A 61903-nucleotide genomic window follows, 5' to 3' on the forward strand; every position below is an offset into this window, starting at 1 on the left:
AATCGGCCTATACGAGCGGTGATCTGCGGCAGGTTTATCTGGCTTTTGATTGCGATAATCTTAACCTGTCTCCAAGCTTTTGGGATCACATTGTTCCTGATAAGCTTATTAAACAGTTTAAGAAATCGTATCTTGGCTGAATCCGGCAGGTTTTTCATCAAATTAAATTTGATCCTGTCCGGTCCTGGAGCCTTGTTCTTACAAGACGCGAGGGCAATTGAAAATTCCAGCATTGAAAATTCTGGTTCTTCGATCGCCGTTGTGTCGCTGAATTTCTGCTGTGGTGGGACAGCATCTGGACATACCTTTTTCGCGAAATCATAGATCCAACGTTCAGAATATTCATTAGCCTCATTGTTGTCGGACCTATTGCGCATTTTTCGAGCCGTATTCCAGAGATAGCTCATAGAAGCCTCTCTGGGTAACGTGCTTATGAAATTTTGCCAGTACGATCTTTTTTTCAGTTTGTGCAGTTTAGCCTGTTTCAGTTCCAGCTCTCTAAACTGATCAAAAAGTTGAATGGAATGATCTTTCCTGAATGCTAGGTATGCTCTTTTCAGAGTTTTTTTCATCTCGGTGCATTCTTTGTCCCACCATTGTTTGTTAGGACGAATTTTCAACTTGTTCTCAGGGGCGGGCCTCGTCTGAGATTGCAACGCGCTATCTAAAACTAATGTTGCAAGAAAGTTGTATTCGTCTGATGGAGAAAGCTCGTCGGTTGTTTCGAGCTCCTGAGATATCATGTTCGAGAATTTTTCCCAATCAATATTCCGGGTGAGATCATACTCTACTTCGACTGTGGTAACAGACTGGAGCCTGCTCATAATCGAAATACTTATTGGCAAATGATCACTACCATGGGGATCTTGAATAATCTCCCATTTACAATCCAAAGCTATTGAGGAGGAACACATAGATAAATCTAAAGTGCTCTCACGTACTGGAGGCCTTGCTATTCTTGTAGCTAACCCAGGTATGTTCAATAGGGTCATATCGAACTCGTCTAGTAAGCTTTCAATAAGAATAGCCCGGTTATCATCTCCAGGTGTTGAAATCTCCCAGGATAAGGCGTGGAGTCGGCAGCAGTTCCGTTATTTGTGTCAGCTGCAACCGGTTAATAATAGCTCTAGGTGGAATGTAGACTGATGCGACCGTAAGGCTCTCACCAGCTATTGTTATATGGCAAGCAACAATTTCTATGCCATCAATTGCTGGGAGAGGAATTCGGAAGAATGGATAGCATTTTTTGATACCAAGAAGCACTCCGCCATAAGAGTTTCCTCGGTCTAAACGAATTATATTGAAATCATGAACGGCTACTGTCGTATCCGTTGATAACCATGTTTCAGATAGCGCGAAAATATCGCATTTGCTATCGTGAAGCAGGAGTTTAAATTTATCTAGTTTGGGAATCAAGCTTCTACAGTTCCATTGTATGATCCTTGTTGTCGATTCGTCACTTCTGTTGTCTGATTTAGACATCGAAGGATACGAACGAGAGGAGGGGCCATTTGGTGCTTAGTTGCTTACCCAACATGCAAATTGTTGGAAGCCAAGCTGAAATCATACTTTCAAGAGTATCGGATAAACCAAAAGTGGTAAATATCCATTCAACTATCATTTTAAATGAAATACGTCCATCAGTAGACGGTATTTCAGATTCCGGAGACAGTTTATTGGCGGGAGCAGATTTCTTTCCCGGTAGTTTAGGGAACTCTTTATCAAAAGTGTTGCCCTCAGGATTAAGTTTGAATCCTGGAGGTGACGTCTTAGCAATATTTTGCTTAGAAGGTTGACCTCTTGGGGTGTCTGTATGCGTTTTCTTCTGCTCCTTTCTGGGAAGTTTGGGGGAAGATACGCTTGGTCGTTTCCGCACGGCCCCACTTGACGGAAGAGGTTGATATACCTCTTCGTCATCATTGGAATCATCCGTTTCCAAGCTGGAATACGGATTTTCCTGTTGCTGTAAGGCAGTCTTCAACATTTGTGCAAATGACTGCTTACAGCGTTGTTTCGTAGATTTCTTCAACGCGTCTGAACGTAATTTGTATTTTGGGCACGCTTCAACTTCATGTGGGTCACCACCACAGAGACAGCATCTTGCCTGTTGATCGCCGCAAGTATGGTTAATCTCAGAGATTTCACCACACTTGGAGCATTTCGATTTATTGTTGCAGTAGGTTTTTGTGTGCCCTAACTGCAAACAATTCGTGCATGTCATAACTTTCGGTATGAAAAGTCTTACTGGGAGTCGAAGCTTGTGAAGTTCGACATAATCCGGAAGCACTTTTCCCTCGAAAGTGACTCGAAACGAGTCATTCGGGGAGTATTTTTCCGTATTATCCTTGGAATACATTTTCCTGCATTCCAGAATTTTTATTTTTGGGAGGGAGGGATTTTTAAAGCATCCCCCACCTTCCATCACGTCCTTCTCGGTAAGATCCGGTTCGGTGATAACACCCTCAATTTCAACTACGCGTGCCGGTATATAAACACGGTATTCGATGTTGAAATTCGGGTCCAGGACGACATCGTTCGCTTGTCGGGGATCCGAAAATGTTGCCTTCAGTCTATCAGCTTTGACCTTGTAAACTTCGGTCAAGCTCGAGTATTTTTCCTTCAGAGATTTGCACATCTGTACAACTCTAAGAGGCTTGTTTTTGGGTCGAAAATACACGATCCAACGAAGACCAGGTTGGTTCACCTGGTACATTTTAACCCGAGTTGCCCCGTCATTAGTGGATGGGGCAATTGGGGCAGTTTTACGAGGTCTTTTACGCTTTTTAACGACGTCAAAAAAAGCGTTGTTTCCATTATTCGGAATGTCAGAAAAATCCATTGCGGACTCGTCACCTTCTGAACAAGATGAGAGGTCCGGTGGAAGAGGCAATCCACCAACCGCCATAGCGGTTGTGAACTATATGCCGCTAATAACTAATTTATGAAATATATGAAAATATTTATATATTCAAAACTAAAAAGAATGGCTATATATAATAAAAGAGAGGAAATGCGAAATCAAAATATTTAAATTATATATATGTATAATTTTAATTTAAGGAGTAAATGTAGTAATGAAGATAGAAAATTAAACTAACTGAAAATATGATTGTAGAAACTACGAAAAATATAGTTCAGCAGGTGGGAAAATAAATGCACGAAGTGCGAGAATTGGATAAGCGATACAAAACTCGATTCTAGAACTACGTCTTTAACGTTCTGCGGTGGTGTAACGGGAACACATCTGACCGGAGATTGGAAGTTGTGGGTTCGGGTCCCACCTGCTGAACTATATTTTTCGTAGTTTCTACAATCATATTTTCAGTTAGTTTAATTTTCTATCTTCATTACTACATTTACTCCTTAAATTAAAATTAAAAATAGCATGACTTTACTTAGAGTCGGAAAAAGAAAAGTAAAAATGTTTGTGACGCAAGTCGATGTTGCTGCTGGTAGAGATGGCAACTTACTGGCACGTTTCTATCTCTCACACTGAGAAGTCATTCCAACTTCCACTGAGAGTGTTGAAACAATAGCCAGCTATAAATAATAGTCTCTACTGAGTAAATGCACGAAGTGCGAGAATTGGATAAGCGATACAAAACTCGATTCTAGAACTACGTCTTTAACGTTCTGCGGTGGTGTAACGGGAACACATCTGACCGGAGATTGGAAGTTGTGGGTTCGTGTCCCACCTGCTGAACTATATTTTTCGTAGTTTCTACAATCATATTTTCAGTTAGTTTAATTTTCTATCTTCATTACTACATTTACTCCTTAAATTAAAATTAAAAATAGCATGACTTTGCTTAGAGTCGGAAAAAGAAAAGTATATATGTATATACGAGAATAAAGAAGGCAAAAAAGTAAAGGTTTTGTCACTTATCTTTAAATGTATGAGAATCAGCAGCACTGCCTGCGCTGTCTCCTCAACTGCAGAGCGGCGATGCCGTCCGCTTTCCCCCCGTCCGGGTTCCACAGCACACGCGCCAACTAACCACTACCACAGCTCCGTACTTCTCTACTGCGGGAATCGACCTTCGCTGATGCTGGATCAGCACGCCTTTCAGCACTCGCGCCAAAACAAGCACGACTCACCACCTTCACACGCGAACGCAGCGCAATCGCGCCGATTAGCACCACTACCACTGGCGCTGTTCGGCAGTCGGGGCTCCCCCACCAATAACGACGCGTATTTGCACGCCACACAACACCAACGCTAGAAGAAGCGAGATATTAATTTCGGTAATCCACAGAGCACTCAAGAAAAACGACTTTCCTGCTCGGCTGCCGAAAAGACTATGACCTGCCGTGTTTTATCCGCCTGTCTCCTTGATTCAAGCTCCTTGGAATCCTTGATTACGTTTTTTTTTTCAAAAACAACGTATCAAAATATTTCCAGAAATTATTTCTTTGTGACCATAATGGAAAATATAAAAGTTTTTGACGAAAAATGGAATTATCATAAAAAAGAAATCACTAAAAACTGTAAGGAAATTTCTTTACGAATAAGTGGAAATATTTTTTTTTTCATTTGTTATAATCAAAAAAATTGCTTGAGTTCATTTTTGACTTTACAACGGTCATGTTTTGATAGAGGCGTATATTTTTTTCTTTAAAAAAGAAGAAATTATGTATGGACTTATTGGAAATTTCGGCAGGTACATTTCGTATTCTAAGACCAACAACTTTCAAAAGCTCATTTCCTTCTTTTTCTTATGTTTTATCTTCTAGTTTTCACTCATGAAGTCACTTAACCAATGTTTATAAGAATATAATTTACTTATAAGTTATTCTGTTACTATGAACAATATTTGGAATTCACTTTATCTCGAAATAAATGCATTTTTGACTATTTTAATCTTCATTTCTCGATATCTCGGGTATAGTACTTGCTACAGCTCTGAAATTTTGAACTTTCATAGTTAAAGTGTCTTCTTTCTATAGATAATAGAGAAAAACAGATCGACACGGTCGTTTTCCGAGTTTCGTCCGCCGGATTCCCAGAGTGGAGTGGTATAATCGGTACCAAAGTTGAGATTTTTGTATATTGAATTATATGAACAATTCCCAAAACTTTGAGTCAAATCTAAAGTCGTTGACTTCCTGTGATAAATTGTTCTGCTTTTTGTGATAGGATATAAGGGAAATAAAAATGAAAATAGCATGAAAAACTTTTACCATCGTTGTAAACCATAGTTTTTTTCAACCCACTGATGGAAGAACAGAACTCCTTTTTCACGGACGGATCTGTGATGGATGGACAATCCGGATATGGCGTTTTTAACACAGATCATCACATATCCCGCAAACTGGCACAGCCTTGCTCCATATACGTAGCTGAATTAGCTGCCATACACAATTCGCTGCGAATTATCGAGCTCAAGACACCAGGCAATTATTTCATCTTCTCGGACAGCCTCAGTTCTATCGAAGTTCTCCGATCGATTAAACCGGTCAAGCACCCGTCCTATTTCCTTCCGGAAATTAGACGGATATTAGAAGTGCTGGTTGATCGGTCTTTCATTATCCGCTTTGTGTGGGTCCCCTCTCATTGCTCAATCCCAGGCAATGAAGAAGCTGATTTATTAGCGAAAAGGGGTGCCATAGAAGGAGATATATTTGATAGACCGATCATCTATACCGAGTATTTTCACCTGCCTCGACAACTGGCCCTGGCAAACTGGCAGGAAAAATGGGATAAAGACGATCTTGGGCGATGGATGCACTCGATTTCGCCCAAAGTGTCTACAAAAGCTTGGTTCAAAGGGTTAGATTTAACTCGAGATTTCATTCGAGTTATTTCGCGCCTAATGTCCAATCACTATGTTGCAAACGCACACCTTTATCGAATAAACTTAGTCGATAGTAATCTGTGCGAATGTGGAGGGTACGAAGATATAGAACATATAGTCTTCGTATGCCCTAAGTACCACAGAGCAAGGACCAAGCTTATTGATTCTCTCCGAAAACAGAAAGTGACATTTACAATGCAAGTACGGGATGCACTTGCTAGCCGCAACCCAGCGCTTGTAATACCTATTTATGACTTTTTAAGAGATATCAAGTATCGAATTTGATTATCTCCTTGCTTCTTCTTCTTATTTTTCCAACACAACCTCCATAAAAAAGTTTCACACTAATTCTGTTCCTTTTTTTTTTTCTTTTATTGATCTTTTTAGAGACACATGAATCATCGCTTCTTTCTGAGAGACATGATCCACCAAACATAGATATAAGTTTTGATTTCTAAAGATATAAGGAACCATCACACCTTAACGAATAGTATTAAGAATTGATATTTACTCATACAGAGGAGAACTTCATTTATTATTGTTATTGTTAGCCGTAGGTTTAAATGATATGTATTTTTAAATTGTATTTATAAAAGAGAAAAGATGAGAGGGTTTTTATGCCTGTTTCAGGAGGAGCAGTCGGGATACAGGCTCTACTCAAGCTGGCTTTTCCCTACTCCAAAAGATATTCGGCCCCGTTATGCTTTGCGGTTGGGCCTAAATAAATATTAGAGCTTAAAAAAAAAAAAAACCCACTGATACCTGATACGCGATGTCAAAAGGCAAAACATTATTTACTTATTTTTGAGAAATATTAGTAGAATATTGCTGTGCATTCTTCGGATTATTCATGTCGGTTTATTTAGCAAAAAATAAGTCGAAATAATTTTATATTAAGGAAGCGTGGAATATTTTACAATAAAGGCAATCACCGGCTTCCAAAACCGAGTAAATCAAACCGCAACACAACAGCACAGTGAGCTTTTCCTGCTTTTTTGTGGTATCCTTTCCTTTTCCAACAATACGTTACACCCTAATGTCACATGCTGCATGAGCTGTACGCAACATCTACCATCGTGGGAATCGCTAGTGTAACAGGCAGACGCTTAAGGTACAGAGTCAGTCGAACGTTAGCAAATCATACTTACCTGGCATAGGGGTTACCGTGATCACGAAGGCGGTTCCCCCAGGGCGAGGCCTTTCCATTGCACTTCGGTTAGGTTGACCCCTGCGATTATTCCTCATGTGAATAACTCGTATGCGCAATTTTTGGTAGCCGGGACGTGCGTACGCGCACATCCCGATCCTTATAGATAAAATAAAAATAACTTAATTCAAATAGTTAATGAAATATATAATTCAAATAACGCCAGGTTCTACTCATCAGCCCTGTCCTAAACAAAACAAAAATGATTAAGAATAAAAGAATTTTTTTTATAACTAATAGTTATTTAGGCCCAACCGCGAAGCATAACGGGGCCGAATGTCTTTTTGGAGTAGGGAAAAGCCAGCTCGAGTAGAGCCTGTATCCCGACTGCTCCTCCTCAAACAGGCATAAAAAACCATCTCATCTTTTCTCTTTAAATAAAAGAATTGTTTGAATAACAATGAAGTTGGCAAGTATAAATACCGAAGGATCAGGCTTCCGTTTCAGAAAGTTCGAAGTCATATGAACATATGTAGATATCTGTAACTATACAAATTAAAAAAAAAAACAAATTGCAGAATTCGATTCTAAAACACATTGCTTTTTTTCAAGTTTAAGCAAAATAAATGGAATTGAAACCGACATTTTAAGCTTAATATCATTTTATTTCTGGTTTCGCCCAATATTACTGCGTACTAAAATTAGATTGGGAAAAAGGTGTTTCACAATAAATATTGAATTTTGTTAGAAAGTCTTTGAAACACACAAATTCAAAGATTGCAGTCTATGAAAACGAAAAGGATACTGATCAATTTGCCAGGTAGTCAGTCTCCCGAACATACATATTTCTAATACATAGTTGCTGATACTAAAACTTACTGTTATCTCAGCTGTTACATCAAGTCGACATATTGATTGCCGCAATAACACTCACATAAATACCTTCTAACCGGCACTTTCGCGGTTTTGCAAATTTCTACAACTCCAGTCGAAAGATACGCCTTCACATCTCACAAGAGAAACGTTCAGCAAAGAAAATTTCCGCCTGATTCAAAAGTAAACTTTCTCGCTCTCTATCATCTGTACCAGCCAGCGTTGCCAGGTATCCAGATTTAGCTGGATTATCCAGATTTTTGAACATGTATCCAGGTAAACAGCTTTGATGTCCAATTATCCAGATTTTTCATGGTTGATCCAGATTTTATCCAGATTTTATTTTCTCTGTTCCGCAAAAAGGTCATCACTTCAATTTTGGCGTGAAATTTTGCAATTTTGTCACCTCAAATTTTGCGTACCCCAAGACTTTTATCCGAAAAACTAACCTTTCACCCCACGAAATGACTGCCAGATTTTTTCCAGATTTTTATTTTGCCTTTTCCAGATTTTTAAAAAAATGACCTGGCAACGCTGGTACCAGACCTACCACCAATTTCTCACGTTCATCGGGCAAAGAGCAGAGTATTAATGAATGAAATCAAACTGCTGGCTGCCAGCTGCTCTTGAAACGGGACGGAACACAAAGCAGTTGGTAGCTGTACAGTGCGATTCAGTCAACTTCGAGATTCCGGCGCGTTCGGTTAGTGTATTGAAGTAAGCTCTTCTCGTACAGCAGAAGTGCTTCTTTTCACAGTGTTTTCTTGCAACAACAAGCAAAAAGGTATACACGAAACAATAACTTTTTGTTATGGATATGATAGTCCCATCCCACGGTCTACTACAGTAAGGTCTACAACGAAGTGAAATGCGCGCGTTTCATGTGACATTGATCTCACCAGTTTACCTGTGCACAGTATCAGTAACTACCCATTTTTCCCGTCTTGCATCAGCAGGAAGCGAACACATGTCTTGTTTATATCTCCGTGCATAACCTAGATCGCTACATCCGATACGAATAAGCCGCAAGCGAGACACGATAGCTGATTTTTGAATGAAGAAAAGTTTTGCGCGCGTCAGCGGATGGCACAAAGTACCTACAAGAATGCCATTTGTCACCACTTTGTGTCACAGGAGACACGGAATATTTATATGTTTCCCTCAGTGCTTCTACAACAGTGCTGTGGTCGACAAAATGAAAGTTGTTTGGATATCAGTCGAAAGTTTAGTGTTCAAGTGAAGAAGTCTGCACCGGTTGCATCAACTTTGAAGAAAACGGAAAAACGCGTTTATTCACCCGATGATTGGGAGCCGAATGTTAGCTAGGACACTGGAGAACCTTCGAACATTTATTTTTGTTGTTATCTTTAAGACGCAACATCTACTTTTTACCGGTGTTCTGTTATTTATCATGAATATCTTTATTTAAAAATCTTGATATTCGTGGCTCTGAACCAAGTCGATAAGTACTACGTATTCACCTATATTTTCATTAGTTTAATCAACGATGGTAGAACCGTGCGACATAAGTTAATCGACTTAGTTTTCGAAACGTTGAAAAATATGTGCGTGTGTTACTCGTATGTCTTAGTAATGATATGATTATGAGATGTACTATTACTTTAAGTGATGTAGTAATCAGTAGAATAATATCAAGACGTGTCAGTTCGTAAGTCAGTGCTATCAACTAGACTTAATGACAATAACAAAAAAATCAAACAACTAAGAATAAAAGTTGCCCTTTAACCCATACTCGGTGGAGTTAATCAATTCTCGCGAAATCAAGGCTGCCACATTATATGACGCATAGTTGATAAGCCCCGCACTTGTTTTCTTTTGTAGTGTAAAACAATCCACTGACTCATAATGTGGATGAAAAATTAGTCTATTTGATAGCCATCGCAATAAGCGATAAATGTCCCAACATTTTCCCACTTCTAGAGCAAATCTCATTGAGTATAGCAAATCTAAAAAGACTTCCAAACTTTTACTCTGTGGGCCGGTGTTTCAGCTTGGCAGACTCTGCGTTCTGAATCGAGCAGCTCCCCAAGAGCAACATACTAGTGGGTGATTTTGAAAATAGAAGAGGAAAACCCTAGCACATCATTGGGTTACACAACTACGTCAATGAATAGTGCCTATATGTGCCTTTCCATACGAAAATCAGTACAGTGCTTTTTTCGATTTTATCAACAGTCGTTTTTATCACTACTCGCCAAATTCACGCTCGATTTTCTCACACTTTTTTGTCGTTTTTATCACGCTTTTTAAAAAAATCTAAATCAAGTATAATATATTTCCAGTTGTAGAAAGGTGTATTTGAAACATCATTTTCACTTGTGCCTTGTGTCCTTGCATGTATGAAGTTAATTCCTTTGATCAATTTTCTGGGGTAACCAAGTGTCACATATGTTAATTTATTTGTGTCATAAATTTACGTATTATTCGAGCAGTTGAGGAAGAAGATCTGCTGACAGCTCAAATAGCCCTACAGTTTGAAGTTCACAGAACGTGAATTTAAAAGTTATAAAATCTATCGTTGGGAAAACTTCAAGTCTCTGAAGATTTTACGCACTTGCGAGCTGGACCTAACTACCTAGAGGAAACTGTGATAAAGTAGTTGAAAAAATCAAAATAAAATCAGCGACATAACAGACTCACAACCAAAACTAAAACAAAATAACTTTTCCAACGATGCATATGAGAGGGTTGCCACCTGACATGGATAACTTGCCCGGAGATTGTCAATGTACAGTGTTAGGGGAGGGGGGGGGGGGGGTTGTATTTTTTATTGGCTTGCAATAACTCAAAAACTCATGTATCGAAATTAAGCTAGCTTCAAAATTTCTTAGCTCTACAGAAAGAAAAATATATTGTCATAAAATTTTTCTACACTATTTTTAGAGCTGCTTACTTTATTTATCTTAGCAATTCTTGACAGCCGATCGAATTCGATGATTTTTTTACGCGTTTTTTGTATGATTTTTTCACGACGATTTTTCAATCTCGCACGTAAAACAGTTACAATAAGTAACAGTAACGGAAACAGACTATAGTAGAGTATTTTTTACACAGTTACATTTTACACGGTATTTTTACGGCTTTTTTCCAAATAACGCAATTTTTTCTACACGGTTTTTTGCACGGTACGTAGAATCGTGTTAAAAAATTCTTCACTGTAATTCAATTAAATTTATAAAATGATAAAGATTCGCCGCCAACTCGACAGCCTTGAAATCTGAAATTCTCAAAACTAATGCCGAAAACTTTTGAAACACTTCGCTATGCCTCAGTTTTTCGGCAATTAGCTGCGTAGGGCTTGAAAACAAATAGACCAAATACATAATTTAAGCCGTTTCCAGAGCGAGTTAAAAATTGGCTTGGAGAAATTTCGCTTCTACCCGGAGACCCGGAAATTATTTCCCAGGCCCGGAGAGAATTCGCATTCACCCGGAGACTCGGAGATCATCTTCCAAACCCGGAGACTTCGGGTGAGGCCCGGAGTGGTGGCAACCCTATGCATATCGTGTTCAACTTTAATCGTTTTTTTCTAATGCCTCTTATTTGTAGTTCTACATTACTTTATCCCAATTTTCTGTTTTGTATATCGGCTTCCCATCGTCTTATGTACCATAAGCCGGGGTGAGATTGTGCCATCTAACCTCTGACTGTCAACCGTCGCTTCCGTATCAGAAGACTCTTTCTTGGTAAAGTGTTCGTAGAAAATTATTTAAAAAAGATTGGCCTTGTGAATTGGGATCACCATGGGATGGGTTTGTATGGCTTAATCCACTATGCCACTGGCGACTTTTAATTGCGACTAAAATGCCCTTCAAACGTTGTGTGGGAGGTGCCAGTACACTAAGAACATTCATAAATTAAGCAGCATTACCACTACGCATACGCTTGCTCCTCCAAAAAAAAGCACAAAGATCAAAACTTAATCAATGGTACCAGTATAGGTCAAAAAAGTGAGGTTATAAAAAGTTGGCGAGATGATCTATACCTACTCTAGCAGCATTTTCTTCGACCGTATATATACTAGCATTTCGTGCCGCTACTATATGACCATTCAAAGCTTCCGTTGTCAGTACACATGGACATTTTACAGGTTTTCGAACCAACCATCCTATCTAAATCATATAAAATATTCAAAAACAATCGACCTGTTAGCCTACATATCACATTATTGTATATTCAAAGCAGCCGGTGCTTCCCGTTACTTGAACACAAAGAAAACCGACAACCATTTGTCAACATTCGCCGACGTTTTCTTCCTCTTCTCCGGGTTGAACAACCATATCAAAACATAAGCCGGCATATTCACTCGAGAACCGGTTCGGCGGGTGTTGGAAGAAAAACCATGACCTTGGCCACAGCAGCCCGTCTTCACTCGTTGTCTGTCACTTATGGCCTACTTCTGCTGTTGCTGTTACGAACCAGTCCGCCCAATTATGCGACTGCTGCAGTTGCAACCGCCGGCAGCGAGAGCATTTTCAACAACCTCCTTTCCGGGCTAATGTCAACGGCAGCGTCTGCAAAAAATTACCTGGAAATGAGCAGTTCGAGTGAGCACGAGCAGCACAAGCAGCCACCGGTGTTCAAAACGGATGTTACCACTTCATTTTATACTCATCACAGCACCGGTTCAGCTACCGGTGCCATCGTCACCAGCTCAACAGTAGCCACCAAAACTACCACGACAACCACTGAGACTACACCATTTTGGAACCCGTTCACTTGGCTTAAACCACGCGCCGTATCGATCCCCTACAATCCGGATACGGACCTTAGTACGGTAAGTGTTTTGCATAGTTTTTTTTTATTGCATTGTTGAAGTATGTATTTGGAATATGGATGAGTGCATAGCTCTCGGCCTGTATGAGTTGTGATCTGCAGCAGGCTTATCCATTTTTTATTGCGATAGGGCTAACCTGATAAAGTTTTTGAACCGTTGAGGAAATCCAACAAACTAAATTTGATCTTCAGTTCCTAAAACTTAGTTAATGCAATACACCATGTGTTTCTGGATAACTTGCTAGCAAAAAAAATCGATATTGAAAAAGTCAAGGTACTCAACTGCCGTGAGATGACAAAGTGACGTAAGTGCAACTTTCTCGAATATGAGTTTTTCATGCCAATTTGTTCATTATTCGAAGACCTATCGTTTGGTATCTTTCTTTTCGTGATTACTTATTCGTACGTTGCATAAAAGCAAGTATTATCACAAGATATAAAACAATGATCGCAGTGGTCCAAATCTTACAGAAAAATCCTCAGATGTCATCTAAAAAACACTCAATCTTTAATATGTCAACTGATTCGCTTCAAAAGTTAGTTTAAACAAAAATTGACAGCCTCGCAAAACGAGAAATATTGTTGAGCCCAACCATAAAATTGTAAAGTTGGTCAGAAGCTTCGCATTCATGTCGTCCAAGCAAAGTATTGATTGCAGTGATCGATTGCGTCTCTTGAGCAGAACGCAAACGCTAAGAGAAAATGTACCATTGGATGAATTGTGTTACGCAGTTCCCAATTGGAACTTTTCAAGACTCAAAGATCTGCTGGGAGTACTACGATTTCCAACATTATCAAGAGCATATCAGACGATCCTTCCAAAACGAATGATTCAAAAGACACTTGAAGAGCAGCATAATCTATTACTGGCAAAAAAGTATACACCAGAACAAGCTCTTACTATATTTGTTGAAGTTTTCTTTTTCAATTCCAGAGTAATAGCAGAGGAAAGTTCTTTTATCACTGTTAGGTGATCTAACTTGATGAAATCTTGTAAGAAATAAGTTTTTATATTAGACCCTAAGTTAAACACGGTTTGTTGAAATTTGTTTATTAGCTGAAAGAGTGTAATTTTCCGAGTAAAAAGTGATTTTGGAAACACCCTTCAGACTATTGTTCATCGCAAAAAAACAAAGTGACGTTGGCACACATTTCCATTCAAAAGTGACGAAGAATTCTTTCGTTTTTGGGCCGTACTGAAAAACTGATCACTTGGATCTACGTCACAATGTCATCTCACGGCAGTCAACCCTAAATTAAAAGAAAATGTTATTTACAGTATTTTTGGAGAATATTTCGACTTTCTAAAAATAATTTACGTTGCCCATAGGTGATTTATGGAAATTCTGGTCGATTTCCACATTTTTCCGTGTATTTTGTTATTTCTGCTGGGTTATTTTTGAATATTTTGCTTGGTTTAGTACAGTTATTTGACTCACAGAGCTATACATTATCTTTTAATTTAGGGTTGTGTACCTTGACTTTTTCAATGACGATTTATTTGGGACACCCTACTGGTGATATACTTGTGTGGTTGTGAACCACACAAGTATTTTCCCAGCCTGTAGTTTCCAGCTTCTGTGAAGTGAAATGCACGAGTTTACACTTCGAACGAAAAGAAAACTAAACTGAACTGTCAGAATATAAACGCTCAAAACAGTCAACTTTTCGCTAGTAGCTATTTTGACGAAAAACTACGTCTCTGATGAAGTTCCTCTGAAGGGGTGTAAAATGAAGTTCTGAAAATTGAAATAAGACGAAGTTTGTCTCTTTTCAAATGCTTTTAGGGGAACAACGGGCAACACGGACAGGGCGGGCAAGATGGCCCGTTGCTCATTTCTATATAAACCATTTAAATTAACACAAATCATTTATGCCAGTTACATATCAACAGCATTCTGGGAGTTTCGAGATATTATGTAGATTGAAACAATACTTAGTTATTTGAGAAATAATAAAAATAAGCTCACTCTCAACAGCAAAGCAATGTGATGTAGTTTTTGCCGTGCCGAATTTAAGCTTCTGCTGCGGTAAAACTTCAGAAAAATATAGTTTTCAATGACATTGGAATAATTAAGCATATTTGAAACATGTAGGTGAAGATAGTTTAGTAAAAATATGTTTTTTTTGGAAATCACATCGATTCAAAAAATTGTTTGCCTCTTGGGCAAGACGGTCAGTCGTAGTGTTCGCAAAATGGGCAGTCTGAGAAAACGACGATAGCACCATTCAATATTGTTTCTTTCAGCATTCTTAGCACGTGAGATGAGACTTAAAGTCATTAACTCTCATTTGAAATAAAAATCATCATTAGAAACTTTGTTGAAACCTGTAAATATGCTACATGTAAATAATGTGAATGATTCCATCTGCGCAGTAGACGGTAAGCTTTAAACACGTGATTTTTTGCGCAGCGCGTCGTCCCGTATAGAAAAGAAATCTGCTATAGTTTTTCATAGGACCGTCTTTCCAGCACAGCCGGTCCGTTTCATGTGCACGTTGTGAAATAGTGGCTTTTCGAGACTGTTTTTATTTTAGTGGAAACTAATATAAAATCACTCTAAAAAGGAAAGGTTTGCATTATTTTATGAAAAGCACTAGTCAATGTCGAATATTATGAATATCGTTGGTTGCAATATTGTGTTTTGAGCAGAATAATGAATGATTTCCTTAGGGTGACCGTCTTGCCCGTTGTTCCCCTAGATCGGTTAGTTTTTCTTCGTTCTTGCAGCAATCGATTAAAAATAGTTGCCCTAAAAAAAATATAGCTTTTTGACTATTCCTGTGAATCTTGGCGCCCCTAGTATATACAGAAGTCCGTCATAGTACGGCAGAGTAATTGCACGCTAGATTCGTTTCTTCTACGTAGGTTTATGGGAAAACTAATTTAAGTCTCTGAAAAAGTGATTTTCACTAGGGAGAACAAAATTCACAAGAATGGTTTAAAAGCTATTATCTTTCATTTATTTTTTTCTACTTTGAGCCCAAGAGCAGAACTGTGTTTACCAGTGTTATCAAGCCTTGTTGCAACGCTTTCCCTAACACGGTCGACAGAATATTATACCTAATTCAACGGGAATGCATTCTTTGCGCACTTTTTCTTTAAAAGTAACTCGAAACCAGTCGTCCGAGAAGTTTTTGCCTGTATTATTTATTTGTAAAATATTTTTCTGCATTCAAGGACTTTAATTTTGGGTTTCATCAGATCTTTTTCGATAAGGTCAGGCTCTGTTACAACACCCTTTCACCCCATTTTAACTACGCGTACCGATATATATCCACAATACTCTATGTTCAAATTTAGGTCTTAAACGACGGCGTTTACTTGGTTTCGATCTTCAATTTATCTGCTTTGACCATGTAAACTTTTGTTACGTTGGAATGATTTTTCTAAGGGGTTTATGTTCGGGCCGAAAAAAACGCAAGTCAACGGAGAGCAAGTCAGTTCTCCTAATACTTTTAAATCCGAATTAGCACATCTTTAGTGGATGGAGTAACCGGGGCAGTATCTCGGCGTCTTTTTCGCGTTTCCACTGCGTCAATGCAAGCATGGTTGTCATTGATGGGAGGATCCTAGAAGTCCATTCCGGAGTCTTAACCCTTCGAGCAAAATGAAAGGTCCAGTGGATTATCTAGGCCATCCAGCGCCATTGGACGATAGCCCATTAGATAGCAACGGGCTTGAAATGAAACCGATGTGTCGCTTATCCTTTGTATGTGCTTTCCCCTGTTAGGGTTCCATCACCGATCGATTTCTCCTGTTTTGCTGAGGGACGAGGTAATCCAAAATAAGGCGCGACACGCACCAGATCACCCAAGAAACTCGACTTTCCTGTTCGGCTGCTGAATTAGTAATTCTATAAGCAGTCCTTAGCTTTTGAGCGAAGGACTGCTTACAGCGCTGATTAGCGGACTACATAATCTGACAGTAATGAAGTTACCCACCGTTTCCTTTTCTTTAGCGATTGATAAATTGAGAAATAGCTTCTATAAGATGTTGCAGTTGAGAGGCGAATGACCCTTAGGATTAAAACCACTGTGAAAAAAGATGTTTCAGCTCAAAAATAAAAAAAAGTTGCAACCCGATTTAAACTCATGTTTAATAAATGCAAATTAGAAAATGTCCGCTTTTTGCCTTCCTCCTAGAAAGGTATAGCAATCACCGGAAAAACCAAAGGTATAAAAGTGCTCCAAAGGGTCGAATCTCGTATATCAATCGACTTAGTTTTACGAGCTGAGCACTTTCTGCATGTGTGTGTGTATGTGTGTGTGTATGTAACGCTCTCCCAATCTCACTCGATTTTCTCAGAGATGGCTGGACCGATCTTCATGAAATTAATTGCAAATGAAAGGTCTAGTTGCCCCATAAAACCCTATTGAATTTAATTGCAATCGGATTTTCAGTTTAGAGGTTATGTTTAAAAATGTGAAAATCACGAAACATCATTATCTCAGTAACTACTTAACCGATTTTGACAAAATTGGTTTTAAATGAACAAGCTACTCAAAAAACCCTTAACTTTTGAGTTTCATGAAGATTGAACGTGTGGTTCAGAAGTTATTTAAAGAAACGTGTTCTGGAGAGTGTTTAATCTCACTCATGTTTCTCAGAGATGGCTGAACCGATTTCCACAAAATCAGTGTCATTTGGAAGGTCTAATTACCCCATAAGACCCTATTGATTTGTTTTGTAATCGGACTATTACTTTGCCTGTTATATTCAAAAATGTGAAATCCAGCTTTGGAAAAAGAAACATATTCCGAAGACTACTTAAACTCACTCACTTTTCTCAGAGATGGCTGAACCGATTTCCACGAAATTGGTGTCAAATGAATGGTCTAGCTGCCTCATAACACCCTATTGAATTTCAATGTAATCGGTCTGTTACTTTGTCTGTAATGTATCAAAATATGAAAATCACGAAACTTCATTATCTCAGATAGTACACAACCGATTTGAACAATATTGGCGCCGGTCCGTTAAAAAACGGGTCGTGAGTTAGGGACCTGGGTGTGGAGTCCGCCTCCCTGGGCGTCGGTAATTGGCCACAACAGTGGCGGAAATAGACCGACGGAAAATAAGCGAGAATAAAAAAAAAAAAATATTGGTATTAAATGAACGGGCTAGTTAAAGGTTAATTGATGAATTTTATAGTGATTAAACACGTAGTTCAAAAACTGTGAAAAGAAACATGTTCCGATGACTTTTCAAATTCACTCGTTTTCCCAAAAATGGCTGGACTAAATTCAACAATCTTAGTGTCAAATGAAAAGTTTGGCTTTCCTGTAGGTTCCCATTTTATTTGACTATAATCGTATTTTTATTCCAACCGTTATGTATTAAATTATAAAAACAACGAAAGTCTATTATCTCAAAGATCACACGGCTTATTTGAACATATCTTATGTCATTTGAACGGGTTGTCTCTCAAACTCACAAGTAAGAAATTTTAAAGCAATTTGATATATGTTTCAAAAGTTATGAAAAGAAACGAAATTCAAAGACTATTTAAAACTGTAACTGCTTTGATCAAAACATATGGCCTTAACAAAATTTAAATTTGGGTTTGTGCTATTCGTACGTTCCCGGTATTGCTCATGATTGAAGTGTACGAAATTCAAAGTCATTTCTTTTATTTCGCTATTTCTTCAGCACGAATATTTTACTCCTAATTAATATTTTTTTAACTTTTTGCCTTTTTGCCTAGGAGAAAGGTATAGCAATCACTTGCAAAACCGAAGATATGAAAGTGCTCCAAAGGGCCGAATGGCATATATCACGTCGACTCAGTTCGACGAGCTGAGCATTTTCTGTATGTATGTGTGTGTGTGAGTGTGTGTGGATGTGTGTGTATTTTTATTGTAATTGGATTTTTATTTAAGAGGTTATATTTAAAAATGTAAAAATCACGAAACATCAATATCTCAGAAACCACACAACCGATTTCAATAAAATTGGTATCAAATGAACGGGCTATCTTAAAAACCCTCAACTTTTGAATATCATATAGATTGAACTTGTGGTTCAAAAGTTATGAATAGAAATTGTGAAAATCACGAAACATCATTATCTCAGAAGGTACACAACCAATTTGATCAATAGTATTATCAAATGAACGGGCTCGTTAAGGGTTAACTGATGAATTATGATTTAACACGTGGTTTCAAAGTTTGGCTGCCCTATACGTTCCCAGTTCATTTGATTATAATCGAACTAAGCAACCGTAATGTATTACATGGTTAATAAAACAACGAAAGTCTATTATCTCAAAGATTACACGACTTATTTGAACATAACTAGTGTCATACGAACGAGTCATCTCTCAAACTTACAAATAACAAACTTCATAACAATTTGATATATGGTTCAAAAGTTATGGAAAGAAAAGAAATTCAAAGGACATTTAAAACTATACCTACTTTGATCAATATATGTGGCCTCAATATAATTTAAATGTGGTATTGTACCATTTGAATGTTCCAGGTATCGCTCGTGATTGAGATGTTTTAAATTAAGAGTCATTGCTTTTATTTCGCTATTTCTTGAGCATTTACATTACGTCAAATTTCATATTTTATACCTAAATTACAACATCATTATTTTAAAACCCAAAAAGTGAATACACATTTATTGGATTGAAGCGTTCATGTAAATCTATCTTTACAAATAATAAGTTTGAATGAGAAAGGCCGAGTCTGACCGCTAGGTGGATTAATTTAGGTTTTTTTTTGAAAACATTCATTTTAGTTATGACATTTTCTTAAATCACCAATATTTATTTAGACCAAAGCAAAGCCTTGCGGGTGATCGAAGGTTGTAAAGTTGAAAATATGCGTAAGCACTTTTCCTTCAAATGTAACTCGACACCAGTCGTTCGAGAAATACTATCCTTTGAACTAGGGGCTAGACACCTTTATTATCATGAATAATATTTCGATAAGATTATTCGATATCGGTAGATATATTTTGATATTTATCGTTTATCTGTCAATTGACAACCCTCCAACGATAATATGATGCCAATGAACTATGATATAAACAGAGGGGTCCCCAAAAATGCAACGATTAATATTTGTAATATTGAATATTGGAAGTATTTCGCAGTATATCAATAGTGTCTAACCCCCAGCCTTAGAACACATTCTTCTGCATTCAAGGATTTCAATTGAACTGAGAACTAGGGTAAGGAACGGCTTAGGCAGTGGCGCCTACTTTATTCCGTCTAAAGAAACGGCCCTTCCCGAATTTCGATCTGTTTATTTAAACTCTAATATTTATTTAGGCCCAACCGCGAAGCATAATGGGCCGAATGTCTTTCTCCCTAAACAGGCATAAAAACCCTCTCATCTTTTCTCTTTTAAAAATACAATTCAAAAATACATGTCATTTAAACCTACAACTGACAATAACATTAAAGTTGACTCTACTCAAGCTGGTGTTTCCCTACTTCAAAAGATATTCGGCCTTGTTACGCTTTGCGGTTGGCCCTAAAAAAATATTAGAGTTTAAAAGAAAATTGAAGTTCTTCTCATTTTTCGTCTTTCTCCCACCTTTCCTGCCAGTTATCTAGGGCCAATTGTCGAGACAGGTGGAAATACTCGGTATAGGTGATCGGTCTATCAAATATATATCTCCTGGCACCTCTTTTCGCTAATAAATCAGCTTCTTCATTGCCTGGGATTGAGCAATGAGAGGGGACCCCCATATAATGAAAGACCGATCAACCAGCACTTCTAATACAGTGATCACCCGATTATATCACCCCCTGATGATATTTAAGGTGATAAAATAGGGAAATTGATAAAATCGGGAAACTTTTAAAATTTTATTTTTTAATTGAAGATGTTAAATTAATAACTAAATACGTAAAATCAGTGATTTTATTTTTGGAAAATTTATCTGTACAAACATATGAAAAAAGCTGCAGTTGTTTTTTTATAAATCGATATATTTGAATAATGACAAAAGATAGAGAAAAGTTGTCAAGGGATGAATTTGAGAAAACTGTCTGAGGTTTTATAAAAAATATTGAAAAAATTCAATTTGAGATCCTCTACCAAAAAAAAAAATATTTCAAATACCAAAAGTGATTATAAAAAATCGGTCATCACTGTTTTTTTTAAATATTTTTTGTTTGTAGCGCAGTACCATCAGCAAAATATTAGATGATTTCACAAGCATGCTGCTATCTCTCACATATTACAACCGGAAAAATCTTAAAATGTAAATTACGACTCTTAACCTTTTCATAGAAAACTTTATGTTGCTTGCAATATGTAAGAGATGAAAACATGATTTCTTCTGTAAAGTTTCTTGTTTTGAGATCACCTAATACTTTGCTTAAGACACTAAGCGTCTGACTTTATCTAATGAAAAAGTAAATATTCTATCTCACTTTTAGGAGGAATAATCACCCATCTTTCTACATCAAAAGATGCGTTTCAAAATATTTTGAAACTTCTCCGAACATATAATACGGTTATAATCAACATTTGTATCACTATTCAATTATTCGCACTAAAACAGCAAGATGTAACATTGTGCATCGGTTGAATTTTTAATGTAAACTACATCCAGAATGATGTTATTCTACACAGAATTATGAAAAAGTTCTAAAATATTGAATCGTAATAGAAAATCAGTTCACCCTAACATTTTTTTAATGAAATGTTTCATGATGATAAAATCGGGTGAATGTGAATAAATCGGGGGCAGATAAAATCGGGCACTGATATAATCGGGTGATTACTGTATTCGTCTAGTTTCCGGAAGGAAATAGGACAAGTGCTTGACCGATTTAATCGATCGGAAAGCTTTGATAGAACTGAGGCTGTCCGAAAGAATTAAATAATTGTCTGGTGTCTTGAGCCCGATAATTCGCAGCGAATTGTGTATGGCAGCTAATTTAGCTTCGTATATGGAGCAGGGCTGTGCCAGTTTGCGGGATATGCGATGATATGTGTTGACCGCCATATCCGTATTGTCCATCCATTACAGATCCGTCCGTGTAAAAGGAATTCTGTTCTGGGAGGTGGCCAAATTTTGCCGAAAATATTGATGGCACAACTGTTGGTTCAAGGTTTTCGGGAATTCGCCCTGACGGAATTAAATCATCTCCTTCACACACATTGAACTGCCCGTATGCGAGTTTTAGGGAGAAATATAAAAATGTTTGCTATCACATTCACTCTTGAAGAAATTCCTATCTTCTGCACTCATAGCGTAAACAAATTGAAGGTGGCAGCACCGTAACTCCGTCAGAGCGAATTCTGGATTTCTTGTTTCATCGTCAAATCAAATACAACAGAAGAGTTTTTGAGCGATGTTGAAATCTCACGGTATGGAGCAACAACCGAAGGGTTATCTCCATAGATATTAACCGCTGGTATACTGAATACAGGGTTTCTGAACAACTTCCAAACATTTCTCATAGTTCGCAATAAGCATTAGATTTGCAATTTCGGATCTAATCAGGAAACGAAGAGCCAACTTAAATAGCCTTTCTTTGAGTGGTAGCATTCCAGCTGACTAAGAGCATCCGATAAACCAAAAGTGGTAAATATCCGTTTAACGATAATTTTGAATGAAATACGTCCATCAGAAGACGGTATTTCTGATTTCGATGACAATTTAGCTGTGGGAGCAGCACGTTTCCCTGGGAGTTTAGGAAACTCTTTGTCGTAATCAACTTTAAAACCTGGTGGTGACGCTTTAGCATTTGCTTAAGAGCGGGACCACGTGGGGTATCATTATGCGTCTTCTTCTACTCCTTTCTAGGGTGTTTAGGAGAGGATGCACTTGGCCGTTTTCGCACAGCTCCGGTTGACGGGAGAGGTTGATAATCCTCTTCGTCATCATTTGAATCATCGTCCTCCAGACTGGAGTAACGATTTTCCTCCTGCTGCAACGCAGTTTTCAGCATCTGTACAAAGGACTGCTTACTGCGTTGTTTTGTGGATTTTTTCAGCGCGTCAGAGCACACGCTTCAATTTGGTGTGGGTCGCCACCACATAGAGGGCACTTTGCTTCTTGTTCGCTACTAGCGTGGCTATTCCCCATAGGCAGAGCCGGATTTGAGGAGGGACCCAGGGGGCCCGGGCCCCCACAAATCGAGAAAAAAAATTTTTACCTATCAAAAATGAGATTCAATTAGAGGTTAGATTTACAGCAAGAAAAGATCACAACAGTGTTGCAAAGCACACTCGCTCCAGCTGCTTGGCGGGCCCTCCTGAGTGCGTATTATCAGCTATACACGCAGTTGAGTTTACTCCAAGCAACCCATGCACACGCTGGATTTCTATTTCATTTGCTCCGCGCGCACGTGGAGCATCATAGCAGCCACTCCGACCGCCTCGCACTCCGACGTGAGCTGCAGGCATATGCCTCGCTCCGGGGCGCTCCGCGGAGCGTCACACAACTTGTGTTTGCTGCGATTAGTTTTCCTTTTCGCGATTGAAATTGCAATCGAAACTGGTGGGATAGGACTTAATAGTAATGTTCCTTATCATTAAATACATTTATGACAATAAAATCAAAGATTAAACGGGATTTTTTTTTATTCACAAAACTTTATAGATACCACGTTATAAAAAGCAGAAAAGGCTGGGTTTTTGCTTTTACTTTTAATAGTCTGTTGTGTAATCTTAGCACACTTCTCGCGGCGAAAAATAAGTATCTACCTCGATAAACGAAATTCTAACTTTGACCAACTAGTTACAAACCTGTGCAAATGCACAAGCTGTACAGCGTGTTTAACAGTTTTTATTTCAAAATTTGAAGTACAAATGGTAAACTCTGATCAAAGTTTAAATGTCAGGTGTTGTCAGTGGTGAATAGGTTGATGTAAATAATAAAAAGTGCAGTTTGGGCAAAAAACATTTTTCGAAAGGTGAGTCTCTTCACTTGTTGGGGAGGTTATAACGCAATTTAGTTTCAATACTATCTGTTTCTCTCTGAAAACTACAAATGCAAATACATGTCTGTAAGTGGCAAGTTTCAGCCAAATCAAAAATAACAATTTTAAAAACTAATAAATTGGGCCATCTTAATGGAATTTCTCATATACAGTGGTGATTCGCTAGGCCGTCACCCAACTAAAAAGCACTCTAACATCAGAAGTCAACATGATTCAAATGCATTTATGTAAGGGGTCCAAGAAATGAAAAAAAAAAATTACTAAAATAAAATTATATTATTTATTGTTGTGAATAATTTGTAAACATGTTTAGTTATTACGCTTAACTCATTCAGCATTGATAAGTTTGTTCTTCAGCGCTACTAGTTGGACACTTCATGCAGATCATCTCTGACATAATCAATCGCGTAATTTAAATAGTACATGTTATACATCTACAACATTTTGTGTGTAATTCAGAGGTTTTATTGTTCGGTTGTTTGTTTTTTTTATTTCTTTAACGCCCTCACCGGAAATATCCAGCGTCGCGATCCTCCATGTTCTAGGCAGGAAGCAGAGTGATGTGCTTGCGCTTTATCACGCTGCTTTTCGTTGGATTTTAAGTATAAAAATGTATTGACCAAATACATTGAATATTTACCACAGCAGCAAGACAGAAGAACGAAGTTTATGTTCTTTGACATAGTTTTAAAAACTCGTAAATGACAAACAGACAAATTTTCTCTTGGTGAACGGTCATAGATACATGCGTTTTTTTCGACAACGACATTTTTCGATAATCAATCAACCGAGAAACATACCAGCGATAAATATTTTCTTAGTATAATAAGTTTGTCAAATAATTTTGAAAAACAATTATCTCCGACTAAAAATCTGTGAAAATTTTATCTGTCAAAAAGTGACAAATATTTGACGCTTGGTCAAAGAGTGTACTACAGCCTTAACGAACACGATTCGCTAGTTGGGTGGTAGCCGTGTTCATACATACAACATACAAAACTCCGTTCTCCATTTCACGCCAAGCACATTTGGTATAAATAGTATAAGACTAAATATCGTGCATTTCCACGTAAAATAGGTAAATGACAAAATACGAGTATTTTAATGAATCAGTTATGCCAAATTCGAATTGGTTTTTTGAAATTTAATACATAAGTTAGGGCGGACGAACACACTTGCAGCATTAAGTTTTATTGCTGCAGTAGGTTTTCGTGTGCCCTAACTGCAGACAATTCGTACACGACATGACTTTTGGGATGAAAAGTCGCACCGGTAGTCTGAGCTTGTACAGCTCGAAGAAATCAGGAAGCACTTTTCCTTCGAATGTGACTCGAAACGAGTCATTCGGGGAGTAGTGGCCCATATTGTCTTTCGAATACATTCTTCTGCATTCCAGAACCTTAATTTTTGGGAAATTTGGGTTCTTGAAACATCCAACGCCTTTCAATAAATCTTCCACCGTAAAAGGGGGCTCGGTTATTACACCACCGATCTCGATTGCTCGAGCCGGGATGTAGACCCGTTACTCGATCGTGAGATTTTGATCTTCAACAACAGCATTTGCTTGTTGAAGATCAGAAAATATTGCCTTCAATTTGTCAGCTTTGACCTTGTAGACCTCGATCAAACTGGTGTATTTCTTGCGCAAAGTTTTACAAATCTGCACAACCTTCAGTGGTTTTTTTTTTTTTAAACTCTAATATTTATTTAGGCCCAACCGCAAAGCATAACGGGGCCGAATATCTTTTGGAGTAGGGAAAAGCCAGCTTGAGTAGAGCCTGTATCCCGACTGCTCCTCCTCAAACAGGCATAAAAACCCTCTCATCTTTTCTCTTATATAAATACAATTTAAAAATACATATCATTTAAACCTACGGCTAACAATAACAATAATAAATGAAGTTCTTCTCTGTATGAGTAAATATCAATTCTTAATACTATTCGTTAAGGTGTGATGGTTCCTTATATCTTTAGAAATCAAAACTTATATCTATGTTTGGTGGATCATGTCTCTCAGAAAGAAGCGATGATTCATGTGTCTCTAAAAAGATCAATAAAAGAAAAAAAAAAAAAGGAACAGAATTAGTGTGAAACTTTTTTATGGAGGTTGTGTTGGAAAAATAAGAAGAAGAAGCAAGGAGATAATCAAATTCGATACTTGATATCTCTTAAAAAGTCATAAATAGGTATTACAAGCGCTGGGTTGCGGCTAGCAAGTGCATCCCGTACTTGCATTGTAAATGTCACTTTCTGTTTTCGGAGAGAATCAATAAGCTTGGTCCTTGCTCTGTGGTACTTGGGGCATACGAAGACTATATGATCTATATCTTCGTACCCTCCACATTCGCACAGATTACTATCGACTAAGTTTATTCGATAAAGGTGTGCGTTTGCAACATAGTGATTGGACATTAGGCGCGAAATAACTCGAATGAAATCTCGAGTTAAATCTAACCCTTTGAACCAAGCTTTTGTAGACACTTTGGGGGAAATCGAGTGCATCCATCGCCCAAGATCGTCTTTATCCCATTTTTCCTGCCAGTTTGCCAGGGCCAGTTGTCGAGGCAAGTGAAAATACTCGGTATAGGTGATCGGTCTATCAAATATATCTCCTTCTATGGCACCCCTTTTCGCTAATAAATCAGCTTCTTCATTGCCTGGGATTGAGCAATGAGAGGGGACCCACACAAAGCAGATAATGAAAGACCGATCAACCAGCACTTCTAATATCCGTCTAATTTCCGGAAGGAAATAGGACGGGTGCTTGACCGGTTTAATCGATCGGAGAGCTTCGATAGAACTGAGGCTGTCCGAGAAGATGAAGTAATTGTCTGGTGTCTTGAGCTCGATAATTCGCAGCGAATTGTGTATGGCAGCTAATTCAGCTACGTATATGGAGCAGGGCTGTGCCAGTTTGCGAGATATGCGATGATCTGTGTTGAAAACGCCATATCCGGAATGTCCATCCATCACAGATCCGTCCGTGAAAAAGGAATTCTGTTTTGGGAGGTGGCCAAATTTTGCCGAAAATATTGATGGCACAACTGTTGGTTTGAGGTGATCGGGAATTCCATGGATTTCTTGTTTCATCGTCAAATCAAATACAACAGAAGAATTGTTGAGCGATGTTGAAATCTCACGGGATGGAGCAACAACCGAAGGGTTTATCTCCATGGACATGAACCGCTGGTATACTGACATACAGGGTTTCTGAACAACTTCCAAACATTTCTCATAGTTCGCAATAAGCATTGGATTTGCTATTTCCGATCTAATGAGGAAACGAAAAGCCAACTCAAACAGCCTCTCTTTGAGTGGTAGTATTCCAGCTATGACCTCTAGGGACATGGTATGTGTCGACTGCATGCAGCCTAGAGCGATACGCAAACAACGGTATTGTATCCTCTCGAGCTTCAGCATGTGTGAAGCTGCGACACCTCTGAAGCATATGCTGCCGTTTCTATTACGGGCAGAATCGTGGTTTGATAGAGTCGTATCAAATCCTCTGGATGGGCTCCCCATGATGTTCCTGTTACCATCCGAAGAAAATTGATTCTTGGTTGGCATCTTTGCTTCAGGTAATTTATATGTTTTTCCCATGTGCACTTAGAGTCATACCATACTCCGAGATATTTAAAGCTAGGTGACTGGGTGATGGGTCTTCCGGACAGAACTAGCTCCAAACGGGGTGGTGGTCGCTTTTTTGAGAAGACAACCATCTCCGTTTTTTCAAGCGAGAACTCAATTCCAAGACAGCTGGCCCAACTGGTCAGATTATCTAGCGTATTTTGCAGGCTGTTTTTCATATCTACAGCCAGAGACGCCGTGACTGATACTACGCAATCGTCAGCTAACTGACGCATTGTGCAGCCGTCCGTCAAGCATGTGTCGATGTCACTGATGTAGAAGTTGTACAACAGCGGACTCAGACAAGAGCCTTGGGGGAGACCCATGTAGCTTGTTCGTGTTATTGTTGAAGAACCGTGGTTGAAAAGTAAATGCTTTTCAGACAGCAGGTTGATCAAAAAGTTTGTTAATATAGGGGAGAATCCTCTCTGATGCAGTTTCTCGGAAAGAATTTCGATTGAAACTGAGTCAAATGCGCCTGTGATATCCAGGAAAACCGAGGTCATTTGTTGTTTGCTGCCAAGAGCCATTTCTGCTTCTGTGGCTAGCAATGCCAGGCAATCGTTAGGGCCCTTGCCCCTACGAAAGCCGAACTGGGTCTCTGACAGTTGGTTAGTTGTTTCTGCCCAGTTGTCAAGTCTGCGCAGGATCATTTTTTCAAGCAATTTGCGTATGCATGAGAGCATCGCAATCGGCCTATACGAGCGGTGATCTGCGGCAGGTTTATCTGGCTTTTTGATTGCGATAATCTTAACCTGTCTCCAAGCTATTGGGATCACATTGTTCCTGATAAGCTTATTAAACAGTTTAAGAAATCGTATCTTGGCCGAATCCGGCAGGTTTTTCATCAAATTAAATTTGATCCTGTCCGGTCCTGGAGCCTTGTTCTTACAAGACGCGAGGGCAATTGAAAATTCCAGCATTGAAAATTCTGGTTCTTCGATCGCCGTTGTGTCGCTGAATTTCTGCTGTGGTGGGACAGCATCTGGACATACCTTTTTCGCGAAATCATAGATCCAACGTTCAGAATATTCATTAGCCTCATTGTTGTCGGACCTATTGCGCATTTTTCGAGCCGTATTCCAGAGATAGCTCATAGAAGCCTCTCTGGGTAACGTGCTTATGAAATTTTGCCAGTACGATCTTTTTTTCAGTTTGTGCAGTTTAGCCTGTTTCAGTTCCAGCTCTCTAAACTGATCAAAAAGTTGAATGGAATGATCTTTCCTGAATGCTAGGTATGCTCTTTTCAGAGTTTTTTTCATCTCGGTGCATTCTTTGTCCCACCATTGTTTGTTAGGACGAATTTTCAACTTGTTCTCAGGGGCGGGCCTCGTCTGAGATTGCAACGCGCTATCTAAAACTAATGTTGCAAGAAAGTTGTATTCGTCTGATGGAGAAAGCTCGTCGGTTGTTTCGAGCTCCTGAGATATCATGTTCGAGAATTTTTCCCAATCAATATTCCGGGTGAGATCATACTCTACTTCGACTGTGGTAACAGACTGGAGCCTGCTCATAATCGAAATACTTATTGGCAAATGATCACTACCATGGGGATCTTGAATAATCTCCCATTTACAATCCAAAGCTATTGAGGAGGAACACATAGATAAATCTAAAGTGCTCTCACGTACTGGAGGCCTTGCTATTCTTGTAGCTAACCCAGGTATGTTCAATAGGGTCATATCGAACTCGTCTAGTAAGCTTTCAATAAGAATAGCCCGGTTATCATCTCCAGGTGTTGAAATCTCCCAGGATAAGGCGTGGAGTCGGCAGCAGTTCCGTTATTTGTGTCAGCTGCAACCGGTTAATAATAGCTCTAGGTGGAATGTAGACTGATGCGACCGTGAGGCTCTCACCAGCTATTGTTATATGGCAAGCAACAATTTCTATGCCATCAATTGCTGGGAGAGGAATTCGGAAGAATGGATAGCATTTTTTGATACCAAGAAGCACTCCGCCATAAGAGTTTCCTCGGTCTAAACGAATTATATTGAAATCATGAACGGCTACTGTCGTATCCGTTGATAACCATGTTTCAGATAGCGCGAAAATATCGCATTTGCTATCGTGAAGCAGGAGTTTAAATTTATCTAGTTTGGGAATCAAGCTTCTACAGTTCCATTGTATGATCCTTGTTGTCGATTCGTCACTTCTGTTGTCTGATTTAGACATCGAAAGATACGAACGAGAGGAGGGGCCATTTGGTGCTTAGTTGCTTACCCAACATGCAAATTGTTGGAAGCCAAGCTGAAATCATACTTTTAAGAGTATCGGATAAACCAAAAGTGGTAAATATCCATTCAACTATCATTTTGAATGAAACACGTCCATCAGTAGACGGTATTTCAGATTCCGGAGACAGTTTATTGGCGGAAGCAGATTTCTTTCCCGGTAGTTTAGGGAACTCTTTATCAAAAGTGTTGCCCTCAGGATTAAGTTTGAATCCTGGAGGTGACGTCTTAGCAATATTTTGCTTAGAAGGTTGACCTCTTGGGGTGTCTGTATGCGTTTTCTTCTGCTCCTTTCTGGGAAGTTTGGGGGAAGATACGCTTGGTCGTTTCCGCACGGCCCCACTTGACGGAAGAGGTTGATATACCTCTTCGTCATCATTGGAATCATCCGTTTCCAAGCTGGAATACGGATTTTCCTGTTGCTGTAAGGCAGTCTTCAACATTTGTGCAAATGACTGCTTACAGCGTTGTTTCGTAGATTTCTTCAACGCGTCTGAACGTAATTTGTATTTTGGGCACGCTTCAACTTCATGTGGGTCACCACCACAGAGACAGCATCTTGCCTGTTGATCGCCGCAAGTATGGTTAATCTCAGAGATTTCACCACACTTGGAGCATTTCGATTTATTGTTGCAGTAGGTTTTTGTGTGCCCTAACTGCAAACAATTCGTGCATGTCATAACTTTCGGTATGAAAAGTCTTACTGGGAGTCGAAGCTTGTGAAGTTCGACATAATCCGGAAGCACTTTTCCCTCGAAAGTGACTCGAAACGAGTCATTCGGGGAGTATTTTCCCGTATTATCCTTGGAATACATTTTCCTGCATTCCAGAATTTTTATTTTTGGGAGGGAGGGATTTTTAAAGCATCCCCCACCTTCCATCACGTCCTTCTCGGTAAGATCCGGTTCGGTGATAACACCCTCAATTTCAACTACGCGTGCCGGTATATAAACACGGTATTCGATGTTGAAATTCGGGTCCAGGACGACATCGTTCGCTTGTCGGGGATCCGAAAATGTTGCCTTCAGTCTATCAGCTTTGACCTTGTAAACTTCGGTCAAGCTCGAGTATTTTTCCTTCAGAGATTTGCACATCTGTACAACTCTAAGAGGCTTGTTTTTGGGTCGAAAATACACGATCCAACGAAGACCAGGTTGGTTCACCTGGTACATTTTAACCCGAGTTGCCCCGTCATTAGTGGATGGGGCAATTGGGGCAGTTTTACGAGGTCTTTTACGCTTTTTAACGACGTCAAAAAAAGCGTTGTTTCCATTATTCGGAATGTCAGAAAAATCCATTGCGGACTCGTCACCTTCTGAACAAGATGAGAGGTCCGGTGGAAGAGGCAATCCACCAACCGCCATAGCGGTTGTGAACTATATGCCGCTAATAACTAATTTATGAAATATATGAAAATATTTATATATTCAAAACTAAAAAGAATGGCTATATATAATAAAAGAGAGGAAATGCGAAATCAAAATATTTAAATTATATATATATGTATATACGAGAATAAAGAAGGCAAAAAAGTAAAGGTTTTGTCACTTATCTTTAAATGTATGAGAATCAGCAGCACTGCCTGCGCTGTCTCCTCAACTGCAGAGCGGCGATGCCGTCCGCTTTCCCCCCGTCCGGGTTCCACAGCACACGCGCCAACTAACCACTACCACAGCTCCGTACTTCTCTACTGCGGGAATCGACCTTCGCTGATGCTGGATCAGCACGCCTTTCAGCACTCGCGCCAAAACAAGCACGACTCACCACCTTCACACGCGAACGCAGCGCAATCGCGCCGATTAGCACCACTCCCACTGGCGCTGTTCGGCAGTCGGGGCTCCCCCACCAATAACGACGCGTATTTGCACGCCACACAACACCAACGCTAGAAGAAGCGAGATATTAATTTCGGTAATCCACAGAGCACTCAAGAAAAACGACTTTCCTGCTCGGCTGCCGAAAAGACTATGATTCATGAAATTGAAAATTGCTTTACTGCTTAGTGGCGAAAAAAGATTATAGCAAACGAACGACTTAATGCGTCTTAGACATTTATATGTCGGTGGACAGATAAAATGTGTGTTTTGGAGTAGGGAAAAGTCAGCTTGAGTAGAGCCTGTATCACGACTGCTCCTCCTCAAACAGGCATAAAAACCTTCTCATCTTTTCTCTTTTCAAAATACAATTTAAAAATACATGTCATTTAAACCTACGGCTAACAATAACATTAAAAGATAAAATGTGTGTTGTTTGACATATTATTTAACATTGTTGCTTTACTGCTTAATGGTGAAAAAAGGTGCAAAGTGTTCAATACATGCAGATTAGAAAATTTTCGCTCTCGTTGTAAACATTCATATTAGTCATGATATTGTTTTGAATCTTTACACACTTAAAATTTATTGCCGGGTCTCAGTAATTTATTGCCGAGAACGGCACCACTGAGGGCTCGGTTAAGAAAAATGACAGCTGTCACATTTTTTTCGTAAATCTCGGTTCACCAAACTGAAATTTCGGCACAAAATATTCGAAATCTGAGTATTCAGTTAGGTTGAACCAAGATTTACGGAAAAATGTGACAGCTGTCATTTTTTTTATGCTTTTCTCCTAGAAAGATATAGCAATCACTGAAAAAACCAAAGTTATAAAAGTGCTCCAAAGGGTCGAATCTCGTATATCAATCGACTAAGTTCGACGAGCTGAGCATTTTCTGTATGTGTGTATGTATATATGTAACGCTCTCCCAATCTCACTCGATTTTCTCAGAGATGGCTGGACCGATTTCCATGGAATTAATTGCAAATGAAAGGTATAGTTATGCCATAAGATTTGATTGTATTTTTTTGAAATCGGATTTTCAGTTTCGAGGTTTTGTATTAAAATGTGAAAATCACAAAACTACATTATCTCAGAAACTACACAACCGATTTGAACAAAATTGATATCAAAAGAACAAGCTTGTTTTTTTGAACCATTTGTAAAATAATTTTATAATTGGACACGTAGTTCAAAAGTTATACAAAGAAACGTGTTTCAAAGACTGTTTAAACTCACTCACTTTTCTCAGAGATGGCTGGACCGATTTTCACAAAATTAGTGTCATATGGAAGGTCATGTTTCTAAGACTGCTTGAACTCACCCACTTTTCTCAGAGACGGATGGACCGATTTTCACAAAGTAAGTTGCAATAGAAAGGTCTAGCAGTCTGATAAGACCCTTTTGAATTTTATTACAATCGGACTGTAGCTTTGTTATGTATCAAAATGTAAAAGTTATGAAACTCAATTATCTCAGAAACTACACAACCGATTTGAACAAAATAGGAATCAAATGATCGTACTGTCTTCAAAGCCCCTTAATTACGAATTTTATGATGACTGTACATGTTGTTCGAAGGTTACGAAAAGAAACGTGTTCAGAAAACTTTTTCAAATTCACTCGTTTTGCCAAAGATGGCATCACTGATTTCAACAATCTTAGTTTTAAATTGAAGGCTTAGTTGCCATATTGGTACCCATTTTATTTGATTATAACACTGGTTGACAAAATTGAAAAAAATGCTGCTCTAAAGCTCACAATAGTTGACCAAGAAAAAGATTCACGGGAAAAGCTATAATTTTTTCTTAGTTTGACCTTTGGGGCCACACTTGTGTTGACTAGTGTAATCGGACTTTTATTTTAACCATTATGTGTTAAATTGTAAAAATATTGAGAGTCTATTCTCTCAAAGACTACACGACTTATTTAAAGAAAACAGGTGTCAAACGAACAGGTTGTTCCTCAAACTTACAAAGAATCAAAACCCTGGCTGTTTTGAAACTAACAGCTTTGATCAAAGTTCGAAATTAGGTGTCATTATGATAGAAAAACTATTTATTTAGTACAAATATTACGTCAAATTTCAAATACTATGCTCCAATTATTCCTTCAAATACAACATCAATGTTCTAAAATCCAAAGAGTGGATATACCTTTATTGGATTATATTTGGCAATTGAAGGATGTTTTCCAGAAACCGGAAATCGCAAATTCGGATTTCAAAATGAAGTATGGTTGATTCCTGGCTTCTGAGCATCATCCCGGGTACTGAAAAATTCACATTGCGTGATGTTTGTCCCTTTTAGATAGGGATACCATCTTTTAGATAGGGATACCATTTAGCAGGACGTGTCCTGATTAGAAATGCACCGAATATTCGGTCGCCGAATATTCGGGCCGAATATCAGCAAAAACTGGATTTTGCCGAATATTCGGCTCGCCGAATAGTAAGTTTATTATTCGGCCGAATATGCCAAATAAGCCGAATAGTGGCCAACGATTATCAGAAAATATTATAAAAGTATAGTGCAAAGTTCTATGAACGGGGGTAAACGAAAACTGAAGATGTAACTTGTGCTTAGAAAGGAATATATCTCATTAAAAGGAACACGAACCGCAATCTCCACACATCTCTTTCATGTCTTGTCTGGATGAGGTTTATTTTTCTGAGCCAAAGTCACATCCTCAGTTCTCGTTCATTTCTCGCATTTTTTTTTTTCAAAAACACTCAAAATGTAGTTGTGACACAAACTTTTAAATTGTGTTAGCCATAATCCTCAAAAACATTATTTTTAAACGACAACTCAAATAAGAACAAGACTTGGTGCGCCACGGATTAGCGTGCCTTATTCCATAGGCGCATAATTAATTATTTCTTGTGCAATAGTTCGGACAATTTTCAATCGTTTTCGTACATGAACAATTGGAAAGCGAAAGAAACAATTTAAATTTCAAACAATGATCATTTGGTTATTTTGTTATCATACGATCAACGTTGTGTTCAGCCGAATATACGGCCGAAAATTCATTTAAATTAATATATAAGGAACAACATTTAATTATGAATTATTTGAAATCTACTGACTAAAGTTGACATAAACAATCTATATATTTATACGCGGTATATGAGTACAAACCGATTATACCAGGATCAAAAACAAAACCGCATCATATATTTGAAAGAATTCAATGTTATTTGCATGTATATGTGTTAATGTATGTTCTTATGTGTGTGAATGTTATATTTTGAATGTTCGGTATAGTTGTGCTGTTGGCTACCAAAAATTTGTTTTTAGAATGAATAACAAATCCAGCAGAAATTATTAAGGTGTATTTTTTAAGTGTTGATGTAAATCTATTTTAACCAATAATAACTTCGAATGAGAAAGGCTGGGTCTCCCGCTAGGTGGATTAATTTAGGTTTTTTCTTAACCGAGCACTCAGTGGTGCCGTTCTCGGCAATAAATTACCGAGACCCGGCAAAAAAATTTAAGTGTATAGTATTTATTTCGACCAAAGCAAAGTCTTACGGGTAGTCGAAGGTTGAAAAGTTGAAAAAAATGCGTAAGCACTTTTCCTTCAAAAGTAACTCGACACCAGTCGTTCGGGGAGTACCTATTTACCAGTACTACCCTTGGAACACATTCTTTTTTTTTCTAATTCGAATATTTATTAAGGCCCAACCGCGAAGCATAACAGGGCCGAAAGTCTTTTGGAGTAGGAAATAGCCAGCTTGAGTAGAGCCTGTATCCCGACTGCTCCTCCTCAAACTGGCATAAAAACTCTCTCATCTTTCCTCTTTAAAAAATACAATTCAAAAATACAAAATTAATTCAACCTAAAAACTAATATGTACATCTATCTATAGCTATCTTTATGAGAAACGATCTATTTATATGAACATGTAATTAAAACTAAGGGATGATGAGTCCTTGTCTCTTGGGGGTCTTAACCTAAGATGAAAAATAGAGAGATAAAAACAAAGATTAGTATTATCCTTGTAGATCTGCATAGAGAAACAGAGAAAGTAAGAGGATTCAGATACGATAATTTATATCTCTAATGAATTGGTAAACATGGGTAAAAAAAATTGATATCTTTACTGGCAAGTGCATCCCGAACTTGCATTGCAGATGATGCATTCCGTTCCCGGAGGGAATCGAGAAGTTTAATCCTTGTTCTGTGGTATTTGGGGCATACGAAGGCTACGTGTTCGATATCTTCGTACCCTCCACATTCGCAAAAGTTGCTATCGATTATTCCTATTCGATAGAGGTGGGCATTTGCAATGTAATGGTTTGACATTAGGCGAGAAATAACTCGTATAAAATCCCGAGTTAAATCAAGCCCTTGGAACACATTCTTCTGCATTCAAGGATTTCAATTTTACGGAGACCTCGTTAGTTTTTCTGAAAAGCAGTCCTTTTTTTTTTTAAACTCTAATATTTATTTAGGCCCAACCGCAAAGCATAACGGGGCCGAATATCTTTTGGAGTAGGGAAAAGCCAGCTTGAGTAGAGCCTGTATCCCGACTGCTCCTCCTCAAACAGGCATAAAAACCCTCTCATCTTTTCTCTTTTATAAATACAATTTAAAAATACATATCATTTAAACCTACGGCTAACAATAACAATAATAAATAAAGTTCTTCTCTGTATGAGTAAATATCAATTCTTAATACTATTCGTTAAGGTGTGATGGTTCCTTATATCTTTAGAAATCAAAACTTATATCTATGTTTGGTGGATCATGTCTCTCAGAAAGAAGCGATGATTCATGTGTCTCTAAAAAGATCAATAAAAGAAAAAAAAAAAGGAACAGAATTAGTGTGAAACTTTTTGATGGAGGTTGTGTTATAAAAATAAGAAGAAGAAGCAAGGAGATAATCAAATTCGATACTTGATATCTCTTAAAAAGTCATAAATAGGTATTACAAGCGCTGGGTTGCGGCTAGCAAGCGCATCCCGTACTTGCATTGTGAACGTCACTTTCTGTTTCCGGAGAGAATCAATAAGCTTGGTCCTTGCTCTGTGGTACTTAGGGCATACGAAGACTATATGATCTATATCTTCGTACCCTCCACATTCGCACAGATTACTATCGACTAAGTTTATTCGATAAAGGTGTGCGTTTGCAACATAGTGATTGGACATTAGGCGCGAAATAACTCGAATGAAATCTCGAGTTAAATCTAACCCTTTGAACCAAGCTTTTGTAGACACTTTGGGCGAAATCGAGTGCATCCATCGCCCAAGATCGTCTTTATCCCATTTTTCCTGCCAGTTTGCCAGGGCCAGCTGTCGAGGCAGGTGAAAATACTCGGTATAGATGATCGGTCTATCAAATATATCTCCTTCTATGGCACCCCTTTTCGCTAATAAATCAGCTTCTTCATTGCCTGGGATTGAGCAATGAGAGGGGACCCACACAAAGCAGATAATGAAAGACCGATCAACCAGCACTTCTAATATCCGTCTAATTTCCGGAAGGAAATAGAACGGGTGCTTGACCGGTTTAATCGATCGGAGAGCTTCGATAGAACTGAGGCTGTCCGAGAAGATGAAATAATTGCCTGGTGTCTTGAGCTCGATAATTCGCAGTGAATTGTGTATGGCAGCTAATTCAGCTACATATATGGAGCAAGGCTGTGCCAGTTTGCGGGATATGTGATGATCTGTGTTAAAAACGCCATATCCGGATTGTCCATCCATCACAGATCCGTCCGTGAAAAAGGAGTTCTGTTCTGGGAGGTGGCCGAATTTTGCCGAAAATATTTATATTATATTTATAATCCGGGAATTCCATGGATTTCTAGTTTCATCGTCAAATCAAATACAACAGAAGAATTGTTGAGCGATGTTGAAATCTCACGGGATGGAACAACAACCGAAGGGTTTATCTCCATGGTCATGAACCGCTGGTATACTGACATACAGGGTTTCTGAACAACTTCCAAACACCTCTCATAGTTCTCGATTATCATTGGGTTTGCTATCTCCGATCTGATGAGGAAACGAAGAGCCAACTCGAATAGCCTCTCTTTGAGTGGTAGTACTCCCGCAATGACCTCTAGGGACATGGTATGTGTCGATTGCATGCAGCCTAGAGCGATACGCAAACAACGGTATTGTATCCTCTCTAGCTTCAGCATGTGTGAGGCTGCGATTCCTCTGAAGCATATGCTGCCGTATTCTATTACGGGGAGAATAGTGGTTTGGTAGAGTCGTATTAAATCCTCTGGATGCGCTCCCCATGATGTTCCTGTTACCATCCGAAGAAAATTAATTCTCGGTTGGCATCTTTGCTTCAGGTAATTGGCATGTTTTTCCCATGTGCACTTAGAGTCATACCATACTCCTAGATACTTGAAGCTAGGTGACTGAGTGATGGGTATTCCGGACAGAACTAGCTCGAAGCGAGGTGGTGGTCGCTTTTTTGAAAAGACTACCATCTCCGTTTTTTCAGGCGAGAATTCGATTCCAAGACAACTGGCCCAACCGGTCAGATTATCTAGCGTATTTTGCAGGCTGTTTTTCATGTCTACAGCTAGAGTCGCCGTGACTGATACAACGCAGTCGTCAGCTAACTGGCGCATTGTACAGCCGTCCGTCGAGCATGTGTCGATGTCACTGATGTAGAAGTTGTACAACAGCGGACTCAGACAAGAGCCTTGGGGGAGACCCATGTAGCTTGTTCGTGTTATTGTTGAAGAACCGTGGTTGAAAAGTAAATGCTTTTCAGACAGCAGGTTGATCAAAAAGTTTGTTAATATAGGGGAGAATCCTCTCTGATGCAGTTTCTCGGAAAGAATTTCGATTGAAACTGAATCAAATGCGCCTGTGATATCCAGGAAAACCGAGGTCATTTGTTGTTTGCTGCCAAGAGCCATTTCCGCTTCTGTGGCTAGCAATGCCAGGCAATCGTTAGGGCCCTTGCCCCTACGGAAGCCGAACTGGGTCTCTGAAAGTTGGTTAGTTGTTTCTGCCCAGTTGTCAAGTCTACGCAGGATCATTTTTTCAAGCAATTTGCGTATGCATGAGAGCATCGCAATCGGCCTGTACGAGCGGTGATCTGCGGCAGGTTTGTCTGGCTTTTTGATTGCGATAATTTTAACCTGTCTCCAAGCTTTCGGAATCATATTGTTCCTGATAAGCTTATTAAACAGTTTAAGAAATCGTAGCTTGGCCGAGTCCGGCAGGTTTTTCATCAAATTAAATTTGATCCTGTCCGGTCCTGGAGCCTTGTTCTTGCAAGACGCGAGGGCAATTGAAAACTCCAACATGGTAAATTCTGATTCTTCAATAGCTGTTGTATCGCTAAATTTTTGCTGTGATGGGACAGCGTCTGGGCATACCTTTTTCGCGAAATCATAGATCCAACGTTCAGAGTATTCATTAGCCTCATTACTGTCCGACCTATTGCGCATTTTTCGAGCCGTATTCCAGAGATAGCTCATAGAAGCATCTCTGGGTAACGAGCTTATGAAATTTTGCCAGTATGATTTTTTTTTCAGTTTGTGTAGCTTAGACTGTTTTATTTCCAGCTCCCTAAACTGATCATAAAGCTCAATTGAACCACTATCCCTGAATGCTATGTATGATGTATGATTTTTTTATCTCGGTGCATTCTTTGTCCCACCATTGCTTGTTGGGACGAATTTTCAACTTGTTCTCAGGGGCAGGTCTCTTCTGAGATTGCAACGCGCTATCTAGCACTAATGTTGCAAGGAAGTTGTATTCGTCGGATGAAGAAAGCTCATCCGTTGTTTCGAGACCCTGGGATATTGTGTTCGAGAATTTTTCCCAATCAATATTCCGGGTAAGATCATACTCTACTTCGACTGTGGTAGCAGAATGGAGCCTGCTCTTAATCGAAATACTGATTGGCAAATGGCCGCTACCGTGGGGATCTTGAATAATCTCCCATTTGCAGTCCAAAGCCATTGAGGAGGAACACATCGACAAGTCTAATGTGCTCTCTCGTATTGGAGGCCTTGCAATTCTCGTAGCTAACAGCTGCAACCGGTTAATAACCGCTCTAGGCGGAATGTAGACTGATGCGACAGTGAGGCCCTCCCCAGCAATTGTTATATGGCAAGCAACAATTTCTATTGCATCAATTGCTGGGAGAGGAATTCGGAAGAATGGGTAGCATTTTTTGATACCAAGGAGCACTCCGCCATAAGAGTTTCCTCGGTCTAAACGGATGACATTGAAGTCTTGAACGGCAAGTGTCGTATCAGTTGACAACCATGTTTCAGATAGCGCGAAAATATCGCATTTGCTATCGTGAAGCAGGAGTTTAAATTTATCTAATTTGGGGATCAAGCTTCTACAGTTCCATTGTATGATCCTTGTTGTCGATTCGTCACTTCGGCTGTCTGATTTAGACATCGAAGGATACGAACGCGAGGAGGGGCCATTTGGTGCTTAATTGCTTACCCAACATGCAAATTGTTGGAAGCCAAGCCGAAATCATACTCTTGAGGGAATCAGATAGACCAAAAGTGGTAAATATTCATTCAACGATCATTTTGAATGAGATACGTCCATCAGTGGTCGGTATTTCAGATTCCGATGTCTGTTTTTTGGCGGAAGCAGATTGTTTTCCTGGTAGTTTGGGAAACTCTTTATCGAAATTGTTACCCTCAGGATTAAGCTTGAATCCTGGAGGTGACGGCTTAGCAATATTTTGCTTGGAAGGTGAACCACTTGGGGTATCTATATGTGTTTTCTTCTGCTCCTTTCTAGGAAGCTTGGGGGAAGATACGCTTGGTCGTTTACGCAGGGCTCCACTTGACGGAAGAGGTTGATATACCTCTTCATCATCATTGGGATCGTCATGTTCCAAGCTGGAATATGGGTTTTCCTGTTGCTGTAACCGAGGTCATTTGTTGTTTGCTGCCAAGAGCCATTTCCGCTTCTGTGGCTAGCAATGCCAGGCAATCGTTAGGGCCCTTGCCCCTACGAAAGCCGAACTGGGTCTCTAATAGTTGGTTAGTTGTTTCTGCCCAGTTGTCAAGTCTACGCAGGATCATTTTTTCAAGCAATTTGCGTATGCATGAGTGCATCGTAATCGGCCTGTACGAGCGGTGATCTGCGGCAGGTTTGTCTGGCTTTTTGATTGCGATAATCTTAACCTGTCTCCAAGCTTCCGGAATCATATTGTTCCTGATTAGCTTTTTTTTTTTTTTAAACTCTAATATTTATTTAGGCCCAACCGCGAAGCATAACGGGGCCGAATATCTTTTGGAGTAGGGAAAAGCCAGCTTGAGTAGAGCCTGTATCCCGACTGCTCCTCCTCAAACAGGCATAAAAACCCTCTCATCTTTTCTCTTTAAAAAATACAATTTAAAAATACATGTCATTTAAGCCTACGACTAACATTAACATCAAAGTTTTTCTCTTTATAACTAAATACTAATCCTTACTACTATTCGTTGAGGGTGATGGTTCCTTATCTCTTTGAAATCAAAACTTATATCTAAGATCGGTGGATCCTGTCTCTCAAAAAGAAGCGATGATTCATGTTTCTATAAAAAAAAATGAACGAAAGAAAGAAGAAAAAAAAAAACAGAATTAGTGTGAAACTTTTTATGATTGTTGTGTTGGGAGAAATTAGGAGAGAAAGCATAGAGATAATCAAATTCGATACTTGATATCTCTTAAAAAGTCGTAAATGGGTATTACAAGCGCGGGGTTGCGGCTAGCAAGTACATCCCGTACTTGCATTGTAAACGTCTCTTTCTGTTTCCGGAGAGAATCTATAAGCTTGGCCCTTGCTCTGTGGTACTTAGGGCATACGAAGACTATGTGGTCAATATCTTCGTACCCTCCACATTCGCACAGATTACTATCGACTAAGTTTATTCGATAGAGGTGTGCGTTTGCAACATAGTGATTGGACATTAGGCGCGAAATAACTCGAATGAAATCACGAGTTAAATCTAACCCTTTGAACCAAGCTTTTGTAGACACTTTGGGCGAGATCGAGTGCATCCATCGCCCAAGGTCGTCTTTATCCCACTTTTCCTGCCAGTTTTCCAGAGCCAGTTGTCGGGGCAGATGAAAATACTCGGTATAGGTGATCGGTCTATCAAATATATCTCCTTCTATGGCACCCCTTTTTGCTAATAAATCAGCTTCTTCATTGCCTGGGATTGAGCAATGAGAGGGGACCCACACAAAGCAGATAATGAAAGACCGATCAACCAGCACTTCTAATATCCGTCTAATTTCCGGAAGGAAATAGGACGGGTGCTTGACCGGTTTAATCGATCGGAGAGCTTCGATAGAACTGAGGCTGTCCGAGAAGATGAAGTAATTGTCTGGTGTCTTGAGCTCGATAATTCGCAGTGAATTGTGTATGGCAGCTAATTCAGCTACGTATATGGAGCAGGGCTGTGCCAGTTTGCGAGATATGCGATGATCTGTGTTGAAAACGCCATATCCGGATTGTCCATCCATCACAGATCCGTCCGTGAAAAAGGAATTCTGTTTTGGGAGGTGGCCAAATTTTGCCGAAAATATTGATGGCACAACTGTTGGTTTGAGGTGATCGGGAATTCCATGGATTTCTTGTTTCATCGTCAAATCAAATACAACAGAAGAATTGTTGAGCGATGTTGAAATCTCACGGGATGGAGCAACAACCGAAGGGTTTATCTCCATGGTCATGAACCGCTGGTATACTGACATACAGGGTTTCTGAACAACTTCCAAACATTTCTCATAGTTCGCAATAAGCATTGGATTTGCTATTTCCGATCTAATGAGGAAACGAAAAGCCAACTCAAACAGCCTCTCTTTGAGAGGTAGTATTCCAGCTATGACCTCTAGGGACATGGTATGTGTCGACTGCATGCAGCCTAGAGCGATACGCAAACAACGGTATTGTATCCTCTCGAGTTTCAGCATGTGTGAAGCTGCGACACCTCTGAAGCATATGCTGCCGTATTCTATTACGGGCAGAATCGTGGTTTGATAGAGTCGTATCAAATCCTCTGGATGGGCTCCCCATGATGTTCCTGTTACCATTCGAAGGAAATTGATCCTTGGTTGGCATCTTTGCTTCAGGTAATTGACATGTTTTTCCCATGTGCACTTAGAGTCATACCATACTCCGAGATATTTGAAGCTAGGTGACTGAGTGATGGGTCTTCCGGACAGAACTAGCTCAAAACGAGGTGGTGGTCGCTTTTTTGAAAAGACTACCATCTCCGTTTTTTCAAGCGAGAACTCGATTCCAAGACAACTGGCCCAACCGGTCAGATTGTCGAGCGTGTTTTGCAGGCTGTTCTTCATGTCTGCGGCTAGAGACGCCGTGGCTGAAACTACACAGTCGTCAGCTAACTGGCGCATCGTGCAGCCGTCCGTCAAGCATGTGTCGATGTCACTGATGTAGAAGTTGTACAACAGCGGACTCAGACAAGAGCCTTGGGGGAGACCCATGTAGCTTGTTCGTGTTATTGTTGAAGAACCGTGGTTGAAAAGTAAATGCTTTTCAGACAGCAGGTTGACCAAAAAATTTGTCAATATAGGGGAGAATCCTCTTTGATGCAGTTTCTCGGAGAGAATTTCAATTGAAACTGAATCAAATGCGCCTGTGATATCCAGGAAAACCGAGGTCATTTGTTGTTTGCTACCAAGAGCCATTTCCGCTTCTGTGGCTAGCAATGCCAGGCAATCGTTAGGGCCCTTGCCCCTACGAAAGCCGAACTGGGTCTCTGATAGTTGGTTAGTTGACTCTGCCCAGTTGTCAAGTCTACGAAGGATCATTTTTTCAAGCAATTTGCGTATGCATGAGAGCATCGCAATCGGCCTATACGAGCGGTGATCTGCGGCAGGTTTATCTGGCTTTTTGATTGCGATAATCTTAACCTGTCTCCAAGCTTTCGGGATCATATTGTTCCTGATAAGCTTATTAAACAGTTTAAGAAATCGTATCTTGGCCGAGTCCGGCAGGTTTTTCATCAAATTAAATTTGATCCTGTCCGGTCCTGGAGCCTTGTTCTTGCAAGACGCGAGGGCAATTGAAAACTCCAACATGGTAAATTCTGGTTCTTCAAAAGCCGTTGTATCGCTGAATTTTTGCTGTGATGGGACAGCGTCTGGGCATACCTTTTTTGCGAAATCATAGATCCAACGTTCAGAGTATTCATTTGCCTCATTACTGTCGGACCTATTGCGCATTTTTCGAGCCGTATTCCAGAGATAGCTCATAGAAGCATCTCTGGGTAACGTGCTTATGAAACTTTGCCAGTATGATCTTTTTTTTAGTTTGTGCAGTTTAGCCTGTTCTAGTTCCAGCTCTCTAAACTGATCAAAAAGTTGAATGGAATGATCATTCCTGAATGCTAGGTATGCTCTTTTCAGAGTTTTTTTCATCTCGGTACATTCTTTGTCCCACCATTGTTTGTTAGGACGAATTTTCAACTTGTTCTCAGGGGCGGGCCTCGTCTGAGATTGCAACGCGCTATCTAAAACTAATGTCGCAAGGAAGTTGTATTCGTCTGATGGAGAAAGCTCGTCGGTTGTTTCGAGCTCCTGGGATATCATGTTCGAGAATTTTTCCCAATCAATATTCCGGGTGAGATCATACTCTACTTCGACTGTGGTAACAGACTGGAGTCTGCTCATAATCGAAATACTTATTGGCAAATGATCACTACCATGGGGATCTTGAATAATCTCCCATTTACAATCCAAAGCTATTGAGGAGGAACACATAGATAAATCTAAAGTGCTCTCTCGTACTGGAGGCCTTGCTATTCTTGTAGCTAACCCAGGTATGTTCAATAGGGTCATATCGAACTCGTCTAGTAAGCTTTCAATAAGAATAGCCCGGTTATCATCTCCAGGTGCTCCCCACGCTATACCGTGAGAATTGAAATCTCCCAGGATAAGGCGTGGAGTCGGCAGCAGTTCCGTTATTTGTGTTAGCTGCAACCGGTTTATAATAGCTCTAGGTGGAATGTAGACTGATGCGACCGTAAGGCTCTCACCAGCAACTGTTATATGGCAAGCAACAATTTCTATGCCATCAATTGCTGGGAGAGGAATTCGGAAGAATGGGTAGCATTTTTTTATACCAAGGAGCACTCCGCCATAAGAGTTTCCTCGGTCTAAACGGATGATATTGAAGTCTTGAACGGCTAGTGTCGTATCAGTTGATAACCATGTTTCAGATAGCGCGAAAATATCGCATTTGCTATCGTGAAGCAGGAGTTTAAATTTATCTAATTTGGGGATCAAGCTTCTACAGTTCCATTGTATGATCCTTGTTGTCGATTCGTCACTTCGGCTGTCTGATTTAGACATCGAAGGATACGAACGCGAGGAGGGGCCATTTGGTGCTTAGTTGCTTACCCAACATGCAAATTGTTGGAAGCCAAGCCGAAATCATACTTTTAAGAGCATCGGATAAACCAAAAGTGGTGAATATCCATTCAACGATCATTTTGAATGAAATACGCCCATCAGTAGACGGTATTTCAGACTCCGTTGACAGTTTAGGGGTGGTAACAGATTGTTTCCCTGGAAGTTTAGGAAACTCCTGATCGTAGTTAACTCTGAAACCAGGAGGAGTCGCTTTAGCATTTTGCTTTGGAGCGGAACCTTGCGGAGTATCAGTTGGCGTCTTCTTCTGCTCCTTTCTGGGGAGTTTAGGAGAAGATGCACTTGGCCGTTTTCGCACAGCTCCGGTTGACGGGAGTGGTTGATAATCCTCCTCGTCATCATTCGAATCATCGTTCTCCAAACTGGAGTAACGATTTTCTTCCTGCTGTAGGGCAGTCTTTAGCATCTGTGCGAAAGACTGCTTACTACGTTGTTTTGTCGATTTTTTCAGTGCGTCAAACCGTAGCTTATATTTTTCGCACGTCTCGACTTTGTGTGGGCTACCACCACATAGGGAGCATTTTGCTTCCTGTTCACTACAAGCATGGTTACTCTCCATGATTTCCCCACACTTGCAGCATTTGGTTTTATTGCTGCAGTAGGTTTTCGTGTGCCCTAGCTGCAGACAATTTGTACACGACATGACTTTTGGGATAAAAAGTCGTACCGGTAGTCTGAGCTTGTACAGCTCGAAGAAATCTGGGAGCACTTTCCCTTCGAAGGTGACTCGAAACGAATCGTTCGGAGAGTAGCTACCCGTGTTGTCCTTAGAGTACATTCTCCGGCACTCTAAGACTTTAATTTCTGGGAGGTTTGGGTTTTTGAAACGACCCGCTCCTTCCATAACTTCTTTCTCTGTGAGATCGGGTTCCGTTATGACGCCCTCGATCTCAGTTGCTCGAGCCGGAATATACACCCGGTACTCGATCGTAAAATTTTGATCTTCAACAACTGCATTTGCATGTTGAAGATCAGAAAATGTGGCCTTCAGTTTATCGGCTTTAACTTTATAAACCTCTACCAAGCTGGTATATCTTTTTCGCAGAAGTTTACAGATCTGAACGACCTTTAGGGGTTTGTTTCTGGGCCGGAAGAAAACTACCCAACGAAGTCCAGGTTGGTCTTCCTTATATTTCTTCACCCGAACTGTTACATCATTAGTGGGTGGCACAGGCGAGACAGTTTTGCGCGCTCTTTTTCGTTTTTTTATAACGTCAAAGAAGCCATCTACATCGTTTTTCGGGATGTCAGAGAAATCCATTTCGGATTCTTCACCCCCTGAACTGGCTAAAAGGTCCGGAGGGATAGACAATCCACCCGCCGCCATGGAGCGGCTGTGAACTATCTGTCGTTAAGAGCTATTAGATATATGCAGTTGAATACTTATATTCTTAAATGTAAAGAAAGCGACTATATATAAGAAGAAAAAAATGACTAAGCGAATCCAAAACCGAAATATGTATGTATATATATATAGGAAAGGAACAGAGAAAAGAATGGTTGACACTTATCTTTTATATGTAGATGTGAACCAGCACCGGTTACGCTGTCGCTCCAACAGCAAAGCAGCGAAACCGCTTGCTTTTTCCCCTGTGGGGATCCACCACCAATCGAGTTGACCTTCACTGCTGCGAGACGGAATATCCACACTCGGACCGGCACGACACGTATCAGCACACGCGCAACACCACTACAACACTCCTCAGCTGCTAGAGGGGGGAAATTACCACAAACGCTGATCGTAGCGCACTCGTTAGCACCTACAGCGTATCACCACCACAACACTGCACTGCGTCGCGAACGCTAAAATAAAGCGGGAATTTATTACAGTAAAAAGCAGAGCAAACAGAAATCTCGACTTATCTGTTCGGCTGCCGAATAAGCAATGCTCCTGATTAGCTTATTAAACAGTTTAAGAAATCGTAGAAGCAGTCCTTTGCTTTTGAGCGAAGGACTGCTTACAGTGCTGATTAGTGGATTACCTGACCGGACTCTAATGAAATTGCCCCCGTATCGTTTTCTTTAGCGATTCAAGGAATAAAAGTTCCAAAATCTGAAAAATGCGTTAAGATAATATAAACCCATCCTTAACTTATTGTATATTCGAAATCCGCTATTGTTGACATTTGTATTAGTCATGACATTAGCATAAATTGAGCCGTAAGTCATAATCTCGACGAAAAAGGTAGAATTTTACAGAAGGAATCCGCTTCACTATGCATTTCTGTTAATCTGTTTCCACCAAGCGCTGTATAACATGTCTCATACTCAGCAGCAATAAAAGAGCGGGAAAACGACTGCGCGAAAATCAAAACAGGGGCTTCCATCCATACAAATGACTAACAGGAGATAGGAAGCAACCCCATGCTCCTCGTGCATTCGGTCGCCGCAGACGCACCGCAGCTGTGTCGGCAACGCACGGCGCGTCATTTTCGTAATCAGACAGAAAGAAAGCAGCAAAAGAAGAACACGACGCCCCTAATCAAAGCGAAAAAAGGAACGAAAAAATGTGCTACCCCGTGGCGGTGTTCTTTCGCACTCTTTGTGCATCGCTAGAGTAGAATACACTGCCTGACAGTACTGCTGGCAGCGGCCGTTTTCTCGTTAGCTTTGCGCAGTGGCGATATCGTAACCAATGAGGTACAACCGAGGTGCGATTATTGCTAGTTGAAAACTAATACCAATACCCCGCCTTGAGGACGTGAAATACCGTCCGCTATGGCAATTTTTGACAGCCCCGCAAGGGGACATAATTTGATTAAAAAGTTTGATTAACGGGTACTAACCGTCGGTTATTAACTAAACACATAGGGTATCGAACGTCTTCGTCAGTGGTTTTCTTCGACAGAGTTTCTGCAGCAATCTTATGCAAAAGGGGGCCGAAGAAAACCTCTGACGAGCAGGGTTGCCACATTTAAATCAGTGTTTTCCCTTGAAAAAATCTGAGCATCTGTATCTGGAACAAAAATATCTGTAAAAAAAATCTGTATTGTTTAAACATAAAGAACTTTGTATTTTTTAAGTTTATATGGTACATAAACAAAATTTTGGCTTAAAACGTGTGAGGAGTTGAAAATATGTTCAATTTGCTCAATATTCAATGGAATAAAATTTGGATTGTTTTTAAAAATTATTGTCAATTTCGAAAAATCTGAATATCTGTACTTTTCGACGAAAATCTGTATATCTGTATATACAGATTCTGTACCGTTACTTCGGCCAAAACTCTGTAAAATACAGATTAATCTGTACATGTGGCATCCCTGCTGACGAGACGTTCGATACCCTATATAACATATGTTTAAAACCCAGAGATGTCAGCAGAACTGCTCGCGTAAACCCGCAGTCTCTCTCATTCTGGTAAAATTTCGAAATAAAGAATTAAAAAGTAGTACATACTTTTATTGTCATAAAAAGTTCTCTATGACCAGTGTTGCCACATTTTCATCTGTACTGGCAGCTGTAGAAATCTGTTTTATCTGTACTATTTTCCGTTATTTTGCAACAAAGAGAGGGCTCTTACAGACCGGAGGGTATTCCAATCAATACCAAAGTTAGGATATTTCCAAAGTGACAATAGATGAATAATTCCCCAACTTTTAACAAATCTGCGTGGTCGTTCAAGTGTGTGATTTTTCATGGTCACTTTATATAAAATGACCTATATGTTTATATGATTTTTTCTGCAACACCTGCTCATACGATTGAGGATTATTTGGGCGTGTGCTGATAGCGTGTGTTCACTCGTAATATGTGTTGTTCAATTGCTTGCAATGTTTGAAGAAATATACTGAGAATTCAAACCACCCTGTATCATCGGCAAATTGCAATGGTTCGCGGGGGATACCTAGCGCGTAAATTTTGAAATCCGCAAAAAACTTCATTTGCTATAGGTTTTTTAATCATTTCTTCTGAATACTTTCGAAACAGAATCAATAGCGTTTGTGAATAACACTGCAAATCGCGCTGAGAATTAAGAAAAAATTATAAAAAGGTTACATAAATAGCATTTGTTCGCGTTCACATGTAGTCCGCAACTATCACAGAATCTTCCAAAAATTACCAAATCACTCTACAATCTTTGACAGTCGTCATTATGTTTAATAGTAAGAAATAAATTCACATCATCTGCGTAAATTAAAACGATTGCATGGCAGATCTCATCGGACAGTTTATTCATCAAAAGCACGAACAGACAGTCTGCTACTGCCCTTAATATACTATCAATGCTTACAGCGTCGAAGGCTTTGCTCAAGTCTGTATAGATACAATCAACTTGAATCCCTTTGGAGATGTAGTCCGTAACCAAAGCGGTAAACTCACAAAGGTTTGTAACAACGGATTTGTGTTTCAAAAATCCATACTGCACTGGAGAAATCTGATAAGCGATTGTTTCATTAAGCGTTTTATACACTAGTGATTCGAAGATCTTCGGGACAGCTGATTGTATTGCAATCCCCAATAATTTTCTACATCAGCGGTTCTCAACCTGGGGTATACGTACCCCTAGGGGTACGCGAATGCCTTCAGGGGGTACGCGAAAGTAACATCAGTAATGGCCGACAAAGCAATTTTTCGTCACAATGCTTCATGTGTTGTTCAAACTTGCTCTTAGAAAATGATTGCAGCAATCAAACAAGCCATAGTTCAATTTGAAACCTGAACTAAACTACCACAACATGATTTACCACTACTCTCTCCCACCCTGCGAGAACATTCCAAACCCAGGGGGTACTATAGATTTGGAAATTATCGCAAGGGGGTACGCGGACGAAAAGAGCTTGAGAACCGCTGTACATCATAGCGCGACCCTTTTTTATACACCGGCGTAATATGCGAAATTCTCCAAATCGACGGAAAATGCCCGGAAGCAAGCGACAAGTTGAATAACCATGTAAAAGGCCTCACAAATTCTTACTGAAACTGTTTCAAAAGTAGGTTCGTTGATTGATCTGGGCTAGTGAACTTCTTCGTATCTAGTTCTCGAATCTCTTTCTCCACGCTGTTGTGCGAAAACTGATATGTTACTCCGTCATTAAACATCGGTTTGCTACTTCCATCAGTATTCTCGGTAAATACGCTTTTAAAGTACCTCGCAAAAAGATCCGTCGATGATTAAGCATCAGTAGAAGCGACACCATTGTATTTCACGATTTCTGGAACACAAGAATTCTTTCTCCTGCTTTTTATAAGTTTCCAGAACGATTTTGGGTTACTTTTCAAGCTGTTTTAAATATCGGACATAAAAACCTGATACGCTTCCCTGTGAACCGCTTTAAACGTTCGCAGTACTTCTTTGAACTTTAATACATTTTCATGGGACGCTGAGCGACGCATTTGTTTCAAAGCACTTTTTTGACGTGGGACACGTCTTTGTTTACTATACTGGGATGCATTCTGTAAAATTGGAAATGAAACGGGCAAATGTTGCGTCAGATTTTAAACGTTAATAACAGCATAACCACATGATGGATAATAATAACCAATATGTTTTTTTTTATTTTATAACTAGTATTTATTTAGGCCCAACCGCAAAGCATAACGGGGCCGAATATCTTTTGGAGTAGGGAAAAGCCAGCTTGAGTAGAGCCTGTATCCCGACTGCTCCTCCTCAAACAGGCATAAAAACCCTCTCATCTTTTCTCTTTTATAAATACAATTTAAAAATACATATCATTTAAACCTACGGCTAACAATAACAATAATAAATAAAGTTCTTCTCTGTATGAGTAAATATCAATTCTTAATACTATTCGTTAAGGTGTGATGGTTCCTTATATCTTTAGAAATCAAAACTTATATCTATGTTTGGTGGATCATGTCTCTCAGAAAGAAGCGATGATTCATGTGTCTCTAAAAAGATCAATAAAAGAAAAAAGAAAAAGGAACAGAATTAGTGTGAAACTTTTTGATGGAGGTTGTGTTGGAAAAATAAGAAGAAGAAGCAAGGAGATAATCAAATTCGATACTTGATATCTCTTAAAAAGTCATAAATAGGTATTACAAGCGCTGGGTTGCGGATAGCAAGCGCATCCCGTACTTGCATTGTAAATGTCACTTTCTGTTTTCGGAGAGAATCAATAAGCTTGGTCCTTGCTCTGTGGTACTTAGGGCATACGAAGACTATATGATCTATATCTTCATACCCTCCACATTCGCACAGATTACCATCGACTAAGTTTATTCGATAAAACCAATATGTTGTTGGATAGATAAAATGTATAACAATTTTGTAATTTGCTAATTATCACTCTAATTTCATTGCTAAGCGGTAAAATTGATGAAAAATTTCAATAACAAATTAACGTCAATAGTGAATCAATTACATGCGAGCATTCCTAGCACAGACAACGTGAATGGACACCATCCGTTCCCTGTGATATTCCCTGTATCAATTTCGAAATAAAAATTGACAGAGTCTCCCCGTCCCAATAGGTCAATTTATTTTTGCTTCCATGAGCTTAGACTAATGTGATGTCTCGAAGGTAAAAGTTTTCCTAAAAGTTTGAAACAATACCCATCCTTGAACAATTTCTAAACCTGCGTGTTAGGTTCTGAAGAACCTAATAAAAACTGATGTCTTGAAAGAAAACATGCCGGTAAAAGCAACAGTACCAGTGGAGTAAAGAACCGCAGGTCTCTCGTCGTCTATGATTGCAGTGGTACTTTTCTATTCGTACATTTCAGCGGTACACTTCTATTCGTACTGCAGCGGTACTATTCGTATTGCAGTGGTACGCTTTTGTTCGTACATTTCTATTTGTATGCAATTGAGGAAAAACTGCAATGCTGCTGTTGATGGTGATTGAAAGTTTATCTCATAAATATGATTGCCATAAATTACTCAACAAGAATTAAAAATTTTTGCAACGGATATTTATTTAATTTTATCTTCGATATTCACTAAATAATCTTGACCGGATAGTATCGAAAGAGTAAATTCCTAAATATATACATTTATAGAAGAGTAAGAGCCTGCGAATGCTTGTTATTTTTTTTTGTTTATTTAGTGAGATTCGTACAGAATCTCTTTTACATTTCAAAATTGTTGGATGATATATGATTATTCTAAGCTTTACCATAATAAACGTATATTTCCTGTCTCCGTAATACAGCGAATGTAGTTGTAGGCAAATAAACAAAATTGTCAAGCAAAAAAAAATGTAATTGTGGATTGCTACGATTTTTTGCTGGAACTTGTTAATAATTTTGTTTAAAATATTTTCTTCTGTTTGCTAATTGATGAACCTTTGTGTAAGGGCTTCCATATTATTTTGAAAGTAAGATCCATACCATAGATTTGATTTAATTACAGTTAAATAAAACAAAACCATTCATTATGATAACGTAAGTATAATTGGATTTGGTTTTTGAGGATATAGAGTTAATTCTGACTTTGACGCATTACGAGAAATTCTTTGTGCTTCTTCAACAAGCACGATATGCTTGTGCCTTGTCGAATACATATTTTTTGCACAAAAAAATACTACAGGCATAATATCGCCAAATATAAATGATGTTCTTTTGAGTGTTGTTGAATATATTCCAAATATTGATTTCCAGGGAGGCTGAAAATAAAAATACGTACAGTCGCTGAGCAAACACATTGATTCTGTCTGCAGACTCTGTATATTTTGTAACAAAAAATCCCCTAATTACAGTGTTTAGTCCCACGTCACCATTTCATACAACCCTAGGGCTGTATACCTTGTAGTATTTCTCTTTCATTGGGTTAACAAGCGCAGGCGTGAACCATTCAGGATATTTATGCGATAATATACGCTGTTTCGTCTTCCGTCTGTACGCCCCTGTAGGTAGTACGCAGCACTTTCTGCGGGAAAACACCAAGGATATTCAGGTCCCACGCGAGCACTGTAGCTGTCTCAAGTCTATACAGAACCACCGGTCTAAGCAATGTTTTAATATAGCATAAACTTCGTTGTGCGGTACACGCAACTCAATTTCAGAGTCCATCGAAATGTAACGTAGGCACGAATCGCTTATTAAATCCGCTTATGGATCTCTTTGCTGGTGTTGACGTCAGTGGTTACTAGTGCCCATTTCAGCTCGTCGACTATTCGAGCTCCTCGCTGAATTGTGTACACTGAATGCACACTGCACTGCCTTGCATACCCCATCTAACCAGTCGTGCCTGCCCTACACTCATATTACCGTCGTTGCAGTTTACCTAATGACCGTACGGATCCTGCATCAGCCAACCTCGAGGGAAATAGCGTCTGAGTTCTCTACTTGATTTACGATTTTTGGTTTCGTCTGATAATTCCGAGTGGGTTACTACCTAAACTATCCACATCAACTACCCTGCCTTGGGGTCTTGTGAATATGTTTGTGGAGAAAGAACGTTTTTCGGGTCGCTAGACCTAAAGAAACTACAAAATTGACGAATCGCTGGTTGTTGTCGTTTGACTCGGTGCGGAGGCTACTCTTCTCATCTAAGCGTGCATGTTCTCGAAGACCTTGATGAGTAGCGATCGTAGACATTTTCAACCACAACAACTTTTTACGCGTGGATAGTTTGATGATAAGTATGATAAAGCAGTTGTAAAACCGATGATTTAGTTGATAGCTAAGTAGTGGTACAATCCGTACCACACACCCTGTCACTGATCGCCAGTTAATTGATCACGCGATGCCGCATCTTGGCTAATACAATTGGGTCCTAAAGCCATACCAGTTTTTATATTGTCGCCCAAGTAGAAAGCCGAATTTTCCGACTAACGACATTCGATTTTTCTCTCATACCGTACATCATACATAACGTCGGATGTAATGCGCTGTATAGCAAATCAGATGCGCTATACAGCGCACTACTTCCGACGTTAAGTATAATGTACGGTATGAGAGTAAAATCGAATGTCGCTAGTCGACAACTCCAATTATCAACTTAATGCATAATATATCTTTGGAAAAGTCGCGTTTTCTGAGCAAAACGTGATTCTTGAAAATGTTTATCGTTTTCCTTCGATTTTTAACGGTATATAGGAGAACTGTCATTTGAGCCATTTCGAGCAGTTTTTTATTTTTCATTTGAAAATCGAAGGACAACGATAAAAAATCACGTTTTGCTCAGAAAATCGCACTCTTTCAGGTGATATATAAAAATCAGAAAACCGTGTAAAACTTCAGGACCCCATGAGGCCGATGTGTCACTGCTCTGGTAGTACCGGAGTCTGCGGACATAGATCCTTGGTTTTCTTTTCAACAAAGTTTCAGCAACGATATGATATTGAAGTGACGGGGTCGTTGTTGTACACCGCTGTGACATAGGAAAATCAACATGTACGGCCTTATTCTTAGTTTGCCTGTGACCAAAGCTTTCACCAGGGTTGAATGAAATCGTAAAAACCATTGCGGAAAATTTACTATGACTTCATTATGTTATTTCTCTTGGAACAAATGCAATTATCATAAACTATTGTTATCGATAACGATAATAACCTATTCGACCGTCGCTACTCCCAATCATCCACACACAAGTCTAATATTCGTATTGCTTGACGAAAATAGCTTGGTTACTTGGCCTTAACCTATAAACCGCTCAGTAATATGTAATTAGTAAGAGTCCGAATTCTTTTTCACTATTTTTTAAAATCGTTTTCTCATTATATCTGAAATAATAAATTTTATTTTAGTTTTCGTATCACCGTTCAACGGAGTCAGGGAAACTTCACCGGTGTTGCTCATGCAAACTAAAATATTGTGAAATGATTCAGCTGATACGCTCATAAAAAAGAAGGCACGAGGAAGCCTGGAATATAAATAGAATTACCTCGCCCGAATACCGTTCACATAAACGTCAACCCGAAAGCAATATGTACAAACTGCACACCTCCGGTCCGTACATACAGCAGGCCAGCGAAGGCCGGGCGAGGCCACTGCCTTACCAGGTCAGCACTATAGTTTGCGGTCATCCGGTAGTGGGGATGGGAATAAACGAATAGTGAAAGCCCACCACCCACTACCGCGTATTAGGACGCACGCCTATCATAGATTTACTTCTGCGATATCGTTCATAACGAGCGTGAAAAGCCTTGTCTTGCTACTACTTAATGCGGGCATTTTGCATTTTGAAAGTGGTAACGAGAATTTTTCAAGTCTTGGTTCCTTCATACGGACTTAAATTAAGGTTGGGAACCTATTTCAACCAGCTTATGCTGTCTCCTGTGTATTGGGAAAATACTCCAAATGTCTAAGTCGAAATACAAATAAAAGTGTATCAATTTGTTCGCTTACATTTTCTCTAGCAGTTCTTATTTTTAGATTTTAGTCATTCACCCCGTACCTATTTCGAGCAGTTTGCATCTGTTTCGCAGGGGATTTTTTTCAATACCCAAATAATGCCTAAATGGGTTTAGTTGGGTCTTATAGTTTTACATGGTTTTCTGAGTTTTATATATCAGCTGGAAGAGTGCAATTTTCTGAGCAAAACGTGATTTCTAAAAATTGTTTATCGTTGTCCTTCGATTTTTAAATTAAGAATAAAAAACTGCTCGAAATGCCTTAAATGACAGTTCTCCCATTACCGTACATGGGCGAACTGTAATTTAAGACGTTTCGAGCAGTTTTTTATCCTCCATTTTAAAATCGAAGGAAAACGCTAAACATTTTTAAAAATCACGTTTCGCTTAGAAAACGCGGCTTTTTCAAATGAGGTATAAAAACTGGTATAGCTCTAGGGGGATTGATTGGTATTTTATACACTCGTAGGGCAGTCAGCTAATCAAAGTTTTCGTTTCTGTCATTGAATTTGTTTATGTTGATTAAAATTCAGGAGTTTCTGGCCCGTTTTCGTTTTGACTGAATAAAATAGGCGCCACTACTTCATTCGTTCCTTACCCTACTCCAAAATTATCAATACAGAGCATTTTCCTTCGTCGTTTACTAGTCCAGAAAAATGGCTGCAATGCATTTTAAATGTATATTATCGATTTAGCTACTTCGTCGAATCACTTTGGACAGAATATGGTACGTTGGTAATAACTTTTTTTAAAAATTTCAAACCTGGAAAAAACAATAATTCTGGACCATCATCGCCGACCGTCTGCATTTCCTATTCTCGAAGTTTGTCACATCATGAACACCGAGCATACCGTAAACAAACGCACTGATGTCGATTGTCTTAGTTCGACTTACGCAGGGATATTACACACACTGAAGACCAAAATAGGCAATAGATCAGAATTATAATCCACATCAGTATACTGTGGTTTTCACACAGTTCATCTCACCAAACCAGCTCACCGAACTAGAATTTAACAATTTGAAAATACAGTTATACGCAGTGACAAGTGCTACTACGAATTCAGCTTAGAGTGATATATTTTTTTAGTTACATGTTTATTTTATTTCAAATGCAAAAACGGTAATACTTTTTCTAAAAAAATTTGCCCTATAATTATAATTTTTTGTCCTCACAACCCGGTTACAGTGAACGAATGCTAGCCACAATTAAATCTTTGACCGTTGATGCTCAAAACATAAAGCTATTAGACAAAAAATGATATCCTTTCTGTAAGTGACTGTTCTCTGATTATTGGATTTTTGTAACAACTTGTATATTTGTAGAATCCTTGAAAAAGATTTTATATTAAATCGAAACGTCGGAAATAGAAAACAAATTTTCGTTTTGATAAGCAGATGACTGGAAAGCCGATATACTCAATTTTACTAAAGCAATTATCAGTCGTAAGTTGTTAATAACGGTATAGCTCTGAATAGGAGAATGTTTTTATCATTGTACAAAATGCCAGAAAGAGTTAGAATTTAAGTCGAAATTCCCGACAGTGTTTTTGATTGTTTTTTTTTTATATGTCCAGTAACATGTACTGGTTTGGGTTATCCAAAATACGCTCGTTTTGGCGCGATATTGCTGCTCTAGAGTTTCTTTGAGCAATTTCTGCTTTCTGTATATTTTCAAGTCATGTCTGCACTTAGTTCGCTGAATCATTTCGGTGCTCGTTTTGAGTTCCTTGGCCAAATCACAAATTAAGGCAAATATGTTTTCCAGGATGTACCAGGATTACCAAACTTTACGAGGATCTGTTTCACGCTTCTCAGATGAATCTACATTCGTTTCGCGATTTGGTTGAATGTGCTGAACTTGCTTTTAGGGACCATTCATTAATGATTTCATTAATTTTGAGTGTCTCCAATCCAATCAATACAAAAATTGTGACAAAACGTAAATAAAAATGCTTGGTTATTGTAACATGTGGAGAAGATTTGGATTGCGAATTGATTGAAGAAGAGGAACTAAATATTGATGGTTTTTCAAAAATCAGCAATGATGCTGCAGTTAATGTCCCGGCTTTCTATGTCGTCGATATGCGACTCCATCAGCAGCATCCTTGGACTAAGAACTAAACGCTTTTCTAGTTATCTTTTTAATCTTCTTTTCCTTTTAGTTTCTGTTTTTCTTTCAGTAAAATCGTTCTTATTAAGAAAAAATACATTCCTAACAAATTTCTCGATTTTCAATCAATTTTCACCAAAGAAGGGGAAGGGGAATATAAAAACGTGACGTAATAAGGGGGGAGGGGGTAAAGGAAGTTGTGACAACTTGTGACAAGGGGGAGGGGGGAGTTAATTTTTTCCAAATTTTGCGTGACATCATTAATGGATCGTCCCTTATGGTTCCAAGTCGATCCACAACATTTTAAAGAAAACATTGTAAGCTTAACGAAGTGATTTATGAATATACTTCTGGCAATGTAAACAAGATATTCTGTAACGCGGTAAAACAATTTGCACCTTTTTATGTTAATACGTCATAAATATTTACGATACGACTACCACAGACTAACAGACATAACACTTTGAACAAATTTTCAATAAAATCATTGTTCGTATAATACCAGTACTTAACGATAGGAACACTAGCACCACCTGCTGTCGTGTTCGCACTGCGTTGTGTATTTCAACATCAGCGCTAGCGTACGTACATGTGTCAAATTTGGAATTAAAAAATACGTATGAGATGACTTGAAATCGCTCCAGACGGCGTTGTCGCGCAATGTCTATTATTATATTGAGAATTTGAAATGATCGTTTTTTGGGTGCGATGGAGCTAGGTTCCAATGTTACATCTGTTAGTCTGTGCGTCTAATTTTTGATACATTCCTTTTGAAGTAGAATACTTCTCTCAGGAAGTTCGGCTACATATAGGGATGTGAAATTAAAATCTAAAACCGAAAAAAGTGGGAAATATGTTCAATTTCAAATGCTAATAAATCGGTTATTTTCCGATGGATTTCCTTCGTTTTTGCAGCAATCGATTAGAAAATCTTCTGAGATTCCTACCAAATGCAGGAAATTGCATTTTTTTCATTCGAACTAATGTACTATTGAAAATTGTCAAGCCTTGTCAAAACACAAAATTCGACCTCTGATTGGTCGTTATACGATTGCTTTCCCAAGCACGGTCGACAATGTTATAGACCTAAAATTTAATTGGGAATGCATTATTTGGCCTATATGAGAGCCCTCATCAGATATTAAATTGAACAACTGAAATTTGAAGAACACAAATGAATATTTGAAAAGTTAATATTTTCTCGTTTTGCGCTATTGTATTATAGTTAATTATCTTCATACTCTGTCTATTATTATAGTGTTTGGCTACGGTTATGCAGAACGCAAATGACGGCGCGATACGATTCGGCAAGACGAAAGGTGTTGAAATGTATAGATCTACTTCACCGTAAAAAGAGCTGTACATTTTACCACGGTAAGGCGAATCGCATTGCGCCGTCATTCGTGTTCTGCATAGCCGTAGCCTTTGTTCCGTTCCTGTTTGATGATGTCGTATTAAATGTGCATATTACAATTCGGTAGCACTTCAACTTCTCATTTGCGCAAAATTTTAAAAATATTCAATAAACTTCATTCAAAATATCAAACAATGAGAAATCACAATACTGCCAATGAACGGCCAACGTTTATTTACTAGAAAAAATGACTGACACGCAAGTAGCCGTGTTATCTTTCTTGTAAAAGTATTCTACTTCAACTTTGCGGTCGTGGCTTTGCATACCACCCTCCTGTGATTTTTTAGAATTGTTTAACTTCAAAAACTCGAATTTCGATTAACAAAATTTGAAAAAGACCTGAAGCTTTTTACGATTATATTTTTAGTATTTCTTACTATTTTGAGTAATTTAATCATCTTTTTAATCCTCAATTACAGCCAGAAATCGCCGTCCGACACGGCTACAGTGCGGAGTCGCATACCCTGAAAACAGCGGACGGTTACCTGTTGACGTTGCACCGGATTCCTTGCGGTCGAGTTGGATGCGGACCAGCCGGGAAGGGAACCGGCCAACCTGTGTTCCTACAACATGGGCTGCTATCCAGTTCGGCTGATTGGCTTCTAAGTGGGCCGGAAAAGGCTCTCGCTTTTATTTTGGCCGATGCTGGATACGACGTATGGCTGGGTAATGCACGCGGTAATACTTACTCTCGGAAACATGTAACCATGAGCAGCGATGAGACGGCCTTTTGGGATTTCAGCTGGCATGAAATGGCGCTGTACGATATTCCAGCGGAGATCGATTTTGTGTACGCGATGCGAGGTAGGTTCGATTCATGCGTCATTCAGAACATCCAAGATCTCTTCAATCTTTCAGAACTTGAGCACAACGATACCTCGCGTAATCTTTTGTACGTTGGACACTCGATGGGAACTACTATGGCATTTGCACTACTTTCCAGCCGCCCGGAGTATAACCAGAAAATCGAAGCCGTATTTGCCATGGCACCGGTCGCATTTATGGGGCATGTCAAGAGTCCGATTCGTCTGCTAGCTCCCTTCTCCAATGATATTGAGGTAAATAGGAAAAACCTACAAGTTCATTGTAAATGCTACTTCTCAACAACCGATGTTAACTGCTTCCATCTTTCCACTCACCATACACACATATATCCCTGTTCAACTCTCATCATCGTCGTTCGCCCCTGAAGATACCGCTAAGTCAATTTCCCAGTCTCCACATTCCCAATTGGGTAGACGGGTTCGCCAACGATATCCTCAAGCGACTGTCGCTGCGTCTGTTGGTGAGTTTGTTTCCACTTAACTAGAAATAAAAACCAGCTCCTCTGTTCCTCCTATTCTACGTTGGTGACCCGGTTTACAATTTGCCCTCTATCTAAAGTAACCGTCTCCGTACTTTTCAATCATAAACCTGCATAATCGAGTTCACCACCAGGGGAAGGCTAACGTCCTTTACGAGGATTGCATTACACCTCTTGCTAAATCAACACAAGTTGTCTAAGCATTTGAATCACGAATTTTAATGCCTTGTTTCTCACCAGATGATCCTGAAATTCTTCGGTAGCAACGAATTCATGCCTCAGAACAAAATCATCCGCTATTTGGCAAAATATGGCTGTGAATTGACTGAGGCTGAAAAATACATCTGCGAGAACACCGTGTTTGTGCTTTGCGGCTTTGATAAGGAGCAGTACAATGCCACATTGATGCCGGTCATCTTCGGTCATACGCCTGCCGGAACCTCGACCAAGACGGTAGTTCATTATGCCCAGGAAATTCACGAACATGGTAACTTCCAGCAATTTGACTATGGCGAAGCAGAAAATCAACGGCGGTACGGTCAATCTAAGCCACCGAGTTACAACCTAGAGAACATTTCCACGCCCATCGCTCTGTTCTATGCGAACAACGATTGGCTGGCAGGTCCGCTGGATGTGGCCAACCTGTTCAACCGACTAACGAGCACCTCTATCGGGATGTTCCGCGTGCCAAACGACAATTTCAACCATGTGGACTTTCTGTGGGGCAACGACGCACCGGAGGTAGTCTACAAGCAGCTGGTAATGCTTATGCAACGGTATAAGTAGTTTGAAGGGGACGGATGATGGTGACGATAGCTCTCTTCCCTACACATGACAAGAAACGCTTAAAAGTTGGTCTACTATGTGTATATGTAGATAAAAATATTCTGGAAAACAATTGTCTTCGGCGTTCATTTCTAGGTCATTAAAACTATCCGAAATTCAGGAAATTCTTCAACATTCAAAACGACCTTTTAGGGCATTTCCAGAAAATTGATGAGATCTCATAAACGTAACCTACAGACGGTTATTACAATTTTACTACTAGATCAATTCAATCATACTTGAATTGATGAACTCAATAAAGTATGAATTGGATGTGGTACGGATCTACGCAAAAAGAGCCATACATTTACCACCCGCTAGAGTAAGAAAAGGTATAAATTGGGTTGTTTAGCTTTATACGATTTTCTGATTTTCATATATCACCTAAAAGAATAAATTTTTCTGAGTTAAACGTGATTTTCAAAAAATGATATCGGTGCTTATTACGGGAGTCACTTCACGGTGAAATTAGAGTGAAGTGAACAAAATCCTATTACGGGACTCACGTAAGTGAGAAAAACGTCGAAAAGTGACATCTGCCGTGGAATCGGGGTTATTATGAGTGTCTTATCAGTGAAGTGAGAACGGAAAAAGCGACGTTTCGCGTGGAATTATTTCACGGCCATTTTGAACGGTGAAATGATTCCACGAAGATGCCATAAGTCTTAAAGTTGATTGATTTGTGACCTAATGGTAAATATTGAATTTACGATGGTAACGAAACGAATCAGAATTTGGTCCGTGCCTTAAAGCGGTCAAATTTTCATTTTTCTGCCCGATGAAAAAAATGCAAACTAGTTCGGGAAATTTTCGATACCGGAAAAAATTTTTTTTTGATGCCGAATGTCTTAGAAATGCAGATCTGGTGTTATCTGAAAAAAAAAAACGAAATAAAACCACTTTCTGGGACTTAGAGATTTTTGAGCTGAGAAACAATCTCATTTCACTTGTCCTATTCTCAATTTCACTTCACTGTCAATCTCACTCCACGCAGGTGATTTTTGTCACCTCACTTGAGGTGGAATCGGGAATTGGTCTAAAAAAGTGAAGTGAGCGTGAGAGTGAAATATATTTCACCGTGAAGTGACTCCCGTAATAAGCACCATCGTCTTTCGGGTTGGCCTTCCAGCTACCGAACCCCTACCTTCCCGTTAGTGCCAACCGTGATACGAGTAACTAGTATGAAGATCGGGTAACCAACACCGGTGGGACTACCGGTCGTATGCTGACAGGGAAAGCGGGCTTCCTTCCTCGGAAGGATTTTTCCTGGACATGTAACGCCACTACAAGCGCCCTAAGTGATGCACCCACAACCGTTATGTCCAAGTTCTGGGTGTGTTCCGGACTCAAAACAGTGGCTCTACGTCGGTCCTCCCGCGAGAAAGTG

General features: G+C 39.4%; 1 protein-coding gene, 1 long non-coding RNA gene and 2 other non-coding genes across 9 annotated transcripts; all 4 read left to right on the forward strand.

The window, feature by feature from the left end:
• Positions 1–6935: 6935 nt before the first annotated feature.
• Positions 6936–7099, forward strand: LOC129719219 (U1 spliceosomal RNA). The gene has a single exon (XR_008727151.1). It is a non-coding gene; the product is annotated as a U1 spliceosomal RNA (small nuclear RNA).
• A 1338-nt stretch (positions 7100–8437) lies between these two features.
• On the forward strand, positions 8438–60589 carry LOC129718639 (lipase 3-like). 6 transcript variants are annotated; one of them, XM_055669609.1, is made up of 5 exons: positions 8438–8599; positions 12022–12613; positions 58808–59192; positions 59247–59446; positions 59932–60589. In XM_055669609.1, the coding sequence occupies exons 2-5, from the start codon at positions 12179–12181 to the stop codon at positions 60475–60477; spliced, it is 1566 nt and encodes a 521-aa protein (XP_055525584.1). In that variant the 5' UTR covers positions 8438–8599; positions 12022–12178; the 3' UTR covers positions 60478–60589. The 6 variants fall into 6 exon arrangements, with proteins under 6 accessions (XP_055525584.1, XP_055525586.1, XP_055525585.1 ...); XM_055669611.1 differs by having other exon boundaries at positions 8454–8599; positions 12019–12613; XM_055669610.1 differs by having other exon boundaries at positions 8455–8599; positions 11927–12613.
• On the forward strand, positions 47208–47348 carry LOC129719226 (U4 spliceosomal RNA). The gene has a single exon (XR_008727156.1). It is a non-coding gene; the product is annotated as a U4 spliceosomal RNA (small nuclear RNA).
• LOC129718640 (uncharacterized) lies at positions 51707–52313 on the forward strand. The gene is made up of 3 exons (XR_008726984.1): positions 51707–51853; positions 51917–51948; positions 52165–52313. It is a non-coding gene; the product is annotated as an uncharacterized LOC129718640 (long non-coding RNA).
• Positions 60590–61903: the final 1314 nt, after the last annotated feature.

This window comes from Wyeomyia smithii, chromosome 1, assembly GCF_029784165.1.
Source record: "Wyeomyia smithii strain HCP4-BCI-WySm-NY-G18 chromosome 1, ASM2978416v1, whole genome shotgun sequence".
Taxonomy (NCBI): Eukaryota; Metazoa; Arthropoda; class Insecta; order Diptera; family Culicidae; genus Wyeomyia; species Wyeomyia smithii.

What these genes read in the sequence shown, in the direction of transcription:
- LOC129718639 (XM_055669606.1), top strand. Translation starts at nt 11,912, where the DNA reads ATGGACATTTTACAGGTTTTCGAACCAACCATCCTATCTAAATCATAT. An exon ending in CGGATACGGACCTTAGTACG is followed by an intron (nt 12,614 to 58,807) that starts GTAAGTGTTTTG and finishes CCTCAATTACAG; the next exon opens with CCAGAAATCGCCGTCCGACA. An exon ending in TTTTGTGTACGCGATGCGAG is followed by an intron (nt 59,193 to 59,246) that starts GTAGGTTCGATT and finishes TCAATCTTTCAG; the next exon opens with AACTTGAGCACAACGATACC.